This window comes from Mercenaria mercenaria, unplaced genomic scaffold, assembly GCF_021730395.1.
Source record: "Mercenaria mercenaria strain notata unplaced genomic scaffold, MADL_Memer_1 contig_1701, whole genome shotgun sequence".
Lineage (NCBI taxonomy): Eukaryota > Metazoa > Mollusca > Bivalvia > Venerida > Veneridae > Mercenaria > Mercenaria mercenaria.
Window position 1 is genome coordinate 1 of NW_026459701.1, and position 72,089 is coordinate 72,089.

The 72,089-nt window shown below is 34.1% G+C and overlaps 1 protein-coding gene and 1 pseudogene across 1 annotated transcript; one reads left to right on the forward strand and one right to left on the reverse strand.

Annotated features, from left to right (window-relative positions):
- Positions 1–112: 112 nt before the first annotated feature.
- Positions 113–32,193, reverse strand: LOC128551789 (hemicentin-1-like). The gene is made up of 9 exons (XM_053532705.1): positions 31,853–32,193; positions 15,354–15,635; positions 13,665–13,952; positions 11,363–11,638; positions 8,938–9,225; positions 6,433–6,750; positions 5,176–5,325; positions 1,749–1,782; positions 113–478 (listed from the first exon to the last, which is right to left on the reverse strand). The coding sequence occupies exons 1-9, from the start codon at positions 32,175–32,177 to the stop codon at positions 322–324; spliced, it is 2,118 nt and encodes a 705-aa protein (XP_053388680.1). The 5' UTR covers positions 32,178–32,193; the 3' UTR covers positions 113–321.
- A 17,335-nt stretch (positions 32,194–49,528) lies between these two features.
- Positions 49,529–53,502, forward strand: LOC128551790 (uncharacterized; annotated as a pseudogene).
- Positions 53,503–72,089: the final 18,587 nt, after the last annotated feature.

A 72,089-nucleotide genomic window follows, 5' to 3' on the forward strand; every position in this document is an offset into this window, starting at 1 on the left:
AATCCGGACGCGAAACCCCAGGTGCACAACTACACGTGCTGACCAACACTCCTGTAAAGTTTTGTGACTCTAGGTCAAATACTTTTGGAGCTAGACGCGACACAACATTTTCGGAAGGACGGGCGGACGGAGGACGGAAGGACGGATAGACAAAAACAAATCTATATGCCCCCACCACTCATGGGGTTGGGGGAACACAAAAAACAAATGTAAAAACAAGCAATTTGGAAATATTGGCAGACTATTTGTCAAGCAGCTACACAGTCTCTTTTGTAATTTTCGCACGCAGTCCTCATTCACAGAACGTGTTTCATGTTATATTTAAAGATCCTGGAGGACTTCATATGTTGTCCTGTCATCGCGGGAATATCCAGCTAGATCTGTATATTGTGTAGTTTCATCACCCTTAGCTTCAGTTGCTCCATCGTTGTTTTGGTTTTCTTGCACACTTGGTTTATATGCAATGTTCATATACGTTCTGAAAGATATTGCTTGACAGGTTTGAATTTGAACATGCATCATCTAAGATGAATAACCTTTGGTTATTAAATAAAACACAGACTTTATGTCAAAAGTAATCTAATAACTTTTAAATGAACATTAAAAGGATCTTATACCCTAATTTCATGTTAAATAACAGTATTGCATATTAAGTAAGAAGAATTACGCACTTGATAAATGTATACATATATAACTAGCCGTATTGTTAATTTATACTTAAACTTAAAATGACAGATTTAATTAACAATACTTTACTACATATTAATTGATCGTATAATAGGACTCTTCTTAAAGCAGCATGTCTCCAGATTTGGCTAAAAAATAATCTTTCAAACTGAAGTTTGGTCATATTATGAAAATTAGAATATTAATTTTTATTTCTAAAATATTTTAAAAGTTCTAAATAAAGAAAAATATATGACCGCGTCTGGAATCGAAACCCGGACCGCCGCGACAATAAAGACAATTTTCCGTCGTCGCTACCAATAGCGCTATAGCTGAAGTAGTGATTAATGACTTCAAAATATAGATATTTTATAATCGATTTTCATCGTAAAAAGTAGTAAAAACAGCAAATTCTCATGTGTTTCCGTAACATAAAGTTTGTCAGTAAATAAGTTTTAAAGCCTTCTTAAGAAATACATGTATAGCCTTTATTTCAAGATATCTTAAAAATATTTTTTTTTGTTGTCGAACGATCTGAAGGCATGCCGCTTTAAGAAGTTAGGAAAGTAATATACATATACATTTAAACTTATATCTAATAATAAAATATTTAGTGATGGATGCGTACAGAATATCTTTAAATGTTATAGAAGCCATGATACGCAGGTGCACGGTTAGAATATCGGACAAAATGGTGTTACGTTAAATAGTAAGACACTTCCATCAAATGTATCGCCCATCTATTGATTTCCCTATTTCATTGAAAATCTAGGGACTCGGTGGCAAAATGTTTACGGTAATTGAATTAGAATCTTAAGCATCCCATCGCTTAGAGTGTAAAATCGTTTTTTTTATCTAACAACCATTACTGCATTCATGTACAATTTACACATGATGATATTAGAATGTTACTTATCCTTGCACCTGCGTATTGTCATTGAAAACATAATCCAACCTGAATAAAAAAAGTTTCAAGCGCAGACACTATCAAGTCCAGCAAATTAAAGCAATAGATTAATTAAGTTTTTTATGGGCGTTTAAGTTATAATCAGGGTTTTAATAGAGAAAACCAAGTAACTTACTTTTGCGTAGACTCTTTGACGAGTAATTGTTTGTCTGCAATATCAAGACAAAATAAATTTATCATTCTTACAAAATAAATTTATCATTCTCTTGAGTTTGGATTATAAGATTTTTTCACTGGTTTAGTTGATGATGGAAATATGCGGCTCGGTGGTAAATGTTAAACGTGACGGAACCTTGAATGCTATATTTCACAAATAAACGGAAAAATAAAATCAAACAAACAGAGCTTTTTTTCAAAAGCATATTAAAGCGTTAGTGAACAGAAAATACACCAAGACGTTAAAAAGACAACGTTATAAACTAAGGATCCTTTCTAACCCTACATTTACATTTTTATTGATGTCGTACTGGTCGGGCTATGGGTTTTCCACATTTTTATTTTACTTACATAATGACACGTAGTTAGATTATCTGTTAACGGATTTCGTTCAAATTTTGAATATAAAAAAATATAAAATGAGGCTTACTTCTTCATTATTTATTCCCATTTGATAAAACATATAGGTATAAAATTTAAGAAATGAAATTTATCACTGTACAAGAGGGCCAAGATGGCCCAAGGTCGCTCACCTGAGTAACACACCATAACAGTGTATGCATGTTTGACCTAGTCATTTTATGGAGACAAATATTCTGACCAATTTTCACTAAGATTGGACCAAAAATGTGGCCTCTTGAGTGTAAACAAGCGTTTTCTTTTTATTTGACCCCATGACCTAGATTTTGATCCATATGATCCGGATTAGAAAACAAACATTCTGATGAAGCTTCGGGAATATAGGAGCCAAAAGGCGGCCTCTAGAGTGTAAAGTGTAACAAGCTTTTCCTCTGGTTTGACCTAGCGACCTAATCTTTTACCGTACGTGACCCACGTTTAAAATTATCCAAGCCTTGAAAATAACAAATATTCTGACCTAGTTTCATGCAAATCAAATGCAAAAAATGCAGCCGTTATTGCCTACACAAGGTTTTTCTTCGATTAAACCAGGTGATTTAAATTTTGACCCCAGATGACCCAGATTCGAACATGACCTAGATTTCATTTTGAAAATCTTTTGATCAAATTTCACGAATATCAAGTATAAAATGCAGCCCTTATTGCACCAGGGGACCTAGTTTTTGACTCCAGATGACCCAGATCCGACCCTGACCTATATTTAATCATAAAAATCTTCTGATCAAATTTCACGAATATAAAGTATAAAATGCAGCCCTTATTGCACACACAGAGGTTTTCTTTTATTTGACCGGGTGACATAGTTTTTGATCCTAGAAGACCCATATTCAACCTTGACCTAGTTTTTATTACGAAAAACATTCTGACCAAATTTCTTGAGTTTCCAACTTAAACTATGGTCTATAGAGAGTTAACAAGATTTTCCTTGGATCCATTCAACTTAAAATAAAGGTTATTTTTCAATTCACTCCGGAGTTGTCTTCCTTGATTGTCTGGGTCCATTTGATCAAATAAATGAAATTTGAAACCAATCGTGCAGGTAGTTACCAACATATGTTCATTTAGTTAACGACAAAGGGAGGTAATTTGAAATAAATCAGTCCAGAGTTATCTACCTTGCTAATCTCCGACCACCTGAAGACATATACTTGAACTTTCAAATCAATCACATACACATGATTAGGGCAGGTGAAGAAAGAAAAATGCAAAACAATGTGAAATATAGCAATTTTAGTAAATCAAGGACACATGACATGATTTTCAGCCTGACCATTTCAATAGCTAAATTATGTTTTCTGAGGGAGAGTAGAATTCAAGAATAAGTTCATGAATATAAAATAGGGTTATTATAACAGTAGCTCGATCTGGGATACTGTATTCGGCTCCAGATCGGATCTCACGAGGCGCGCAAGCGTCTAGTGTAATCCGACCTTGCAAAATCCACGAGAGCCGAATACTAAATCCCAGATTTAGCTACTGTTATAATGACCTTTTTATTATATACATGTACCTTTTTGTTCGTTGTTTTGATATTGAACGAAACCTTCAATGTTTATCGATATTAAAATAGAACTTAGTAAAGTTTTTTTTTTTTATGTGCGCAATTTATAGAACTGTGTCAGGTCATGCATATTAATGAAAGTAGTCCTACAGCATACAATACGGAAGGTACAATAAGTAACTTAAAAGGTACAATACGGAATTGTTTCTGCCTGTTCACATTTAATTATGAAATACAATACTTTTTTAACAGAATTTATATAGGTATATAATAAAAGCCGATATTTTTCCTTAAGAATTTTCCTTGTGCAAAGTGTTGAAATCGTGCACGTACCAGGCGAATATCTGCTGGATCGTCACTTTTGAAAGATTTTATAATTCCTGTGCAGCTTATGTACTCAAACAACATTATTTAGTATACCTCACTTTTTTCTACAATGATAAAATCCCATTACCCGAGAAAGAGATATTTTGACTATCAAAACATTTGCAATCTCTTTGACACGTGACCAAGCGAAAGTGACTGTCATATGATGGCAATAAACTGCTTCAAATTTTAGCCAAATGATTGTCTCCCTTGTATACAAATAGTAGTGACGTCACTATTCAATGTGTACACAGGCGATTACCGCGCTAAAAATGAAACTGTTGAATTAAATGAATTAAAAACATTTTTATGTACTAAATTTTTTTCGGTATAATAAAATAAATATCATATGGCAGCGTGTGTGACAATGATATTGTCAACTCTCGAAACAGAATGTCGGCTTTTGCCTCGGGTGATATTCTGTCCTCGGGTTGACAATATCAATGCCACACACGCTGCCATATGATATTTATATAGCATCGTGTCAAACTAAAATATTGAACCATATTCGAGAAACGGTACATTCGAGAAAATGTCACAAATTAATAACGAAAGTATGATTTTAAATTAAATCGAACTGTTTATTCCTAATGCCCAAAGGTGTGGTAAATTTTTTTTCTCGGGTTTACATAATTCTAATATATATTATCACTGTAATCATGGCCAGTATCATTATACGTCAACCGTATTGGTAAAATGGAGTTATGTGTATCTTAATATATTTTGAAATGTTAATAAATCAATAAAGTAAACCAAGCAAATTAATTAATTTTAGAACTATACGTATTTTTTTTTTGTCTGCAATATCCGAGCGATACGACTTTACTAGTGAATCCCGGTCAAACTTGGCATTTATTCATTTCTGTCATAAGATCAATATGAAAGCACGTTTATTATCTTGTTACTATCTTTTGATTTCTTTACAGAAAATCAAGAGTCAAGACGCGCTAAGAAACGTATACTATGCATGTTTAATTACAAGTTATTTTATCAGAGCCCGCGCGGTAGGCTTAGCAGATGAAGCACACTACTATTAAATGAGAGGTCGCGGGTTCGAGTATAAATCTAGAGCTACTTCGGAGAAACATATCACATTTACCTTTACTTTTGGTTTTCCTTTTATACAGAATTGTAATTGACGCTGCATAAATTGCAAGGACAGCAACAACTACTCCAAGAGAAATTCCAGTTATTAATGAAGTGTTCTCAGTTTCCTTTGCGCTGTGCCTTTCGCAATTTTCTGATGATCCTTGAGAACAAAACAATTTCCACAAATTAGACAGTGACTGTAGCAAAAGTAGAACTGTCCTGATATATAGTTCTATATAGAGCTATTACCTAAGCAAAATTACGTACAGGAGAAACTGTGGTAAACTAACATACATTAATAATCATTGTATATGGATGCATGATGTATGCACTGTATTTTATATTCAACACAATATCTTTAAAGTAAACATAGAAAATTGGAAACAGAAATTACAGTTTCAAAATTATTAAAGAATAATCAGAAAGGTAAGGGATATAGAGAATATTACATGAGTGTCTTTTCATATTGAATTTATTAAACGAGTTAAATAAAATAATAAAATGCTAGGCTCTGTCGAGTATTTTATCAATTTTATTCAACGAGTTTAATAAATTCAATGTGGAAAATCACAAATGTAATATTCTTTTTATCACATGTTAGACTTTCCTGCCGAAATATCAAAAAATCTACTTTCTTTTACTATATAAGTAAGTCAATTTGACCAACGTCTCTTATACTGTAAACGACGTCGACGTCAATGCTTTATTACACTAGTGTATTATCATTTTTATTTAATGGCTTTATTACAATACTTCCGCGACGTCAAACATGTGATAAATCAAAATAGCGCATGAAAATGCAAATAGTCGCTGTTGATATTAAAGAATGTAAATTTATTAATTAATTTGAAATTTCATTTGATTCATTTTACTAAACGCTTACGGTTTTATAATTAATGTTCAAAAATTGATAATTTCATTTTTGGATTAAACGAGGTTATCGAATTTCATCTGTACAGGGTAAAGATCAAATTCGTAATAATTGTTTTGGTAACAATGTTTGGTAACAGTCGCAATAGGTTGACTACTGTGAATCTAGGGGTTGAGAGTTCGATGCCCGAGTGCGGCGTGATAATTTGATAACAAAACGCTTTGTTAATCAACTGTAAATTCTTTAAAATTAACTGTGGATTCACGAAAAGGATTAACGCTAATAAAATGGTTTAACGATGAGATAATGATAATAGTGAAACGAAACATCAACATAAATATCTCTGTTACAAATGATATGGTAAATACACTTATAAGATATCACTGTGTCACTTACCTCCATTTTCTGCTATGTGTTCTTCAAGAAATAGATATTGCACATAGTTTCCAAGGTCGTTTGTGACAGTTAGTCTATAGCGCCCATAGTCCGCCCTCGATACATTTAAAATAGTCAAATTGGACTGTGAAACGGATGAAGAAATATGCAAGTCCGCGTTGCTAAGTACCGGTGCCCAAGTATCGCCGTTTTCTTTGAACCAGGCAAATCCTTTTGTGCCTGGCTGTGGGTAAGCTAGGGCTGTAAAGCTTAATGTGACAGGAACGTAAAGGGCACTTGTAATATTCTGTCTTATTTGATGGAGTGGACGCGGAGAACCTGTCGTAAATAATAATGATATATAAGTAAAAACAGGTGTCTACACAACTACAGAGGATTTTTAAGTGACAATATCTTAAGGAAGACATTTCTTTTCAGAAGAACATTCTATTAATAATGATAAGCCTGTCTAAACAAATATATTACCGTAAATCATTAGGCGGCTTGATATATATCGAGCTAAACTTTTAAAAATAAATACTTGCACAGCATGCAAAAATCGACCATTCTTTAGCAAAAATCGGCAATTTCATATCAGAAAATATACAGTATTTCGGAAAACATGCATTCGGATAAAGGAACACGGTGCAAAGAAATTGAGAGCCTTCATTTATTCGGTTTTAGTACTCTTATACAATTACTATTTATCAGATGTTAAGAAACACACAGAATAATTTATCGGCTTCATATTATAATTTATAATAATTTTATAACGTAAATTGCAATTGATACTGTAAGGGATTTGCCTGTCTATACAATTTGACTGAATATTGTTTTTATGATATTGCCATTTTGCAATAATTAAAGGGAGAAGAATTCCCAAAAGACTAGTTTCCCATTCGGCGAATTTAGCATTCTCAGGATTTCTCGCCAAATCCCGCATTTTCAAAACGAGGCGAAGACCGCCGGGTCAGAACTAAGTGATAATGATAATGAAGCGATAGGATGTTGCTTGACAAAATAATTTACTATTCCTACAGAAAAGTCATTGTTCTTGAGTTCCTTAAGAGTCAATAAAAAGAAATCTTAAATGTTAATTTTTAATTTGGTCAAAATTGATAGATCTAAATTACGTAAGTGCGACACAGTGCCCTGACATTCAAATCACTGCTATTTTTCAAAATAGTTGATAGTCAAAACTTTAATCCCTCTATTCTTTAGACTAATTTAAATACTTATAAGATTTTACGAGGAAAAGGCACTGAAATGCTTTTAGTCCGTCACGGCCTTTTCAGTTGCTTTAAATTTGTGTCTATTAGTAATTTATAGTTATTAGATATTTTGTACAATGTTTTTTCTCGTTTCCTTTTATTATTTTTAATACTTATGCTCAGTTTTGTATATACCATATTTCGCAGTACATTACTATTGTTCTAGTTATCCTCGATTTTTGGAACCAGGTTTTGGGTTTCTGACATTTAATTTTAACACAGTGACTGGAATTTGAATCAAAGTAAAATCAAGCTTAAATATCGCTTTTCAATAAATGCGAAGATATCGGGTTATAACTAGCATTTAGTAGCTTTTCAACCGACATGTCAATTATTCAGCAAAGAGGAAGAACTATGACAGTTGGTTTATTCTCAACTGATCCCCTCACTTTAGCCGACAAAACTATTGACTTTTATACAGTTGCATGTAAAACATTTTTGTGCCTTGGTGGCTAGTCTATCAGTCGTGCGAAAATGTAAAGGAAAGAAAGTTATATTTCGCGTAATTGCAAAATATTCTAGGTTGTTGACAATCTAAATACAAGCAGTTCTTTGACTATATATATAGCGTCACACAGAAACTTTAAATGACACCGTGGATTTCAACTTTTGAACATAAAATGAACGGGAATTTTACATGTTCGTTGGGATAAAATTTCGTGGATTGACTCAACCACGGAATCCACGAAAATTAGTCCCCCACGAATATTAATGATTTCACAGTATATCAAGCATTGTCAGGCGGTATGTGTCATCATTCTTGTTGTATAAGTATGTAAACTACCAAATATAATATTGCTTCATTATTTTGTTATAGGTTATTGACATAACTTATCATGTTTTGAACAACACACTTTTCTTATACGCAATGAATAAATTCCAAAGAACCTGTGTTGCAAATATTAGCAGCGTTTTTAAATCTTGATAGTACTTGTTATTTCTATCAGCCTTGGTAAATGTATACATATAACAGGAACTAAGAGAAAATAATACATTTTACCTTCACATGATAAAATAATTAAGACAGATTTGGAAAGGCAATACTAAACGATCATGTTCATGTAGAATGTACATAAACAATTTAGCATAAAGCACATTCAAATTCTAAAATTGTTTTGAAATAAATGTTTTGTGTTTGTAATACTGTTTTCAGGCAATCTTGTTTTACACGTTGTTACTTTGAGTGCGATTTTATTCCGGTATTCTTAATAAATTTGAATAAGCACTATTCGTTCGGGGTTAACCAGATACTTACAATTTACAAACAGGTTGATGCTTTTCTTAGATGATTGTCCATATTGATTGTTCCCTTCACATGAATACGCTCCACCATCAAGACATGCTACACTACTGTGAGTCAGTGAAATATGTTTGGTGTTCAATCTTTCTTTTAATAAAGCGCCGTTCAACATAATTTTGACGGTTGAGGTCGGGTTACTGTCAACCTCACAGGTAAACTGTATACCTCCTTCATTCTCGTCTACAGTCACATTTATCTGCCCTTGGTGTCCTTGTATGAAGAAAGATGTAACTGACGCTCCATCTAAAAATGTAACATACATGACAGAGACTAGTGAGCAATCAATTTCGTACATCACATGTATATTTCCCATTGTTCTGTACATTGCTCACACTTAGCTCCTGACCATTAGTAGTAACCATGTTTGGATGCGTCCATGTATACGATGGTGAAGGAATCCTGAACTGATACAACTGACAGACAATCGGTTGTTCCTGATAACCTTCACTGACTCGAGTTGAATTTATTCTGAATGTAGGCGTCGACGGTGGATCTGAAATCAGTGCTCTTGTAAGTTGTTGACTGTTATATTTTTGTTGTTGTTGTTGTTGTTTTGTTTGTTGTTGTTGTTGTTTTTTTTTTTTTTTTTTTTTTTTTTTTTTGCTTTTGAAATAATGTGCATTTCCATATATATTCTGTATATATCATTATCTGTCTTGTAAATAAAACAGTTTGTTATGTACATTTACAAGTTTGCCGGATAAATTTCCTAGTTTTTGTTGTGCATTTACAAGTGTGTGATGTCCTATATATAGAATAGTTCGTTCTGTTCAGTACTAATCATAATTTGTTACAACGTGTATTCTTATGCCATTCATAGCATAGTGTGTACTGAAGATAGTAGTCTAAAAAGGATAAACATTAAGAAATGATCCCTAACTTTCAGAAATGTTACAAGTTAACGACTTCATGTAAAATTACTTGCTCTTATTACATTGATTACTTTTATACAAAACATGGAAATCTCAAATACAGTTTCATAACTCATTTCTAATTTACCACGGGTATAGATGTATTCGTTCTTTGGATTAAAAGCTTGTAAACAAATGCGTGATCATTTAAAAACAATCCTTAATATCATTATTTTTTTCAAGAATTGTATATGCCTAAGTATAACAGGCGGTAAAAATATCTGATGGAGACATTTAAAGATGAATTTTGATCTCGTTTTTTTTTGCGTACAAAACGATGAAACATTTTTTACCTGTTGCAGTTTGGAAACGATTCATGTGAGTATATTTTTATTTGTTTTGCTTTTGTTGGGCTTAACGTAGCAACGACATATTTATAGGCCATATGGCGACTTTCCAGCTTTGATGTTAGAGGAATTCAAAGACCCTATGTGCCCTTCCGTGCATTATTTCTTGCATTATAAAACTTCCTAAGATTGCAATCTTTCATTATGACAGATTATTTTAAATCCCCTTTAGTTACTAGTCAGTATCAAGGATATATTTAACACAAAATGGGAGACAATTTGAAAAAAAAATCACTCTTGTGCACTGCTCTCACATTTTATTTACATCTATCTTTAATTCAAATTTCACTGGAATTTCTTCAGTACTTTTTACGTTCTTCTTTAGACAAGGAAAAGTAAAACTAATCTTTGCCACAAAGACAAGAAAATGTGAATATTATTCAATATAGAAATTTGCACTGCCTCTTTCTGTGAATGTCATTCATTCGGTTTTGGGAACGTTTCCTCGGCCTTTTTAAAGTCATGGTCAAGACAACTGTATTCAATAAAAAGTTAGCCCGATAGATAGTTTCCTTACACTTTCTTATCTTCTATCATTGTGTGACGCTTCATTGAAATCACTTGAGATAGAGTTATTATCCGGACAAATCTGACATGAATGAATTTAACGAAGGTAAATAATTTAAAATGTGAGCAAGGTATAATTATGAGTTCTGTGCTGTATACCTTTTTCATGTTATTCTCTAGTTTAGTATATGTGTTAATTAATTAGTTTAAATCCTTAACAGTATCATTCATTTCCTTTCTCTCACATTACCGCACTGAAGACTGAAAACGTCCGCTGAAAATTGGTTATATCAGCTTTGTTTTCAATTACTAAGACATTTACCAGAAATTAATAACTAAGAAACACTCTATCATATCATAAATTTCGTTTACATGTACATACATTTCATTTAGTATGTTTCGTTTTTGAACACTGTTCAGTTTAAGTCATAACAAAGGTTCAGTTATGCATTTATTTTCTCCACTATGTTTAGACAGATATAACTTCTGATTAAATCTATTACCATTTGGCACTTTTCTGATTGTAGCACGTTTTTGTTTTCCTATGTATTTGATTTTGAACATACTTGGGTCTATTTATGTTATAAATGTAAAACGAAAGCTAACTATACTTACACCAAACATTCAGATGAAAATATTTTGTGTATGGTTGAGAAACTGGCTGCTCTCCAGTTTGCTTCATGCTATTGGAGACTTTACATGTGTAGAGCATTGCATCATTTCTTGAGGCTGTATCTATTGTAAATGTTTGAGTTCTCTTCCATACTGCACCATTTCTTATCCATTCGAAGGTAGTCTGAGGAGGATAACCAACAATGACAGGGCATGAAACAGTCAACGGAGACCCCTCAGCAACACTTGTGTTTTTAAGTTCTCCTATCGCGGGAGGATCTGAAATGTATCAAAGGAGGTAGGTTCTTTTAAATGTATATCTATATTCAAGCAAAAGATACGAGATCGGAAAATCTATGCGTTTCCCTGGGTAGACGAGCTATCTACAAATACTTCAGAACTTTTCCGTGATCGATGGACTTTGGTGGAATATGGAAAATGTTCATTGCATGGCTTTATCACAGCAGAGAACTAAAAAATACAGTCTGTCGAAAATATCGTCAACTTTAATTTGTGAAAATGTCATAAAAGTTCGTTGAAAATCGGTAGGTGGCGCATACTATCTTAATATGCAATATACAACATTTACAATAAAAAATCTGAAAAGTAGATCCCTCGGAAGCACCGAGAACAAGGCAAGCAGTGAATATTGCAGACTCGGTTTGATTGTGTCTATTCGTGAGCAGTAATGGAAAATGCAACACTGCCAACACCCCCAAGACCTATATCTTAATATATGTAGTAAACATTCCTTTATGATTTTGTAGGACATACAGAAGAGATCGAAATGATATCTTAGAGTCGTCATATAACATATGCAAATAACATACTTTTTTAACACGTACCAGTTAAGGAAAGAAAATTGATACAGAATTTCATTCTGACCGGTTTGCATATGAAGTAATTAAACCAACTATTCAAAAAGCTTTTTTTACAAAAGTGAAGACAATGATAATTACATATACTGATTAAATTCAATGCCAAATCGTCTGGTGCAAAACTTTGATCACGTATATTACATTAAAAATTCCAGTCTTTTGAATGTATATTTTATTGGATGAAATTGATTCACAACATAAAGTTCCAACAGAGAATCGCAACAAAATTATTGCCTATAACTTTGCTCCTAAAGACGGAAGCTTAGGCTTAGGTTGAATATTCATGCGCACTTATTCTTTTCTAACAAATATTTTATTAACATTTGATACTTAAGGATGTATTATTATTTTTCAAGAAACAAGAGTTGCAGTTATGTCAACTGATTCAAAGTATCATTTTCTCCGAAACCGCAGGTGAATGGGAGAGAGTGAATCCAAAGCAATAACGCTATTCACCTAAAAAAAAACGGAGTCCTGACATTATCCAAAGTCGCGTGTTGTTTCAGACATGGATGGGCACCTGGGTAGAATCATCGATCTTCCGTAAACCAACTGGATGTTTTCGTCACATGAAATAATATACACATACAACCCAGGCGAGGTTTCGAATCCACATCAATGAGGGACAAGTGCTTTTTAAATCGGCGATATTACTAGTAATCACTCGGCAAATGAGGCCTGTTGTATAGGTAATAAGTATATGACTTATCTAACGAACGTCCATATTTATGTTTATGTTTGCTCAATCATTCAATAGCCCATTTCACAGGAACTTCGAAATTTATGGAAATTTTCGTAAAATCAAATCACGTGAGGCTTATCAGCTGGTCGGCTCGACCAATGTAATACTGGTTCTTAATTGTACATGACCGTTCTGTAATGGTGAGTGCTTCAGCAGCAGACGAGCACCCTTTTATTGAATTAAAAGACGCTTATTCTATTGGAAAACTACCACAGACTTTCAGAAAAATTCAATATTTCTACTATTATTACTTATTTCCTCTATACTCATTCCGATTTTCGCTCAGTCAGGGAAGTTTCTTTCGAGCACTACACGAACGGACAAGTCCGAGTAAGTATACTCATGTATATTGGTATCGTAGCGTATGTAGATCAAGTTCCAAGACAAAGAAAAGTTAGTTGTGAAGTTTTTCCTGCTGGACTTTTGTCCTTTTTTTCACATTACCGCTCTCTGGTTAAACGTACTGAGTGATAGTATAAATAATGAAGTAGTTTCAATTGACGTTTTTACAATAAAATCCGTACTTTAAAAAGTAAATACGCGCCGTTATTTATGATTAATGTTACTATTTAAAGCGTATTTTGAATATGTACGTGTATATTACACAAATATACAAGTGACATAAATAACGAAAATCGTTTCATTTTTAAAAGGATATGTTTAAGAGCATTTAGTGACAACTTACATAAAATGAGAACATCTATAAACGATGTGTTACTTCCAGGTACAACTGCACCAACCGATGGATTCATTGAATTTCGTACATCACATGTATATTTCCCATTGTTCTGTACATTGCTCACACTTAGCTTCTGACCATTAGTAGTAACCATGTTTGGATGCGTCCATGTATACGATGGTGAAGGATTTCCTGAACTGATACAACTGACAGACAATCGGTTGTTCCTGATAACCTTCACTGTACCACTGACTCGAGTTGAATTTATTCTGAATGTAGGCGTCGACGGTGGATCTGAAATCAGTGCTCTTGTTTGTTGTTGATTGTTATATTTTGTTGTTGTTGTTGTTGTTGTTTTGTTTGTTGTTGTTTTTTTTTTTTTTTTTTTTTTTTTTTTTTTTGCTTTTGAAATATGTGTATTTCCCTATATATTCAGTACATATCATTATCTGTCTTGTAAATAAAACAGTTTGTTATGTACATTTACAAGTTTGCCGGATAAATTTCCTAGTTTTTGTTGTGCATTTACAAGTGTGTGATGTCCTATATATAGAATAGTTCGTTCTGTTCAGTACTAATCATAATTTGTTACAACGTGTATTCTTATGCCATTCATATCATAGTGTGTACTGAAGATAGTAGTCTAAAAAGGATAAACATTAAGAAATGATCCCTAACTTTCAGAAATGTTACAAGTTAACGACTTCATGTAAAATTACTTGCTCTTATTACATTGATTACTTTTATACAAAACATGGAAATCTCAAATACAGTTTCATAACTCATTTCTAATTTACCACGGGTATAGATGTATTCGTTCTTTGGATTAAAAGCTTGTAAACAAATGCGTGATCATTTAAAAACAATCCTTAATATCATTTTTTGTTTGTTTTTCAATATGTATATGCCTAAGTATAACAGGCGGTAAAAATATCTGATGGAGACATTAAAAAATGAATTTTGATCTCGTTTTTTTTTGTGTACAAAATGATGAAACATTTTTTACCTGTTGCAGTTTGGAAACGATTCATGTGAGTATATATTTTTATTTGTTTTGCTTTTGTTGGGCTTAACGTAGCAACGACATATTTATAGGCCATATGGCGACTTTCCAGCTTTGATGTTAGAGGAATTCAAAGACCCTATGTTCCCTTCCGTGCATTATTTCATCACGAGCGGGCGCCTATGTAGAACCACCGACCTTCCATAAGCCAGCTGGATGGCTTTCTCACATGAAGAATACAACGCCCCGAGTGAAACTCGAACCCGCATCGGTGAGGAGCAAGTGATTTGAAGTTAGGGACATTGACCTATTGTAACTGTAACTAAGATTTAAATTTTGATAATACTAATTGTAAATGCAATAAAAGGCACTTAAGTTATTTTATAATCGTCAGCTTTCAAAATTTCCGAAAGATGATTGTCTTTTGTCTGTATATGTCATTACGTATATGGTACACCATAATTATATTTGTTTATAATTTGAAAACAAACAGATACTGATTCAATGCTACATTGTACTACTTTAAAATTCTTTCTTATATTTGATTCTCTGTAAAAGTGTTCCTAATGATATATAAGTAAACTTTTGATAAATTGAAACATTGCTTACCAAACTACAGTTGCGAGAATTATGTGATCATATCTAAGAAAGTGCCTGAGTATTTACAAATTAGAAAGACAAAAGGAACTTACACAATACTTCTATATGAACAGAAACAGTTTTTTCACCACTGTAATGGGAGGACCGGCATGTACAGGTTCTATCCTGATTTCGTTGAGCTATCCATACATGTGTTTTGGTAACTGTACCATAGCTGGTTGTTTCTAAAGTACCACTGTTGATACAGTTCCATGTCAAAGTTGGTGCTGGATTTCCACCAGTTACAGAACATAATAATCTTCCTTGTGTATTTTCTATAACTCGGTACATACCGCCATCAGAGTAGCCAGTTATAACTGGAGGTCCTGGAGGGTCTGTAATTGTAATGTCAGATTGCATTGAAATACCACATAAAACAAGCACAAAATTCGAACAGGTAAAACCACATTCAAGAACTTAGCCACAATCTATATGTACAAGATATATCAAAGTTATTAAATTTTTACCGTACAGTCTAATGGTGCTATGCAATAAACTAATGCGTGAACCTAAACCTAATAGAGCAAAGTCAAAAATCAAAACATTGAGATAAGCAATTACTTCTTTTGTAGTAGCATTTGAAAAATTCAAAAATACACAGCAAATAGTAGCATTTTCTTAGATTCGGTTGTTGGCTGAGACTTGCATCTCAAACTATCTATCCATGTCTTATATCAGTTCATCTTTAAACTGAAGATTGAAAGCGATTGAGTAAATTCAATTGTGTTCATAGATCGACTATTCCTCTGAAACAATAATTTTCAAGTTCTTCTTTGAGTTTATTGGTTTTTTGAAACAAAATATCCCTGAAGTCGACCAGCTACCACTATTCAGAGCCGCGTTTATATATCACAAATTATATGTGATTGTCTTCAATGACCATAGCGTCACATAGACACGATCGGTTCGGTGATTTTCAAATGAGTTATGATGCTTGATTTGTCATATTTAACCATCCCTAGCTTTAATTATATTTCAACTGGCATATCATAGTAGGTTGTCCTTCTTGATTGTAACCCGATAACCAATATTGGTTTCCCAATTGATAAAACTTTGAGCATAAGATTATATACGAAAACTATTTCCAATGGTTAATTTCAAACATCTCTTTCTGTTCTGTTTGTGAATGTTTTAGCAGATGTGACATTATACATAAATTTCTTCTCTTCAGTTTAATGTAAAAGTATCTATTTTAACTGAATATCTTTTTGTTAATTATTTTATATGAAAGCCATCATCAAGCCTTTCATAACGCTGAAAGAATTTTTAAAATCGGACTTTTATTGAAAAAGATATTGAAGTTTGAAATTTAAGAAAATGGCTGATCATAAGGCAGCCATTTTAGTGTGTTTATGACGTCATTTACACACTGCTGAATACTATATTTAGCAAATAACCTTTTAAAAAAGATTAATTTTCATGTTTCTTGAGTGTAAGGTGTAAAACATGATATTTTCTTTCATTATAGCCGGAAAAAGTACAGAAATTATTTGACAGTAATAAGTAAACGCAGTTTAAATGTGTATCTGAAAATTTAATAAATCCGCATTTTTTTGTTGCCATGGAAACAAAATGGCCGCCAATTTGACCAAATATTTAAATGCTCATAACATTTTCATTTTTACTCCGATTTTGAAAATTCTTTCACTTCTTTAAATGATTTAAGAAATCCCAGCTGAAAGAAAATAACATTAGAACAACGTTGCCTTCCCTGTAAGATTGTGGTCCCGTAATGGTAATGTTTAATAATTGCATAAATTTGATACAGTCTTGAAGTTAACACTGCTTTGCACTGTGCTGCATTTTTAAACAGCTTTTACCGTGTCTTTAATTTTGTATAATTTAATGTTATTTCCTTAAGCTAACAAATAGACACATTTCAAAGTGATAACCACTGTGTAAAACAATCGCAGAGAATTAATTATACCAAAATAGTTTATAAAAGTAACATCAAAGTCTTACGTAACAATTATAAAATATAACAGAAATCTGGCGATAACATTTTTTTCTGTAGAGCCTCAAGGATCTAATCGGGCAGACATGAAGCCCCAACACTTAAAAAGTATGACCTTTCTCCCTGCATTAAAAATAACCATAGGACAGAAGTAAAACATACCTACATTTCTTCCACAGAATAAATGCAAAATAAAGAGCTTTTACCAGATGTAACTCTGTATTTTCAAAAACGTTTAAACCTTCATCCTTCTGTATCAGTAGTTAACTTCACTTTAAACAGCAAGAAATGGCTAATCAAATCAAAGTTTCCGCATTTGTACAACAAATCAATAAAAAGTCTTGAAAACAAATCAGTTTATCTTACTAGATAGACGAAAGATTATAATGAATAAAAGTTTGGTCCTAGTGGTGTCTGAACCTACGACCTCCTGAAATATTAGTTAAAGTAGGTTTATGGTAGGAACTGAATATTTTTCAAAAAGGAGGTCCGTTAATTTTCCTTACCATCGTATTCTGATGGAAAAGGACTAGACCATAATCATTAACAGTCCGGTTGGTAGCGGTTGGGGTTCGAGCAAAAAATGTCCCTCATACCGACAAGAACATCGCCCCATCAGTACTTCAGTGCTTTGACTAAGTAAAAAATGTGACTTGTAAATTTAATAAATGTATTGAGTTTTGTTTACACGTTGAACTACTTTAATTACGCGGTAAATATCTGTCATGTGACCAAGGCGAATGACACACAGAAAACTATATTTATCCGCTAAAACCAAGTCGTCGGTAGCACCAATCTTGATAATGTTAAAATCACGGATATAGATTTTTTATTAAGTATTTTTGTTTTCTTGGTTTTATACATTGACGTTTCACTTTGAAAGATCTTGCCATGACTGTCTGTCGAACCTGCTTTCAGTCTAGTCCGTTTGATTTTCTTAGAACCTTGCCAAAGTCATAAACAACCCCTATTGATTTGGTGTCGAGGTCAAAGCTACCTTTGAAGCCTTAGTCTGCTTTTACTGATGATCAGATTTCATACGTACAGACATTGGTTCCTTATTGGATCTATTAGATCTAGAGTCAAATCAAAGATTATGATTTGAGTAACCTTTACCGACTGTGGTGTGGATATGGGTTACCTTTTTGGTTCAATGAGTACAAAAAACTTTAAGTATTTAGTAAAATATTGCAAAATGGTGGACTCTTTTCTTGCCTGGCTTCTCTATTATAATGCATACCAATTCAGCTACGCTTCCCTACAGTCATCCCAGAGCTTCGATTAATATACAACTTTAGCTAATGCAAGGGAAACAATCCAATCAAGAGAGAACTGCTTTAAAATAGATAATCAAGCGAGATATAACTCGATTATTCTCATCAAAATATGCTCATGCTTCTCCGAATGCAACCGGACAAACTACAACAAACATTTTCAGCAGAGTTATGGCCCTTGATCCGAGTAATGTTTTGATATTTTGGCCACTTCTCGTATATAATAGGGCGTATGTCAACCAACCCTTTCAGCAGTCGTTTGATGCATATAATTGGTATGCTCTGGTTCGGTGATTTTTAGTGAGTTATAGTCCTTTATTTGATAATAAATATTTGGAAACTACTCATACTCTATTGGGCAGATTTCCGCCAAACCTAACTTGATTTACCAGTGCCATGCCTAGTTATGCATATCATTGGCATATTCCGGTTCATTGATTTTCGACAGTGTTAATGCCCTTTATTTGTAATATTTCACAGTGTTTACACTACCTGCTTTATACCAATAAGCTGACTTTTACCAAACCTCACAAGTGGTTAGTGTGAAGTGCAATTGTACATATCAGCGTCACTTTCTGATTTAATTACTTTTAGCGGAGTTCTCAAGTTTATTGACGTTTGTGCTACCTCTCTTACACAATTGGTTGAAATTAAATTTAACTTTACAACAGTTACCACTGCCAAGTCTAGTTGTGTATATCGTTGAAATGGTATAGTTTAGTTATTTTCTCTGGAGTTATGGCCCTTAAATTTGTGGCAGTTACGATTTCTGGGTGTAAGTGGGTGGTATTAGACATACGTTTTTAGTGAAAAGGCAAGTATTGATTTGGCATCTACACTTATTTGTCGGAAAGGTGGCTAACGGCTTTTGTCTATTCTTTGTACTGACGTTGCCGACTGAAGACGGATAGTAATGCAGTATTTTACAACACACTGTCGCTTTACGGTGGAAATAAATTTTGTCATGTGACAAATATTACTTGCGATTAAGGATAACATGGATATTGTAAATATAATCTTGAAGGTAGATCCCTCGGAAGCACCGAGAATAAGGTAAACAGTGAAAATTGCAGACTCGGTTTGATTGAGTCTATTTACGTAATAGCACTGTGACATGTGACATTTCATATACTGAATCAAGTCTTGTCAATGCGGCTCAGTTTATCACAAAGGTTGTATAATAGTAGCAGAATAACCTAGGGGAAGCCAGTAACATTAAACCGATACGGGTAAAAAATAATTCTTGGAAATATGCCAACATCTGAGTAAAGGTGACTATTGTACAAAGACGATGCATTCTGACCGTATTTCATGTTCGTGTCCAATGAGTTGAGCTCGTTTTTGACTCCAGAGGACCAAGTTTGGACACTGACCTTTCTTTAATATCGACAAATACATCTAAAATGCTAACACTGTTATGATTTGACAAAGTGACCTAGTCTTTTCGAAAGAAGACAACGTTTCGAACATAGCATTGATTTTATGAAGACAAACACTCAGGCCAGTTTTACTGTAGATCAGATAAAATACTACCTCTAACAAGAGGTTTTTTTTTTAAGATTTTACCTAGTAGCATAGTTTTTTATCCAAATGTTACACAATCATATTAGCTTTATACTTTATAAAGATAAATATTCTGACCAAGTTACATATAGATCAGGTTTATAATATGGACTCTAGAGCATTAACAGGGCTTTTCAATGACTTTAACCAGTCACATTCTCTTTTACCTAGATGACGCAGTTTGGAACTTGACCTAGATTTAAATTAAATAAAAAAAAAAAACCGTCCGATCGAGTTTGATAAAGATCTGGTCGAAAATATTTTCTCTAATGTATTATTAAGTTTTTCTACTATTTGACATAGTAACCTGGTTTTTATCACAAATTACATTACTCTAGACATATCATGTCAATTCCTAGAAGTATGAAGCCAGTACTAATTTCAAAGCGTCTGTGAGTTCTATTGAAAGGTTACTTTGCAAAGGACAGCTATATCAAAGCAAGTAATTAATATACTTTCCTTATAACGTTTGTATATAGACCTCCGGATGCAAGTCAATTATGGAAATACACTTTTTAATAGACACTCGTGTGCTGCCTACTGTAGTTTTGTTTATACTCGCAGTGGTTGCTTTTACTTTCCGTTAGTTAATGATCTTTGGTCTGTTTAAACAGCTCGTAAGCATGGTGGATCGGACACGTTGATTTTTGTGCCCCCATGGTGTAAGTTATAAGCAGATTATGAGATTTCTGTTCTTTTTTGGTAGTATATGTATTGTAAATGTTTAAAGATACTACTTTACATATTGCCTGTTAAATTACCTGGAATGTTTCAACCTTAAAGTGTTTTTAGTATCGGGTGTAATGATTTTAGCATCGGTTGTTAAAATTAATGTAACTGAAAAAGAGTATAAATCTAATGAATGTTTTAAGTATGTTTTATGGAAGCAATACTTCAAGCTTTGCTTTAAAGTAATTTTTGGGAGTATAGCTTATTTTTATACTAGACTAATTGCTATTAAGGATATTGTTATTTTGCAATTAAATACAATGTATACAAAAAAGTAGCTTTGACCTTACACACTCCTTTTGTATCTTTGCAGCTTTTTACCATCATTGATGCAATAGAAGTGACCTAAAGCAATTGGAATTTTGTTGTATAGGGTTAACTGGCTGTCCTACGGGGAAGCACTCTCGGGGAACAGTACAACTCGAGAAAGTTGATCGCTTAATTTTTGAAACTCATATTGTTGGTGACATTAACAGTGTGTACATATCCAACACAATATTAGACTATATTGCAAATAAACAAGCAAATTTGATGAACTGGTATCCCACGCCGTAAGGTTTTGTGGTGAGGAATGGCAAAAAAAAATGTATCCGGCAAACAGTTAAGGATGTTACTAAGAAGCAAATACCTTCATTAGTCAAAATCAATTTAACAGTAAACGAAGTATTTCTTTCATTATACAACTGATTTGTACAAAATTTCTACCATATGTGCTTAAATACAAGCAACATTGATTGTTATCATTAACGGCCGTTTACAGTATGGTAAACAATAAAATAGCGCTTAAAAAACGGACGTTTTTGGCCTCCACATTTTGCCTACTAAAGGTTGTAAATATTTGACCACTTTTTGAACATAAAGTTGGTTATATTTTCAATATTGTCTAGGAAATAAATCGATGCTACAGACAAATCGTTCTATTTTCAACAAACTGCAATCAATTTTCAATAGCATACCTCGTGGGAAATATTTGCCATCAGAGATTTAAAAAGCGCCTGTCATCCTTCTCAAAGCAGCATGACTAGTTCAGTTTTTACGTCACTGTTTATCACACATTCCAGCATAAAACTGCTGTTCTTGTCACTTTTCGGGGGTGTTTTAACAGGATATTAAAGAGATTCTCGCGCCCATGTTATAACACCTTTTTATTATATGCACGTTCCGTGGCAAAGCATACACGTATTACAGCCCCGAAATGAATAATTCAAAAAGAAAATGTCGTCAACGTGAAATCAAAGGCCTGAAGGGCCTGAGAGTCGGCTAATGATTGATGTACTGGTAGTATAGTCTACCAGTTTCAGTTTGGTTTTAGTTTTTTTCCCCAACTGAACAGAGATTTTGTTACAATAGATGAAATGGACATTCAATCGATGCCTAGTAAAACTTTGATTGACATTATACAAGTATTTAAACCCAATATATTTCTCTAAAATTGAAGAGTGGTTCGCAAAAATAAAAATGTTGAAAGTACAAACTACAATTTGACAGGTGACACTAAGATACTGCCCATGACTATAAATATTTTTCCAGTAAACATTTGCCTCCGGCATTACCAAAACAGGCAATTATCGGCTGGTATATATTCGCACATGATAAATTTGAATATGGCAATTTATATATTGAAATTTTATAGCGCGGATTGCCACATACAATTTGTAACGGATGGACGAAAGAAACTGTTCAGATATTTTACAGATAAGGGGCTGGCAATAACCGTGTCACACGCTAGGTATTGTTCAATCATATTATAAGGGATGTGAATTTAAAGTATACTTACTTTTGCGTTTTAAAGATATGTAAATGTTGCTGAGTGTCAATATATAGTGTCATGAATGTTTACACTGGCAGGAAAATTGCGCATTCGAAACTAAGAGAAGTTACTCGGACTAGCTACCAATTTCGGTATTAATAAATGCAGTTCTTTTTTTAGTTAAAACCATCATTTATTCTATTTCAGACCTGTTAACCCCTTTAAAACCATGTCAGTAGTCCCCAAGTCTATGTACTTTCAATTATCCGTTTTGATTCATGTAGACAGACAGGCCCAGACTGGGCTGAAAAAATGTTTGAGCCATTTTTACGTGGTCGGTAGCAGGGTGGGTTTGGGGAGGGGTGTTCCTTCCCGCTTTGAACTGCAGTCAGATTTTGAAATGGGCATTGTGGCAGGTGGTAAAAGGGCAAATGTATCAAACTGTAAAGTGGCAATATGGGGGTGGGGGGGGGGGGGGGGGGGGGGGGGGGGGGAGGATACCACCTCCTGCAATTAGGGTTTGGGGTATCACCACAAGGAAATTTTGAAAATGTAGACCCTTGATACAGCCTTTGGTGCGATTTCTAACTGAAAATTTTATGTTTCAATTTTTAAATATTACCTCTAAATTCTTTTTAGTATTACAATATTCAAAGTATGAATGACTGTCACTTCCTATTTTTACTTTCAGGTCATGCCTCAGCACTAGAATATAAGTCTGATATTGATTCTATGTATGTATTATAAAAATAAATTCTAGAATCATTTCTGTTACAATAATATCTATCATGTCTGTTACTTTAATGTTTAAATTTCATAACACAGCTCGATATTTACCCAAAATATTATATCCGGATATGATTACACTTTCTTTTATACCGCCAAAATCTCCAGTTTCAACAATATGTTATACAAATTGTGATGATATGAAGACAGTTTAGCAGCAATTGGCAGTATCTGACATTGAAGTTTACGGTGAAATTATTTAAATCATTTCATAAAAAAAATTGTTTCGTTTCGTCAAAGCACTCTAACATAGACGATCTACTTTCGATTTCAAAAACTACAAGAAAATACAATTTAATGTTTCGCCGATTTGTTTATTTCTCGAAAAATAAGAAATAAAATCATTTTAAAATCAGTAGTAATTAAACAAATCAGTAAGAGCTCTTTCTCGGGATAATTTATCCGCTTACTGACTGCAAAAATCAAGCCATGTGTCATCATGAAAAGCAGAATGGGTGACGGTTTCATTTTTTTGCGAACCAGAATCGTAAGCAAATTATCCAAACCAGTCAAAATTCCAGAAAGGTTACGATCTAGATTCTTTCCAGTATTACAATATCCAAAGTATGACTTCACTTCATCTTTTTACTTTCAGATCATGCCTCAGGACTAGAATACCAGTCTGACATAGATTATATGTAGGTGTATTAAAAATAAATTCTAGAATCATTTCTGTTACAATAATATCTATCATGTATGTTACATGAATGTTAAAATTTCATAACACAGCTCGATATTGACCCAAAATATTATATCCGGATACGATTACACGTTTCTCCATTTTCAACAATACATTTTACAAATTGTGATGATACGAAGACATTTAGCAGCAATTGGCAGTATCTGACATTGAAGTTTACGGTTAAATTACCTCTTATTTAAATCTTTTCATAAAAAAGTTGTTTCGTTTCGTGAAAGCAGCCAAACATAGACGATCTACTTTCGATTTCAAAAACTACAAGAAAATACAATTTTAATGTTTCGCCGATTTGTTTATTTCTCGAAAAATAAGAATTAAAATCATTTTTAATATCTGTAGTAACTAAACAAACCAGTAAGAGCTTCTTCTTCCGATAATTTATCCGTTTACTGACTGCAAAATTCATGTGTGTTGTAGAAACCCACGCAAAGTTTATAGAAATCATACGATGCGTGTATACGTTCAATGTGGGAGAATTAAGGCTGATCGGGATCGGCTATGTTACCTAACGCATCCAGACGATTCAGATTTTGTTTTTAAAAAAGCATTGTGTGCATTTCTGTAATTTTATATACGTTTTTATACGCTTAGAAATTATTAGACATGCGTATTTGCATTATTTCTATACGTAATTTACGCTAATACGCATCTTATCTGGAGCCCTGTGGAACTATTTTTTGTCTTTCGCTGGATGTTACGCAAGCTTTGTAAGCCTGCGCAATTCATAAAATGCACATTTATGCTTAATGAGTTACATTCGAGTATTGCACAATTACAAGTCATAAATATGACAGATTACATCGTATATTGGTCATAGCAAAGGGAATTCACACAACTTTACTTCATTCATGCAGTGAACTGTTTGAAGTTTGAGAAATCTAATGGAACTACATCCCTTCACTGTGTTATTTGGTCCATTTAGACTTAGAGAATCGCTGGATAGCAAGGACTCGTCAAAACGATTTCATCGTTTAGCCGACTCAAAAACAACGTAGACATGGAAATTCAATGACGTTGATGGACTATATATTCATTTACTTTGTTTTAAACGCGTTTTATGCTAGTTAGTGCATTTTCTTTTCGTATTATAAAGTTTAGATTTGAATAAACTCTTTCCGGGCCTCAGCATAAACGATCGCATGCCATGACGTCACGCGACCCGCGAGACAAAATATTTGTTATTTACAGTACACAACTTTAGGGAAGGACAACTTTTTTTCTACTTATCTCAACTTGTTGATTTTGTTGCTAACGCAAGTGCTTGTGATGACACAGATGCGTTCTCGAGCATCTGGCTCGAAAAAAAGCTTTAAAGTGGGTGGCCGAATATTTACGACCTGGCCGAATTTACGACTCGAATCAGTATGTTATGTTGTTCCTGACTAAAGACATTATTTTGAAAGGAATATTTTTACTGTAATAAGCTTAGCTTTTAGAATAAAATGGAGTTATTTGAAATGTGAGCTTGAAATGTAACTGGAACGAAATATTGTCTTTGAGTAGTTTGACACCAAGTGTTGCTGTTTAACATGTACATTTGAACTTAAATGAAGAGATGTCCTTAACAGAACACAATCAAGTAAGATATCTTGTATATGGCTGGGGGCGAGGTGGGTGTGGTTGCAACTTCACATATTGAAGGTTTGAACATGTTTTTTTTTAAAAAGAATGCAAAAATATATGTATATAAATATTGCTTGGAAATTAAAAAATGGAAAAAAAACTGGGGGAGTGGGGAGGGAGGGATGCAAGATCAGTGGTGGGTATGCCTCGGTGGAGGAGCGAGGTGGCGGAATAATGGTACAACTTGCATAATGATAAATATTCATGGAAGGTTAAAACAATCTAAAATAAGAAATGATTTTTTCGGGGGGGGGGGGGGGGGGGGGGGGAGGGGGGGGGGGGGGGGGTTGGGGGGGGAAGGGGGTGACCAGATGTGGGTACACAACTTCACATGTTTATAATAAATGTTCATGGAAAAGAATGAAACAAATCTAATGAAATTCTACCAAATGGCAAGTTTGTTATGTACAAATATGTAGATTTTTGAACAATTAAAGGGCAATAACTCTGAAGTTACTAAAGAAATCCGGACAACATTGTGTGCGCACATTATGGTGATCTAAATTCAATTGAAGTTTTATAGTTCTAGGTCAAATATATAAAAAGTTATGAAGCAGAAATTGCCATATTTATAGTGCCCTATATAGTTAACACTACAAACTTCTAAGGGCCATAACTCTGGTGTAACTTGGACAATCTGGCTGAAACTTGACGGGCCGCATAACCTGAAAGTGGTAAATAAGTATATGAAGTTTTATTTAAATATTCCTAAACACTTTCTACATATGGCTCCGAATGGACGAACGGACGGACTACGCCAAAACTATATCTCTCCGACATCGTCGGGGGATAAAAATGGCAAGATGTGTTATTGAAATTTGGCTTGGCACAATAAGTCAAGTGTTACAAAGGAAAGTTCGCCTATTATTGATCACATTTAACATTTACACAACTAGATGCGACCTAATTACCGAAGCATTAGTACCCGCTTATAGTTTAACACTTTCCAGTATGTTTTACAAGATCACTAAAACATACAAAACTAAAAACAAAAATAAAACACCTAAAACTATACCTTGCAGATCATTTAAAAATGTGTTGAAGTAAACTTTAGAAATGAACCCTCTCTTGTGACATTTATTACTATTGAAACAGTGAACTTTCAAAACATGCGCCTTTAAAAACAAAAATGTTAAGCGCGATGCCCAGCCAACATGGTTTAATGAAGAAAAAAAAAACATGCGATTTTTCAAAGGGACCACAAGGATTAGAAAAAAAAAGAAAAGTATAAAATATTCTGCGTAATAAAGTTTCATCGTTGATTAAGAAAAGTAAAAAGGATATTTACAATCAGGCCGTAATGGTTTAACAAAAGCACAAGCTATCTTTGGAAAATTATTAGATATATTTCAAGCACGAGTACTGTAGACGAGGACATAGCATTACCAGCTTAGTTAATGAGTAATGGTCGAGTTATATAAGTTACAGACTAATATATTAAATATGCTAAATGAACAGTTCATCAATTTATCAAATATTATAAAGAAACAGGTTTTGCAGAACCAGATTTCTCAAACTTTAATGATTTCATTGATAGTAAACTTAATACCAATACATATTTTGTTACTAAACCTATAACACCTTTCGAAGTTAAACATATATTGATAATTGTGCATAAATCAACAGGATTGAATAGAATCGGTCCAAATATATTGCTGCGATGACCATATTACAACGTGGATTGCTTTTACAACAAGAGGGTCATGATGACCCTGGATCGCTCACCAGAGTAATATGAGCTACATGTTTCAAATGTCAAACTGATGATTTTTAGAAATTTTTTGGAAAATTTTCCGATGTACAATCAAGTAACCCCTGGGGCGGGGCCAATTTTACCCCGGGGGTCATGATTTGAACAAAGTTTGTAGAAGTCTAATAGGCAATGTTACATATCGAATATCTAAGATCTAGACCTTCTGGTTTATTTTAAGCAAATTTATGAAGATTTCCCTATGTACAATCAAGTAACCCCTGGGGCTGGGTCAATTTGACCTGGGGGGGTCAAGATTTGAACAAATTTTGTAGAGGTCCACTAGGCAATCCTACATGTTAAATATCTAAGCTCTAGGCCTTCTGGTTTATTTTTAGAAAATTTTGAAGATTTTTCTATGTACAATCAAGTAATGCTAAGTTGCGGGATCAATTTGACCCCGGGGGGTCATGATTTGAAGAAATTTTGTAGGGTCTACTAGGCAATGCTACATGTCAAATATCTAAGATCTAGGCCTTTTGGTTTATTTTTAGAAAATTTTTGAGGATTTTCCTATGTAAAATCAAGTGACCCCTGGGGCGGGGTCAATTTTTACCCTGGGGGTCATGATTTGAACAAATGTTGTAGAGGTCTACTAGGCAATGCTACAGGTGAAATATCTAAGCTCTAGGCTTTCTGGTTTATTTTAAGAAATTTTTTGAAGATTTTCATATGTAAAATCAAGTGACCCCCAGGGCGGGGTCAGTTTTGACCCCGGAGTCATGATTTGAACCTCTTTAGTAGAAATCCATTAGGCAATGCTACAGGTCAAATATCTAAGCTCTAGGGCTTCTGCTTTTTGAGAAGAAGATTTTTAAGATTTTCCTATGTAAAATCAAGTGACCCCTGGGGCGGGGTCAATTTTAACCCCGGGGGTCATGATTTGAACAAATTTTGTAGAGGTCCACTAGGCAATGCTACACGTGAAATATCTAAGCTCTAGGCCTTCTGGTCTATTTTTAGAAATTTTTTGAAGATTTTCATATGTAAAATCAAGTGACCCCTGGGGCGGGGTCATGATTTGAACAACTTTAGTAGAGGTCCACTAGGCAATGCTAAATGTCAAATATCTAAGGTCTAGGGCTTCTGGTTTTCGAGAAGAAGATTTTTTAAGATTTTTCTATGTAAAATAAAGTGACCCCTGGGGGACGGGGTCAGTTTTGAACCCGGGGTCATGATTCGAACAAACTTGGTAGAGGTCCACTAGGCAATGCTTCACACCAAATATCTAAGCTCTAGGGCTCCTGGTTTTTGAGAAGAAGATTTTTAAAATTTTTCCTTTCGGTTGCCATGGCAATCAGAGTTCTGCATGGAATTCAATTCTTTGAACAACTTTTAAAGAAGACCATCCCCGGAACATCCCAGTGAAGTTTTATCAAAATTGGCCTGTTGGTTTAGGAGGAGATATTGTTTAAAGGAAAGTGTGGACGGACGACGGACGGACGTACAACAGACGGACGGACGTACGGACGCCGGACGGTGAGCGATCACAATACATCACCCTGAGCACTTTGTGCTCAGGTGAGCTAATAAACACAAGTATTGTAAGCGGTATATTTCCTGATGCTCTCAAAGAGCTTACGTTTTCCCAGTATTCAAAGGTGGTGATAAATAAATAGGAAAATGTGGAAACTCCACAGGTCGCTCAACACGACAAAAACGAAAATGTTACAGGCTTGGTTTGATTGAGCCTGTTCATGGAAGGAAGTGGAAATGCATGCTACGTCAACGTCCTCTAGCCCCGGGTTTAGCAGAACTCCACATTTACTCATGCTACAAGTGCAAAAATAATTTAAGACTCATCCGCAGATGTGTTCATACGGCGGTGCACATGGAACCTTCAATGATACAATTACATGTAATTCCATGAAAAGCGGCGTATAGTCCCCAGTTCAAATAATGGGTTTGCCCTAAACGAGAAAACAATGAGCAGGACAAGACAAACTTGAATTTAGAAAGGGGATCTGAGGTTATGGAGTCTGCATATCACAGGAACTGCCAAAAGACAAAATTAAAAAGCAGGCACCATATCTAAGGAGTGATTATACAATACCCAAAGCTGTGAAAGCTGGAGTATTGGAACCACCAAGGCCGGAATGTAAGCTGAGAAACTAAACAGTACCAGCAACACGACATAAAAGTCGTGCTGAACGATCCGAGAAGAACGAAATATAACAGCCTTGATTGAATGTACGGGGAGACTTTTTACGGCCGCCCACACGGCACAAGACCCAAATAATTACAGAATAGAGAAAAGTGGAAACTTCACAAACCGCCCAACACGACAAAAACGAAAATGTTGCAGGCTCGGTTTGATTGAGACTGTTCATGGACGGTAGTGGAAATGCATGCTACCGTCCACGCCCTCTAGCCCCGGGTTGAGGGCCAGTATCTATTTGCCTACAATTTCAATAATATTTGAGAGACACATAGCAAACCAGATCCATTCCTTCTTTAAGAAACCTAACAACATTCACAGAACTCAATACGGATATAGACAGTATCATTCATGTCATACAGCACTAACTAGGCTAATAGAAGCATGGCTTTCAGATATAGATTCTCGTAAATATGTCGGAATTGTATATTTAGATCTACGAACAGCTTTTGATCTTGTTGATCATAACATTGTATTGCATAAATTGAAACAATTTTAGATGAAAGTGCTGATTTTTTAAAATCATATCTATCAAACAAAACCCAAATGATAAAAGTGAGAAACACGAAATCTGACAGTATGCTTGTAACCTCTTGAGTTCCTCAAGGTTCTATTATTGGCCCTCTTTTATTCTTATTATATATCAATGATATCGCTTTAGCTTTAAAGAGTGGAAATATAGATCTCTATACTGATGACTCTACTATGTATGAATCAGATTATGATTTAGATAAAGTGCAAATTAAACTCTAGCAGAATTTAGATTATGTGCAAAGAAAAAATGCATAGTTTTGTGTACTAAACAAAAAGTAATAATTGTAATAACTATTTTTAGATTTTCTAAGCAAGTAGTAGAAAATGTCAAGGTGCAAAAATTATAAGGTGTTTATATAGTCAACACATGTAGTGGAATGTTCAAACTGAAACAGTTTGCACTAAACATAACTCAGAAATAGCATTGTTGAGACGTATGTCGTACTATTTGACAGATGAAATGAAAATGTTTTTTTCTAGAATGCATATGTAATGTCTATATTTGATTATTATTGTACTTTAAGGTGTCATGGTAATAAGAGTTCTTTAAAGAACAAAAATGAAACTTCAAGGTAGTTTGTTTTGTTTTGTTGGGTTTAACGTCGCACCGACCCTCCGTAAGCCAACTGGGTGGCTTCCTCACATGAAGAATTCAACGACCCGAGTGAGGCTCGAACCCACATCGATGGGGGGCAAGTGATTTAAGTCAACGACATTAACCACTCGGCCACGGAGGCCTCTAATTCTAGGTAGAGCTGCAGGATTAATTTTGAATAAAACAATACGCACAAGAACAAAATTTATGCCAAAAGAGCCTGGGTGGATGCCATTCATTTAAAGATGTAACTTCCTCATGGGCTGTCTTAATTTCAAAGCCTGCAACAATGTAGCACCTTCATAATTATACATTATATCTATGAAATTGTAACCTTTTCCAGCTATGAAACATACAATCTAAGATCTACTGATCATAATGATATAATTATACCTAAACAACGTACAAATTATGGTAAAAATCTTTCGTTACAATGGTACAAATGTTTAGAATTCAATACCAAATGAAATTTATTCTACATGTTCTGTAACATCTATTAAATAAGAAATATATAAATACATCTTACAGATGACTGCCTAAAGAATCTTTTTCTTTATATCAGCGGAAATTATGCACGCAGATATTACGTCACTAATTGATTGCCTAAATGGAAATTTTATAAACGGATACTTACAGGCAATATCTATTTTAAGGGGTACTGTAAATCTGGTATTATTCGCGTTGTTATAATTTTCGCTATTTTTCGCGAATCGGGTGCATCGCAAAATCATGAATCCGCATAATTATCCTTCCATAACATACAGACATATTCGAAAAATGTCCAAAATACGGTCAAGTTCAGCAATCAATACTAGCCGCCTGTACATCGATGTTTGAATGAATTTCAATTCATTTCACATTTCAATGTCTTATGAATAATTCATGTAGAATATACTGCTTAAGGTACACAGTATTTGTCTAAGAAGAATGTGATATTAATTAGGTTATGTGACAGTGTAAATTGTATGTGGTTGTTGTTGTTGTTCAGAAGGCCACATTTAAAACTAAAATTTATCATTTGTATTTTGTACTGATCTACATGTATTTCTTCAAGTGCTACCTTCTCTAAATAGTATTATTATTATTATTATTATTATCATCATTACTACTGAATGTTTTAATGATCTACAACTTACATTGAACATTAAGCAATGGTTTCCTCCCTGAGACAATCGGGGTCTGGCCAAGAATATTACTTGCTGTGCAGTATATTCTCCATCCATTTTCATTCCTTGGTGGTGAATATCTCAATACGCTGGTCACCTCTATATGATTGTTTGTGGTACTAGGCGTTGATTGGATACTTGAAGTAATTTCTGTATCATCACTGGAATCTCCAGATGTCCCAGAATCTTTATACCAGCTAACGGAAGCTGCTGGAAGACCACTTGATGTTTGACATTTAAACTCTACTTCTGTACTTTCATTCACAGTCACTGGTGATGTACTTGGCTCGATCATGGTAACTGAAGTTATTGGAACTGCAAGGTAAATGATATAAAGTTTATGATAGTTATTGTCTACACCAGTATACGCCTACAGCTTTGTGTGTCATGTTTAAATGGAAAAAAAAAAAGGATACATAAAGTCAGTTGATTCGCTTGTTTGCTATCCATGTCTGACTTAAAATGTAGTTCAAACATGATTCTGTCCATGTATTGCAAACTAATGTATTTACCTATTTGCGCTGTTTGTATGACTATTTGATATTTTGATCATTACCTTGTGTTAACTTTATAATGTGACACAAGAATTACGTTATGACGTAAGAAAGACACAAGTACGTAATAATGCAGGTATTTTTTGTTTTATCATCTGCGTAAATTAACATTTTTAAATCGGAGAAACGGTAAATATAGTATAAGGAACAAAGAGGAACTAAAAGACTTATCAAGCTATTTGATGTTTATCCTGTTTTGCTTTAAACATCTTATAATTACTACACACATTCACCACAAAGTATACGATTTTGATCAGCAGAAGAGTCATTTGACACCTTACGCGTTAGATTGAGTTATTCAGCACTTGCAAAAACTCCAGTCTGGTTTAAAGAAAACAATATGTCAACATATTTTTATCACAGTTACATTGTACGGACAAGAAAAACATTGATGTAAACATGCCATGAATTCCTAGTCCAGTACTACCATTTTATATTTCCCGCAGTAGCGTACTATGACAAGTCTATATCTGCATGTAGTTCTCGTGTGGCTGTCATTGTGTAACATTATCGTATTCGCACTAACCGTTATTAAATAGGCTACATTATTTATTTTTAACCATCGGTTTTCAAGAAATTACTAGAAGTGTTAAAGACGACATAGTGACCTATTTTTTCCTCCCACATGAACTTGGTGCAAACGATTCTAGTAATACTGGCATAATGCAATTATACCGCTTTTCGATGAACAATGTAAGCCCTGTTTCAGCGACTTCATCTGCAAACGTATTCAGTCATCTCTTCTCAGTATAGTTTTATAAACATAGAATAATATCTACACTCAACAAAATTCCTAATCGGTCAGTTTTTTATTGTATTACTAATTTGTTAATAATGTATGCACGAAATTTACACATACCGACATCTGAATAGGTACTACAGCTAATTATTGATTTACTTTTTACCGACTCACTGCCAAAGTAACCGCATTAGGCGTTTTGAACAAAATAGCATATTTTGCACGTGCAGGGCATGTGCACCAATATGCACGTGTTAATGAACACTTTTGGCATTATTGACGAAAGTCCTACTAGAAAAACACATATCATCGTGAAATTGACATAAGAGCAACGCGCCCGTGTTGTTGGAATTATACAACACAATTCAAAATCGGTCACTTCAATGAATTGTACTTTGGTAAAATTTCGCCAAAAGAGCGCGAATGGTAGATAACCAACAATTGACGGTTCTTCTAAAAGGAAATAAGGGTAAAAATGGAAATAATCATCAAAGTAAAAGCTACACACCAATTATATCAGAATTCTTTTGAAATTGCAAAAATAATTACACACGTGTCGTAAATGTGTCCCGGCTAGCAACATTCCGACAGCTCTATCGCGTTGCTCTTGTGTCAATTTCACCATAATATGTGTCTTCAGTAATGCCAAAGGTGTGAACGAACACGTGCATGTTGGTGCACATGCCCTGCACGTGCAAAATATGCAATATTAGTCAGAACGCATGATACTTCGGCCGTGCGTCGCCAAAAATAAATTAATATTTAGCTGTAGTACTGATTCAAATGTCGGCATGTGAAATTTCGTGCAAATATATGCAATATTAACAAAATAGTAACACAAATATGAACTGACCGATTAGGAAGTTTGTTGAGTGCATCTTATACTCTAGAAATAGTGTGGTCTAAACTCATCTTAATACTTGAAGTACCGATATATATTTAGACATTTAATACATTGCCAGAGCCTTATATATCTTACTGTCAGATTGTAACTAGACTCTAGGTATTTCCCATTTTCTCCATGCACAAACTGTATAATTACCATCATGGAAATACAAAAGATTATAGTTATTGTGTAGTGCGTTTTTAAAGTAACTTGACAAACAGCTACTATTGACCTTGACTTTTTATAGGGAATAATACAAGTATATATAACTCTTGAAATATACTAAGTATTTAAAATTGCCTCATACCTCAAACAAGAGCTGTCACGATTAGTGACAAACGCCCCAGAAGTGTTCCCATGAATGCTACAGTTGTCTGCACAAAATATGCCAGAATAGTTTAGATATGAATCATTTTGTGACCAGATAAAAAAATTCCAACGGTTATCTGGGAATTGAGCATGACACACCAACTCACTATAGGGAAGAACTGAGACAAGTAATTTTAACATCTTTTAATGAATGGCAGAGTTATTGACCGGACAAGAAACATACAATGTTACCTTTGTCTTCTAAGTGTTATCTTGACTTTGAAGCTAGGGATCTTGCTCTTGCGTCTGACAGGTCATCACTATATAGAAAACGTTTATGCCAAGTAATTTTAAAATCTCTTCATCAATGGAAGAGTTATGGAACGGACAAGAAACAGACCATGTTAATCTTTAACCACTAAATGTGACCTTGACCTTAGAGTTAGGGGTGTGGTTGTTGTGCATGACACGTTTCCTTGTTATAGGGGATATTTATGCTAAGTAATTTTGAAATCCTTTGATGAATGAGTTACGAACCGGACATGAAAAAGACCCTATATCCCTTTGACTTGACTTCTTAGTGTGGCCTTGATCTTAGAGCTAGGTGTCTGGGTCTTGCGCGTGACACATTGTCTCTTTATTTTAAACATTTATGCCAAGATGTTTCAGAATCCCTTCATGGACGACAGAGTTATATACCCGACACAAAAAAGATCCTATTAACATTGACTTCTAAGTATGACCTTGACATTTGAGCTAGGGGTCTAGGTCTTGCTGCATGACACGTCGTCTCATTATGATAAACAGTTATGCTAAGTAATTTCAAAATCCCTTGATGAATGGTTCAGTTATGAACCGGACACAAAACATACCGTATTATCATTTGACTTCTAAGTGTTACCTTGACCTTGTAGTTAGGGATCTGGGTTTTATGAACGAAACGTCGTCTCATTATGGCATATATTTATGCAAAGCTATCTCAAAATCCCGGACAAAACTTTGCAAGGTCACGGTCGGACGGACGGACTGAAAATTTCAAAACTTGTTTTTAAGTTTACTTTGACTAAGAAACATGTTGCTATGAAAGAGAATTGATAGTAAAAGAGAAAAAGTTTTGTATTTGTGAACTGAGCGATAGTAGCGAGCGAGCTTTTCAAATCTCGTTACAGGTCTTTAATGACCGCGCAGACCAGACGTATTCCAAGAATGATAACTGACTTACAAACATGATCATTTGTTTTGAATAGTCCAGGTTGGTTTCGTGTTTGTACAACGTTATGTAAATACAAATATAAGATATTCTAATTTCTTTATGGTACTTCATTATGGGTCTTTAATCGGTTTTCCAATTTTGATTACCGGGTCTTTAAAATTAAAGGAATTTATAAACACGAATAAACATGTGGCGCGAAATAAGCCAGACATGTGTAAGTATTGTTGTTTCAAATCAGTCGACGGGCGTTACTGATAGAAGAAAGTCGTTTGTGCGCTAAGTTTTCATATAATTTTGCAAAAGTGAGGCCGGATATATAAATATGTAAATACTTACATAGTGATGTCTTAAATTTTTCTGGTTCGTCTATATTTTCTTATTTAGAAGTTCATATTTTGTGAAAGAGAACCGTTTTAGTAAAATCCATACATGTGGTTATTCTTAGTAATTTACAATAACTATTTGATGTCACTTTATGCACATATTCTGGAAGTTGTTTAATACTATGTTAGTATTTAATACTACATTAATTATTAACAAACACATGTCATAAAATAAAGATCAGTAACGCACCGCATTCTTTGAAACAGTCATCAGTGTTGTGTTCTTTTCTTATCACTGTATAATCAAGAAATGTGTTATTTTCGGACGAGCGTATCGAGGGAGAAAATAATCTCTTATCTATTATTAAAAACATTGTATTTTTTGTTATCCGCTACTTCGTTACAATTGAAATATCATTGGGCCTTGTTTATATTAGTAGTAAATGTAGATATGTCAGGAGATAGGCAATATACAGCATTAGATACATGAAATATATATAAACTTGGCAGAATTTATGTAGGAATGTAGGAAGGCGGACCACAAAGCTATGAAATGTATGCGTGTTTGTCCTGAACTGTCATCTCAGACGTCGGATGATTGTTGTTGTAATTGAGCTCTGTACAATAAAAGAAATGTCAAAATACTTGTTAGTCAATTAGAGAAAGCGAAATTGAAAACGTATTTACTTATTTACTTGTCTTTGTTACGCTACATGTATGATGATAGAAATGCAAATTAATAAGAGAAGGAACATCACTATGTGCTGAAAATTGTCGTGTTCTATTAATATAACAAATGCCCAACTTGCTATGCACCCGTAAATACGTTTGTCAGCAATCAGGACATGGCTATTGTATTGTATGAAAGAAACGTGCACTATTGTAATTCATGAGAAAACATATAACGGTAGCCAGTTTTCGAACACTGGCACCAACGAAGGTTTAAAACAGTAATAGTTAAGTCATCGCTATTTACAACATGCATTCTAACGGAGTTTCACTAAAACTCGGGCAGTATATTTTCAAATCATTAGCTTAGCCTTCGTCGGTTAATATACTGAATAGTAAATAAATGGAATATTCTTTAATAAAAAACTTTAATTTATAAATCTGAGTTATATTATTTATTCCACCTTACACTTGAAGAACAATAGCCGTTTTGCACAAAATTCACGTGGGCGTGTAATTCACGATTTTCTTTCTAAACTTATAGTTATTGGAAACATTATAGTGGGTTGTGAATGGTGGATTAGTTTTAAATCCTCCTGGATTTCTAAAACTGGGTTTTTATGAAAGGATAACCTCTCATAAAAAAGAAAAGTATCATCCCCAAATGTTCATGTCATTTTTACGGCGGCCATCTTGAAAAACAAAATGGCCGCCATTTTTTGCTTTAAATACCTTCTAAATGTTGGAGAAGAAGGGTTTAAATGCATATATGCGCACAATGCCATTGTTTTAATGATTCGTCTAAGCTCAGATACAATATCAATTTTTTTCATCAACACTATAGATCATTTCAGCCATTTTTTATTTCAAAATGGCCGCTATTTGCTTCAAAGGACCCTGTTTTTCCATTATTTTTCGAACAATGCATCTTGAATAAACAAAAGATTAGTTTTGGCTTGATATAATTGCTAATTTATGATATGTGGTATATTCAAGAGTTTTAAATCTGTGTGGCAATAGTTTTACATCACTATGTTACTGCTGTAATTTACGCTACAAAAATCTATGTTACACAAATATGAGTTTTTGTTTTAAAATAAAATTTTACAACTAGCATCATAACTGTTTTTTTATGCAGGATTCATTACTTTTGTTTGAAAACATATTTTCTAGGACAGTTACAATGTACATACTACTGCATCATGTAATGTCCGTGAAAATAATATGTTACCAAATTATTAAAATAACATCAGTTACAAAACTATTATAGTATATGGCGATTTGTGAGGATATGGGCCGCCGTGAGAAAAATATTTAAAAATGTAGAGACCTATGCCACATTGTAGATTGAAGTAAGTTATTTCCCATGTATCTTTCTCTGGACATGCGACTAGAAAAAGTTATGACATCATTAATATGGCGGCTAAAGAGAAAATAAGAAAGGCAGAAAATGTATGACTGTGAATAATTACAGGTGACAACGTCCTTGAAAACTATATATTTACTGAAGGTAATGTTCATTCTATTCATTCTAGCAGATAAATCACTTTTATGACATAGAAGATGGAATTTATCATGCTTAAACTTAAAAAAAATCCAGGAAAGTACGAAAATGACTAAATAACGATATTAAGTGAGCAAGTATTTGTTTAATGATGCAGTATTTTTGATTAAAATAAAAAACGTCTTACGTTTTACATAAGGAAATATTTAGTACTAAAGCCTAGAACTTGAGTCCTTCCAATGAACAGGGTTTGGTCACTCATCACATCCCCAAAGTATGTATATTTAAAGTTCGCAGAGATGATCAGCAAGATGATCTTAGATTCTTAATTGCGTGTACAATCACATTGAGCACGCTATATAGATAATTTAACCTCTTATTCATGTCCCACTTCTAATCTATCTAATCATATAATTTCATATCGAACTGCTATTTTACACCGCGTGAACAGGTATTGCGACTAAATTTAGGCTAAAAATTCTGCTAAAAACATTCTTAATCAGTATAAAGTCTTGCAAAATCTAGAAAAATTAAAATCCAATCCAATTCGGTAATTTCATATGATTTCTTTGCTCTTTATACCTACTTACCAAATAATCTAATGAATGAGAAAGGAACTGTTTTTAAAAATTAATTAAACACACTTTTTGTACATTTAATTTTAGTTAAGCCTTTTTCCATGTGAACCTGTGAGGCAGTTTGTAAATCCCTCTCCTTTTCTGAACAACATTTATGTCCGGTTAGGGAATGCAGTTCTTGGAGAGGTAATTAATATTTTGTGAGAACTATCTCTACCTAGCTTGTCACATACTTTTTCGAATGAATTAGAAAACATTATACAGGGTCAGGTGCGGTTACTTTATTAACAATAATGCATTCTTCATGATGTTTTAAAATACGGACAATCCGTGGTTTTCCAAATAATTGATATCTTTATGCCGGGGAGGTGCAGTTATTAATTGATACTAACAATGCAAAGACTACAGTACTATGCAAAGACTACAGTACTACAGTACTGCATTGCATGTGATTGACATATCTCTATATCAAAAATCATTTCAGATCACATATTTACTCCATTTTTTCTCTATTTAAAAGGGGATGTTGCCCATACAAAATTTTAAAATATATCAGCCCAAGTAAGTATCTAGTATTAGATACTTGGTTTACCGCACAATAGCTTTATAGGTTACTGTCTGTCGGTTATATGCGACGTTAAATAAATACCTTTCCTGTACCTTTTTGCAAGAGCGACTTTCAAGAATTAAATGAACACTATCAATATGTTATTTTGCATAACTATCGGCCGCTATTATCAACTGCGAGAATATTCTACGATATGTCACTATCGTAATTTAGATTTGTTTGTGTGTGTTTTAAGTTAATTAGCAATTGAAAACACTTATGTTGCAAGATGTATCAAAACAGTAGTTATTTATATCAAATTCAATGTAAAATTTCCCAAATGTATTTGATAACATAATAAAATGTTTTATCTGACCCGCTTATTTGGAGATGCTGTGCCTATTTGGTGTTCAGCCTTTTGTCAGCTGGATAGTACACTTTCCTCTTTTATCGTGTCTAACAATAAAAGGTGAACAACGCCATGATAGGTCGTTCATAAACTGGAATTAAGCTGCTTTGATATTTCTGCTTTCCTGATTCGTCATATCTTTAATACCGTTTTGCTTTCTGCAACGGCATGGATAACATGCGTAAATGGTTTGTTAAAAGCTCTAAGATCCCTTGAAAGTATTCAAATCAACTAATAAAAGTAATAGAAGACTTGGTTTGACAGAGTTTGTTCATGACAGGTTTAGAAAGGAAGATAAAATACCCCTTGCACCCTAGCACCTGCTTAAGCGGAAATGAACTCCAGAATGTTAAAGGAACAGAGTTTTTTTATATAATCATTTACCACATTATTTTTGTGTTTCATATAACGTGCCTTTAGATATCCTTTCGCGAAAAAGACATTCAGCTGTCAGGGCTTAATTTTATGTATACTGTTCTATAACATCGGAATATGGTTGGGATATAAGTGTATTTTTGCCAGCCTACCGTTTTAAACATACCAGCATTGTTTTGCAGGCTTTGCTGCACTACGTTTCTTTATTTTTACCTTTTGAGCTTGCTGTCTATATGCTTTACTTTGATCCTGTATTTATCATGTTCTAAAGCTGCAGTGTGATAATTTTAAGTTTTAATGTAAGAAAGACAATGAAAAGATTTCTTCGCCAGTACTATCTGCCCCTGATGTCCTTCCTTCTGCAATAAGCTGACTGTAATCGTGGAAAGCCCAAAACATTTGAATGTAGGGGTAATAAATAATACTGTGTGTAGATAGTTTTGTTATTGCGGGGCTGATGACGAATTAAGTAAAACACTCTCGGTGTTGATGTCAAATTTTAATGAATAGAAATAACCAGTAATTTTGAGTAATTAAAAGACTTCCACGAATTTAACACTTGCATTAAGTTAAAAACTTCTGTATAACTTCTACTGGCATAATTGTATTGATCATGTTTAAATCTGATCAAGATAAAATTGCAAACAATACATGTAATTTGTACAATCTTACAATTAGAGCATAGACAACTGCTTGTGCCGACATTGATATGTGCTGAATGTTCGTCAAATTCCTTTTCTTCGGTACTTATCTAAAGCAGATATTGGTAACATATTCCATTATTGTATGTTATATTTTTTTTAACTTACGCTGATAATCATGTTTCAAATCAACACCATAAAGATAGTTAAAAAAATTAATATCAAGAGGTAGAAGCGATGTACAAAAATGCATTGTGTAGGTGGGGTAGAAAAATTCTTCAAATAAATTTAAAAAAAAAGTTTTTTTCTGATAAAATGTAAATTTTATTTGAAATGTCACATTGGCTGGTTTAATGACATACTATCCGATATTATAAGCAATGTAACATTTTTTTTCCAGATATTGTTCAGCAGTATTCACTTTCGTAATCGGTCGCCATATTGATGACGTCGTTTTCTGATCCAGTCGCGGTCTCTAGAAGAGATACATACATATTATATCTGCCTTAGACCAAGGAATAATTTGGTACATGTGGTCATACTTCTCAACTACTTTTGAGTGGGATAATAGTGGCAGTGGACCATTTTATTTGATACCATTTGACACCTTCACTGTCTAAAACTTACCAAGAAATAATTTGTATAAATTTCATACATACCAATTTTAGCGAAATTTGGTCATACTTTTACAGTCTCATTAATATTCATATATATGCTAATTACTTAATTTACATAAAATAACTGGAAAGGAGAGGGCAATGGTTTAGGAACATTTTGATACTCTTTAGGTTCTTGCATACTTAAAATTGACCAAGATATGATTGCACAATGGATTTTCGTGTTCAGGGGTCAATTTCTTACCCCACCCACTAATGATTGAACTCAAGCCTGGTATATGCTTTACTAGGTATGACCATAAAAAGATAAAATATCAAGAGCACAGTGTCTTACCTTTCATTTAATACCATTTGACTACTTCATTGACTAAAACTTACCAAGAAATAATTTGTAACTTTAATATATGTCCAGTTTTTATGCGATATTTAGTTATATTTTTTACATATACTCATTAATATTCATAATTATGCTGATTAGTTAATTTACATACAACTACTGGAAAGGGAAGGACAATGGTTTAGGAACATTTTGATACTCGTTGGGTTCTTATATACCTTAAATTGACCAAGTTAAGTTAACACAATGGATTTTCGTGTTCAGGGGTCAATTTCTTACCCCACCCACTTATGATTAACCTAAAGCCTTGTATCTGCTAAATATGCCCATAAACAGATAAAATATTAAAAGAACATTGTCTTACCTTTCATTTGGTACAATTTGACTTCTTCACTGACAACAACGTACCAAGAAATAATTTGTATAACTTTAATATAAGTCCATTTTTTGCAAAATTTGGTCATATTTTTTACATATACTCATTAATATTCATAAATATGCAAATTAGTTAATTTAAATAATGTAATTGAAAAGGGAAGGGCAATGCTTTAGAAACATTTTGATATTGTTTTGGTTCCTATATCCCTAAAATTGACCAAGATATATAGTTCTCTTTGGTTATATCACTGAATTCTACGGCATCCATTTTGAATTAAAGATGGCCGCCAAACTATTGACATGAAAATTTGAGGATGATACTTTTTTTGAAGTAGAAGGTTCATAGAACTAAATAAACCCGCTTTCAAAAAATCCAGGAAGATTTAAAACCTGACCCCAAATTTTAACCCTTGAAAACCCACTATTAAGGATTAACTCACTCGAAAAACAGCATAAAGTTTTAAAGAAATATTGTTGGTTACATGGCACGACTGAATCAAATCAGCGCGAGTGCGCAATTGGGATGTTGCAATGCATCTGACGCGCAGAAGATTAATAATATCTGTCATGTGTTTACAAATCTGAAAGAAATATCCGTCACGAGGGCACCTACGCATTGGGCGGTAATGAGGCTTGCCGAATTACCGCCCATGCGCAGGTGGCTAAATGACGGATACTTTCATTCGATTTGTAAACACATGACTGATAATTTTTCTTGCATATCGTATACATGTTAGCATTTTATTCTGGCAGATTATTTTTCTTGAATACGTATTTTACAAATAACAGGTAGAAATACTTTTCTTTCTTATAGTAAAGCGCGGGAAATTAACGTCCGTAAACAGAAGTGACGTCATGATGTTTTGCGTTGCGCACATTAACAAAGTTCCACTTTAGTTTTATCGTTTGTAGCGTAACGTTATGTTCTTATGATAAACTAACGTATTTTGAATCGAAAAATATACTATAAGGAACGGAGAGAAACTATCAAGGTACCTGCTTTTTGTATTTTTACATAATATATTATCAGTGCATGAATCACTAGTTGTCAACAGCACGAGAATCATCTGGCATGGGGGTGCCAGATGGGTTTTACAAGCATGGGTAAAATCGCCGGAAACGCCAGTCCGGTGTGCAAGAAATAGCCAGAATTTGTGCAAACCGGCTATTATGGGAATACTGATTTCATGGTTGATTGATTATTAAGATTTAACACGTGAAGTTCTTCAAGTGTAAGGTGGTATGAAAAGAAAAACATGTCAAATTTATAGATTTAAGTCTTTTATTAAAAAATACCCCAGTAATACATTTGGGTGGTTTCTTTTGCTGTTCAGTATACATTCAGCAGATGGCCTTACCGCTATTTTACATGTACATACAATTTGATATTTGCCTCATGTATATCTACCCGTGAAATATTTTATGCCTCCACCCACTTGGAATAAAGCAGCATATAGGTATTGGACTGTTCGTCTCTCTGTCTGTCTCCTTTGATTCCGAATGATCACTTAAGAATACAATACTTTGTCTTAAGAATCTCAAACTTGGTACGCAGGTTGGTTTGAGGCCACCTAAGTATTTTATATCTATCCCCAGGTTAAAATGACAATAGAAAGATAAATATTCATTGCTGACACCGCTTAAAATAGGAAAATCCAAACGAAGGTATAACTCGTACCCCGATATTCACGTGCTGACTAAGTCGTTGTAATAAGTACAACACGGCTTAACTCAAGAGTTTAAGTCACATTTAAACAGTTGAAAAACTGGTCAATAGTCTTCTTCTTAGCTTAGCGATGTGTTTAGTTTTAAAATTAATAAAACACATCCTTTCATAGCATGGATTTGTCGAGATTTGATACAGAATGCATTTTATCAGATTTTGGAAAACTTTGAGGAAACTGTAAGTTTATTTATTTATTTATTTTTTGGTTGTATTTATTTCCGTCTGGTTCTTAAATATACATTGCTACAAACATTGATGAACACTCTTTGTACGACGATACATCAGCTAAGTTATAGAAACTTTTGTATTTTTACCATGATCGGAGTAAAATTATCCGAGTGATGTAATATACGTGGTTACGAAGCCACACCTCTGAACCATGTTAATTTGTTACTTCAGCTGAATTTGATCAGGATATAAATTGCAGCATTAGAAAAGAGCAGTATCGTTTTGAAAAGATTGGATTCATATATATTTTCGGTTCAGTATAATGACACGGTTTATGCATATTTGGGTTGATAAGCCATATGATACATTATATTATTGTGTTACATTCACCTTTTAAACAGGCTCCAACCAATAAAGTTTCACTGAAAATAGCTTTGCCTAGGAAAACAGTTCATAAAATTCTGGATCAATTTCCCTATTGTTATTAATAAACTCAATGAAGGTCAAAGTGTACAAGTGAGAGAGAGAGAGAGAGAGAGCTATATGTACATGACTAAGCTAAATTATTTCTCGTCCTACAATGATGTAATATGACGCATTTAACAGCTTTTTCTAAACTAGGGATGAAAGATCATCTTGGAAAATGTTTCTTTATAAGATTTGTTATGAAGGGTTGCGAAAAATGAAAATATAAACCTTGGCATGTTTGTTCTATTTCATTAACAGCTATAAAAAGTCTTCCTTTGACATAATACAAGATGCAATTATTTTTTTCTTAATAATAGATAAATAAATAAATAAATGCAACGTTAATTAGATTATATAAATATATAGCACATGCCTACTAATGGAGAGGAAGTTTTAGGCCTATGTTTCCATGTGACATGGTGACGATTTGACTGAACATAATTACGTTTAATGTTGTTCGTCATCCTCATCTTGTTACCCTACGGTAGTCTTACGTAAACGTTTAGATTATTGTTCCTTCGCGTTGTGTCTCTGGTGGGTAATCAAGAACTCATATGTATGTGAAAAGAGAAGAGATGGAAAACAACAAACTCACTGTCAGTTTTTATAATGTATTGATTGTTAACTAAAATGTGCAGTAATAATCACACGCGAGCCTCTCTCTCTGTATTTACGTATATACAAGTTAAAATAGGTAAAACAGTTAATAGTAAAATAGTTCCAAATGTCTTTCAAACAGAACACCCTGACGCTAATTGGTGGCTGGAAAATAACGTGTATACTCTACAAGTATCTATCTAACAATGCGCACCACAATACCGTGGTATATGGGTTTTATAACAACTACGTGACCATTAACATGTGGACATAGTTATTATTAGCCTCTTTCTAAATATATGTTTGACCACTGCCCATTTGGTCGGGTCAACTATATGTCACACGCCGATGTATATATACCTGTTTGACCGGTTAAGGTATTTTATGTATAAACTAAAATATACGAACATACATGAAGGATGGAATGCTAATTATCATAATGATCAGGGTAAACTTAAGGTATAACATTCGGTCCTTTCTAGAGGAAAGGATTAAATCATATTTAATTGATTTAATGCTTTTTAACTTAAATGCGGAAAACAATCAAAATCAGATCAAAAATTTAAATGCTAAAATAAGAGCAACAAAAGTGATTAAACGGTAAACAAACGCCTTAAACCATTTAACAAGACTAGTATTTGTCTACTATAAATTCTACGCTCAGTGCGCATATGGTAAATTACTAGTAAGCGATATGCGAATATTTGACAATAATATTTCAACAAACTTTTGCCGGGGGTTAACTATCAAGATTGAAATATGCTTGATAACTTAGCTAGTAAAAATATAAGGTTAACCTTACAACAAAATGAGAGAGTATTTAAATTAAAATCAATCCACGCGAGTTACTTTTGTTTTCTTATTTTACAAAATAATCCAAGCGAGTTTATTTTTCTTCATCTGTGTTCATCGGCCTTCTTGGTAGTGGTGAGTAGTTGGAGTGGCTGCTAGGTGCAGCGGTGACCAGTTGGAGCTTGAACTTGACCAGGATTTAGGGCTTACACTCTGTCGACCCTGCCATATATCTGCCTGATATATCTGTAACAGGGGTTTATAATACTCGATACGCGTTGCCTTAGTAATAATGTGTAGGTAAACCAATATGGTGTTATAACAAACCGTCATAACATATGTTTACATGGAGACATCATATAAAAGTTTACCCAAAAGTTTAATAGTAATTTGTGTGTGCTTGGAGATGTTATCGTTTTACAGCCAATGTCCTGTTGCTGGATTTGTAAATATAATGTACATGTATTGTCCGCATTCCAGATGACTAATGTATCATACTTTCAAACGTCGTAAATAATAACTGGAATGGAAAACACACTTAGGTGAAAATACAGATAAAGTGCAAGACAGTGTCCATCACTACTGAGGCGTCGTCGCTGACTAGAAATATTTACATGGCATGTCCTTTGCATCATGTACAAGCATTCCGCTTGTTAAAAGTTCAAATCATATAATAACACAAGTTCATATAGAATATACGTAATGTTCCACAAATGTAACTCAAATGTCACTATGTACAAAATATATCAGTCATAAAACTTCATGTAGACATTATTTCTCTTCCACGTCTGGATACAATTTGACGTAATCTAATATTCTTAATTGGGAACACTTTGGCATAGCCTGTAAACCAATCAACAAAGGCTAGTATATATTTATTTCCAGCCAATGTCTGAGGTAGTGGGCCAGTTATGTCTACACTGACTTTAGAAAAGTGGTAGTTAGGTATTTCTGTGTCCTTTAGTGGTGGTTTGTTCAAGTACATGTTTGTACAAGTTGGACCAGAAATATTTTCGCTTGATGGAGTCATAACATTTGTCTGCACCTTGATGACCTAGCGAGTGGCTTATGGTCTGTCCGGCAAATCATTGGAGCGTTTCTAATGTACCTCTCAAAAGATTCAAGCCCAATTTTCAGCGCCAGAGCCTCCTTCTCTATTGTGGAGTATCGCTGCTGAGAGCGGCTTAATTTGTGAAACAAAAAGTGTATTGGCCTTTCGCAAGGCACATTTGGCAGAATGCTGTATTCTGGGTCACAAGTTTAAACAAAGACTACCCCTATAGTTGTATCCGACGCATCGGTGTTTGTTACGTAACCTTTCGTAACATCAGGGTAAGCAAGGTGTGGAATAGTAGTGAGGCCATCTTTTAATGCTTGAAAACTATTTTGACATTCCGGAGTGCAATTAAATCTGGCGTATTTGGGTGTGAGTGCAATTAGGGGTTCAGCAATGCCTGAGACTGCAGGGATCATTCTTCTGTAGTACCCTATCATTCCGATGAAAGATCTCACCTCACGCACACAAGCCGGTGTGTGCAGGTTGCGTATTACTTTTACTTTTTCGGGATCAGGTTTTATACCCTTTTCACTGACAACAAAGTCTAAATAATTTGTTTTTGGTTGCATTAAGCTGCACTTGCTTAGCTTTAGTTTAAGGTTGTGCTGCCTTAAGCGATTAGATACAGTGCTTATGTGTTCTAAGTGGGATTCAAATGTAGGAGACACAATTATTATGTCGTCCAAATAGGCAATTGTGAATGTTTCGCAGTCTTGCAGAACTATTGACATAAGCTCTTGTAACACCCTGGGGTCATTACAAAAGCCAAAGGGCATCTTACGGAAGGTAAATAGGCCTAAGGGCGTTTGAAATGCTGTATTTTCTTTATCTTTAGGATCCATCATGACCTGCCAGTATCCACTTTTCAAATCCAGTGTTGTAAAGCATTTTCCGTTCCAGAGTCGTGCTAGCATTTCATCTATCCTAGGGAAGGCCACGAATTTCTCTTCGTCACGAGGTAAATCGGACGGTAATCAATACAAAAGCGCTTAGTATTATCTTTCTTATTGACCAGTACGACTCCTGAAGACCAAGGTGAACGAGAACGTTCAATAATACCCGCCTTCAACATATCCTTAACTGCTTTTTCAATAATGGCTCTATTTTTCAAAGAAATAAAGTATGACTTCGCTTTTATAGGTCTAGCATCACCAGTGTCTATCTTCATCGTAACCGAATCAGTCTGGTCTAAATCCATATCACTTTTGCAAATAAATCAGTGTTATTTTATCAACGGTTAAATCAAATTTGCATATTTACCTGGACAGTTGATATCGCCTGGAGCGAACTCGGACATAAACTTTGTTTTGTCAGTTTCACAAGATTGATTTTGCTGATTTTCAAATGTAATTATATCCACCTCATTAACTTTCTCAGCTTTTGCTAAATTGCAATTTTTATTCAGGCAAATCGTCTTGTTTGTACTGTTTACAATTACAAGTGGAAATTTCCTATCTTTACGGACATTAACCACACAGGAAGTCATATCAGATACTACGAGATCCATAGAAATTGTGATTTAATTTTGTTCCGCCAATGTAAAATGGAATGTTTACTTGACCTAAAACTTTTAATTGACCTCCATTGACTGATTGCAAATTGATATTGATCTTTTTAGATAACTTTGTTTCAAAAGGAAGGGAGTCGTAAATTCGTTTATGAATAAGCATTACTTCGCTTCCGCTATCTACTAGAGCTCTGTATCTATTTTTTCCTATCTTAACTAAACATGAATTTGGATTGCCTGCTATATTAACTTGATATGCTATTTTTGAATTATGTTGCATATCTTGTTTGAACCTCCCCAAGCCGTCTGCGTGTTAGTTTAAAGGTGATGTTGCTTGTTGTGTAATTTGTGAGTATTGCCGCTGTTGTGTGTTTTGTCGTGCGTGTTTATTTGTGTTTTGTAACTGAGGGCACCTTATACGAATATATCCCTTCTGACCACAGAGCCAGCACTCAACATCTGCACTTCTGTTTGACCTTTGCCTATATTGTACTGCGTTCACAGTATTACATGGGGCTCTTTGTACACGACAAAATCCCGTGTGACCTTTTCGATTGCATAGTTGACATCTACGGGTGGGGCGTACATGATCTATTGCCATAGGTTCCTCATGCCTTTGGAACGTTTGTGAGGGTCGCCTATCACTGTGACCATAATCTCTTCCAGATCTGAGTGAGAACCTTTCCCTTAAATTATGTTCTTGATTTACCGACTGAACGGCTGCTTGTAATGTTTTGGGGTTATCGCGCATGATCCTGAATTTTAAATAATCATGGGCGAGGCCATCAATGAAGAAACCTATAAGCTGCGTTTCTACTGCCGCTAAACCACGTGGTTGACCTGTGAAAGCCTCTTTTGCCAGGGCCAATAAGGATTCGGCATAATCCGTAACATTTTCATGTTTGCCTTGCCGCACATCACGCAAAAGACGTAATGCGTGTTGAGGGTCAGTGATTTCGCTGAATCAATTTCTAATTTCAGTTCTTAATTGATCCCAAGTATGTGCATGGTTTGTTTCTATATACCTGAATGAAATCTGAAACAACACCCTTGCTGCTTTGGTAAGGAATCATTTTTTTCTTAACTTGATTTCCGGAGACAAGTATGGCATACTTGTCCATTTCCTTCATCCACTGCCTAAATGTTGAAGGACCACCCTCATAAGGTGATATGAAGCTATCTATTCCCCGTGCCCCCATCATATTAAGAGTTAGCATTTTATTTTCTAACCCGTTTAAAACCTTTTGTAAAGATGCCTGTTGGTTAGTTTGCGCCATTCTAGAAATTCAAGCAAATAAAAATCTAACTTACATGAAAATGGTCTGCAAATAATCCAATATTCCTCTCGAATCACTGACACTAATGAAATTGTTTGTTAATTACGTAATTTTGTGTCCATCATAGTTCTTGTAACGGTTACGTAATCCTGGCCACGGCCACCAGAACGAGTCTTGTTACCATACGGTAGTGTTACGTAAACGTTTAGAATATTGTTCCTTCGTGTTGTGTCTCTGGTGGGTAATCAAGAACTCATATGTATGTGAAAAGAGAAGAGATGGAAAACAACAAACTCACTGTCAGTTTTTATAATGTATTGATTGTTAACTAAAATGTGCAGAAATAATCACACGCGAGCCTCTCTCTCTGTATTTACGTATATACAAGTTAAAATAGGTAAAACAGTTAATAGTAAAATAGTTCCAAATGTCTTTCAAACAGAACACCCTGACGCTAATTGGTGGCTGGAAAATAACATGTATACTCTACAAGTATCTATCTAACAATGCGCACCACAATACCATGGTATATGGGTTTTATAACAACTACGTGACCATTAACTGTCTAGACATGTGGACATAGTTATTATTAGCCTCTTTCTAAATATATGTTTGACCACTGCCCATTTGATCGGGTAAACTAAATGTGTCACGCCAAGACATTTTTGGGGCTTGTTGAGTTTTGACGTCATTTGCGAGAACGTGATGAAAACATGACGTGCTGAATTAATTGACGCTAATTGATGACAATGTTCAGTTTTTAATCTTATGCTGGTAATGATGCCGTTTACATGCTCGAGACAGTGCCTTATTATTTCTTCTTTCAGTCTTTGTCAGACACCAATAAAATTCCCGTTTAATATTATTTAAGTAAAGTCGGCAAATATTTAACGTGAAAAATCGATAATTCTGCTCATGCTAATTGCTTGATAGTTCCCCTTATCCGCTGTATACAACTTTCACAAAAGAATAATTTTACGCTTGACACCGTTGCCATGAATTCCGGAAGCTGTAATGTTTACTTAAAGATGTAAAGTTGTTACTTTTCGCAGAAGTATCCAAATTGAGTCAGTTAAGTACGTGCTCAACACGGTCTTCAATACCAGAAAGCTTAGTTGTCGACCAAATTGTAGTATTTGTTTGCGAACTTGAGCAAGTCAATGATTTATACTTTTCAAATGTTCAGTCTTCGGACGAACCACACTTTGGAGAAAATGTTGTTTTTGATGACAGTGATGAAGAGAATTATGATTCTGACGAGAGTGATAATAGTGACTCTGAGTTACCGAAAGTGGATATATGTGAATGTGATATTGACATTAAGGAAAATAATGCAGTTAGTGAGTTTCAGGGAAAATGCTGTGGTTGTCATAAAATTCATGGAAAACCTTGTAGTCTGGTAATTAACATTGATCAGGCTATTGAATATAGAATGCAGTGTAAGGAAATGACATCTGATGAACTTGATTTAACAGTTAAAGTGCAGCTGTCTGCCCACAGGAGAGATCTTACTCAATGGTCATCTGCTAGGAACAAGAAACAGCAATTAAAGGACAGAGAAAGGGTATCACAAGAGTATTTTGTGTTTGGTGTAAAAGTGTGTAGAGAAACCTTTATGTTTTGTCATGGTATAAGTAAGAATAAGCTGGCAAACATAGCTTCCTCACTTGATAAAAATGGACTTAAACCTATGACTCATGGAAATACAGGTAAAATGCCCAAGCATGCTTTGTCATTGACTGACATTGAACAGATTGTAAGTTTTTTGTCCAGCTATGCAAATGCTAATGGTTTGCCATTACCAGGTACATTGCCAAATTACAGACAACACAGTGTTATACTGTTACCATCTGATCAGAGTAAAGCTGACATACATGCTCTTTATAATAAAGCAGCACAGCAAAATAGTTTCAGGGCAGTCAGCCTGTCTGAATTCAAGAAAATATGGTTGCAACAATGTCCGCACATAGTTATTTGTAAACCAGCTAAAAATATGCAAATCAAATCTCTAATAGTGGAAATGTAAGTGAGGAAGAGAAAGAAAAACTTTTAGAGAATTACAGAACACACCTGTGTAAAGCCAAATGTCAGAGAGATTACTACAGGGAAAAATGTAAGGTTGCTAAATTGAATTATTCAGTGATGACTCCAGAACAGAAACTGAGAGGTTTGTTTATTAAGAATTTAATTAGATCTATTATTAAATTTAAAAATCATATAAAAATATCAAACTTATCATGTTGACTTTTGATGAAGACATGTAATGAGATCACCAATCTATCTAAATATCCTCTTTGTTTTGTGATTTGCAACAAACCTGAGAAAAATTACAGAAAACTAGCTAGAAAATTGGCTTTTCAATAAATTAATTGTAATAAAGTGTGGTTTGTATACTGTTGATTTATAAGTAAAAATGGATGTAATAATTGGTTAATACAACCAAGTTTTATACCACAAATTACTTGCACGGATATTTACATTTTGTACACCAATGTGTTAAAGTTTAGGACATTGGTGTACAAAATTTTAAAAGTCAATGCAGGTAATATGTAAAAACTTAGGCATGTAAAAGTGTGCCTCTCAAACTACCTTTATTTCTTTTAGAAACATTATAACAATGGAACTTTAATCTAGGCTTGTAACTAGTCAGTACTACCATATTTTTTCCAATTCATGCACATGCTACATGAGTAACTTAAATTTCTTGTACAATATAATATATACAATACATGTAACAAGTAAAAGAGTATATAAATATAGGTAAATTTGATTAAATTTTAATATATATATATTTTATTAATAAAGGCAGCCTCCATGTTCATTGCCTGAAACACAGCAATACTCATTTGATTTTGCCCAGCAGCTATTTTATCCACACCATGCACAACAAGTTGGACCTCTGTATTTCAAAACTCCCAGGAAGTGCCAGTGCTTTGGAGTGTGCTCAGAAGGAGCAGGTAATTCAAAGTATTATTTGCTCATATCACACTGTTGATTAATTTGTATTCTCTCTGGATTTCTATGTTACACAATTAATCACATGACATACATAAAATGTATGTATAATTCCAGATATCAGAGATATATTGTCATTCTGTAAATTATACAATATTGTAAGTAACATTCACCTAGTATCGGATTATAACATGAATGGCACAGTAATATAATGACCAAGTAGTATAATATTATTATGTTATTATGAGGCTTTACTTGTCATTGTCTTCAAGTTTTTGGCATACTTTACACCAGGTACACAGGTATTCTATCTTATTGATGAAGCAGAGTGCACTGGTAAAGGAGCTAACTGTGTGACCAGCTTACTGCACCATCATTTTCAGCACCATGGGTTTGGAGAGGAGCATGTGCAGTTGCAAATGGACGATTGTTCTGGACAGAACAAAAACAACACTGTATTGTGGTATGCAACTTTATTCATTGTTCATACAAAAGATAAAATCAAATAACTCAGCTAAAAAGTTCTTTTATATGGGAAGTGATTAATTTTAGAATATACATTTTATCAGGGTAGACATATACACAGATTTGATCATAGAATAAATGATCTTGTCATATCTGAGATGTATTAATTTTTCCTTTTCCATATATTCTAAAAATAAAGAAATGTACTATGCTGGCATATTAATGTTATTTTCAAAATGACATTCCATTTAGGTATGGGCTATAGAGAACTATGACTGGGCTTCACAAGACTGTTGAGTTCTCACTCATGGAAGTTGGCCATACAAAGTTTAGTCCAGATTGGCACTTTGGAGTATTCAAGTCTAAATGGCGACACTGTACAGTTGAGACCCTAGAACAGATTGCTACATGTGTTCTTCTGTCTTCAAAAAACAGGCACAACATACCTCAGCTTGTAAATGATAGTGAGAAACCAGTGTTGTTTTATGAATGGTCTGTATATCTTGGTCTGTTTTTCAAATGTATTCCTTCTCTGAAAAAGTACCATCACTTCAGCATGACAAGTGAAAAGCCTGGTGAAGTACTGGTTAAAGAATTTGCAGCTGACAATGGACAGGAAATTAATGTCTTTAAGAAACATCCTCCAGTCCCAAGTGCTAGTCAGTTGCCTTCTGTAATTGTGCCTAAAGGATTAGATCCATTTAGGCAGTGGTATCTGTTTAATGAAATTAGGCAGTATTGTCTTAAAGAAAAAGGCTCATGCCCTAAGCCATTGGTTCCAAAACCTGAAACTATCACGTTTAAAAGTGATAGTGAAAAAAGGAAGAAGTGTTCATACATACAGTAAGCCAGATCAAGTGTTTGTCTAGCTGCTATACAAAAGACTGAGATTTGGATTCTGACTTATTATTACAATGAACATCAGGATACTCCTTGTATGTGTATATTCCTAATGTCAGAATCAACTGGTGACTTTAACAGTGTATCACAAGTTTTGTTTTATAAACATGTGTTAAGCAAATGTGATTTTTCACAGACACATTTAATAAAATAAATATTGAAAGGAACATGTCATCTATATACTTCACAAGTACTTTTAATTGTTATTTCCTAGTAATTTTAAATACATTCTCAGTTGTTCTTTACTACAGATATTCCCTTTTGTCATGTTTCATACAGCATTTGTGAAACTACTGTGATGCATATGTCACTGGAATTGAAATCCATACTTAAAATCACAGATTGGAAACTATTGAATTACAAAAATGATATTCAGATCATTGCATGATTAGACTATGGTAAAGTAATTGAATACATGTGTATGTATTATTTAATTCTACATACTGCTTAACTACTGACAACAATGTAAGTTATTATTTATTTTTTAGTATATCATAAGTATTTTTGGACATTATATGCAGATCTTAATGATTTCAAGATTAATTTTCTTAATAACATTTTTTGATATATATGTCTGGATTGTAGTATAGTGTATATACTTTCAGTCTTGTACCTCATATAATTGCATTTGCATGGTTGCTATGGTAACTGAATTTGACTATTAAAACCTACCACTCACTTTATGTGATAAAAAGGACAAAAACATGATTTAATAATGATATGAGTGAATTCTAAAGTTATCAAGTTGTTTTCCTAGTATATATCACATTTTTATTGTTGCTATGATAACAAAATAATGTTGTGAATTTTAGACCGGAGATATGTTCATTCTTTAGTGACGAACTATTGCAGGTATGAAATAAACCTATTGAATTCAAGTTATTAAGATCATATTTTTTTGTGTTTTGATTTTTATTTCTCTAGTAATATTAGTTGTACACAAAACATCACTAACAGATATGCACATGGGAACAAACATCATATGTTTTTCAAACAGAAGTTACTTCCAATGTTAACTGCCAGTAGGACAAAAGGTATACTTTGTTATTTCTCATGTAATAATAGGTAGAAATATCACAATGTCTACATTTTATGCTGATAGCATAAAGAAAAACACTTTAAGCTTATATTTTTATAATTTTAACTTGGTTACCATGGCAACCATTATGTTAATATATATCTGCTAGTTCTAGTTATTGAGCGGTTACCTCTCCATACCACTTTGTCATATTATATACCATGTAAATGACTAGCACACCAGTACAAGTTGAATAAAATGTGTTGTTTCATTATAGTAATTGGTTTGTTTAAATACTTGAAAAGCTGGAAAAAAAGTGGTATTGTAAAAATTACCGTATTTCCTTAAATATCACTGAAACAGCCCTAATATTTTTCTTGCATAACAGGGAGACATTGATTACTAAAAAAACATCAGAAACTAAATTTCGACAATAATTTTCAATAAGTGTCTTTTTCCCATGCCTTGTCACATATGTCACGCGCCGATGTATGTATACCTGTTTGACCGGTTAAGTATTTTATGTATAAACTAAAATATACGAATATACATGAAGGATGGAATACTAATTATCATAATGAAGCTAAAAAAGCAGGAAACAATTTTACTTGCTCTCGCTGTAAAAACGTTTGGGTCATGGTCTTTTCTCGGGTGGATCATATGATAGATAGAAACCAAATAATATTTTACTTTAGATTTTAAAAGCGCTCTCTGTGCACACCTAGAACACAAAATTGGCGTTGTTTCTTGACATACTTTGCATTTGTTACAAGCATAACATTATGTAGCATTACGTAACATGATTATAGATCATGAAATATATTTTACTGCACCACTTCTGCCTGATTTTAGAAAATGGACTACAAAAGACTCCATGTAACACTCCTGTAACATCCTTATTACATCTTTATATCACTACTAAAGACGTTTTTTTTGGTCGAAGTTAAGAAAAAGTTAAGAAATTTGGTGTAACATGCGTAACATTATGAATACAAAAAGACATCTTTTCTCAGACACACGTAACCTACGTAACACCTATGTAAAACCCCTGTAACGTCCTACTTATATCAATATGATACTACGAAGGACGTTGTTCGGTCGAGTTTAAAGAAATATGATGCAATATGCGTAACATTTTGACTACAAATAATCACCTCTTTTCAGACATACGTTACATAAGTAACTTCAATGTTACAGGCCTCTAACATCCTTGTTGCATCAATATAATACTACTCAGGATGCTTTCCGGCAAATTTTAAAAAATGGGGTCTGACTTGCGTAACATTTTAACTACTAATATTATATACCCTTCTCAAATGCGCTCATCTGATTGGTCGAAAGGGGTGCACACGCAAGTCCGCAAAAAGCGATATTGACCCGCATTAAATAAGTGCATTTGAGAAGGGCATATAATATAACAATTATAGACTTATGTTTCGGTCAATATGTGTTTTTATGGGCCTGTAAAAACACATATTGACCTCAACATAAGTCAATAACTGTATAATAAACACATCTTCTCAGACACACATAACATAAGTAACATCCATGTGACACCCCTTTAACATCCTTGTTACATCAATATAATACTACGAAGGACGTTTTTTCGGCCGCGTTTCAGAAAAACGGTGTTACATGCATAACATTTTGACTACAAATATACACCATTTCTCAGACATAGTAACATCAATGTAACGTCCCTATAAGATCATTGTTACATCAATATAACATAACTAAGGACGTTATTCAGCCAATTTCAAGAAAAGGGGTGTAACGTGCGTAACGTTTTGACTACGAATTGACACCTCTTTTAGACACACATTACTTAAGTAACATCCGTGTAACACCCCTGTAGAATTATTGTTATATCAATATGATACTACTTAGTATGTCACCAAATTGGGCCAATTTTATGCCCTATCTTATTAGTACATATGTCCGAACCTCAATTTAACTCCGACATGAAGTTTTATTGCTGATTTATAATCTTTAGATTAGTATACAATACAGAAAAAAAAACAAGGAAGAATATCCAACAGGGAAAGCCACGTTCAAAAAACGCAGCCTCCCAAAAGACACACACGAACAACTCTCGCACACCATACACAAAAATGAACACAAAAGGACGAAACAAACAAATACAGGAACACAATGGGACACCGCCTTGGAACGGTTAGTGGCAAAACCACCACTGGTGAGTTTAAACCGTTTTATGGTGCACCTAACCTCACTCTTACCCCCACCATGTTCCAAACTCACAAGACAGTGTAAATAAAAGTATTCCCCGCCAGGAGAAACCCTAACATACGTAAAGGCAACAGAAGGTATGTAATGTAAAACACAAAGATGCCCTTGTAGATATAATATAAAAATGCAATCCATAAGAACCTAAATGTACCTAATGTACTCAATGCCTTTGCAGAAGACAGAGCAACAAGAGAAACACCATTAAGGGCCCGACGGAACAGGCCAGAAGACAGAAATCAAAATAGCTCAGTCCTGGTGGGATTTAAAAACTACCAATCATAGAGTCTTCCACCTGATCCGTCAGACACAATCAAAGAGGAAAGCGTAGCGTCCAACTGTAAAAGGGTTGAACACCAAACATGCGGTGTGTCCCAAAACAGTTGGGTCATAACCACTTTTAATAAAACGTTTAATTACTTTACTAAATACAATTGGAAAATTGCCATGACCCAAAATCTTACGAAGTTTGTAAACCACATCCCCATAAAAAGCTGGTTTTGATATACCTTCCCGCAGAAGTGATTTTAAATTGCTCTTGTATTTTAAAACCAAATCTGAATTACGATGGTAAAATTTAGGAAAGTATTTACGTAATTTATAATAACGGTAGCCTTGTTGAAGAAGCTTATTTGTAATAAATAAGTTACGTTCATTGAAATCTTCAACATGACTACATACTCTTGCAAACCGAATTAACTGAGAAATATATATCCCATAAGATGTAGCCTGTGGTACATCTCCATCCAAATGTGGGAAATGTACAATACTAAAATTAAAATCATCCCTTTTGTCATAAATTTTGGTATGTATGAAATTGTCGTAAATGGAGAGATGTAAATCTAGAAATGAAGTAGTATTATCCGAGTTGTTAGTTTTATTTAGCTGCAGCTCCCTGGGATATATATTTTCCACTAACTGATCAAAAAACGGATTATCCATATTAAGTTTATCATCCAGATAGCGTGATGTATTATTAAATGCAATTATAATGTCTGCCTGTGTATCTTGAGAAAGGCTCAACATAAAATCTCTTTCATAACAATATAAAACAAATCTGCAACAAGGGGTGCACAATTTGTTCCCATGGGAATACCAATTACTTGTCTGAAAACCGCATTCCCAAACCTGACGTAAATATTGTTCAATAAAAAGGAAAGGGCTTTACAAACTTCGTCACAGGTCCACATAGTAAAATTCTTTACAATGCAACTAGTAAAAAATGCTTTATCGAAATTGCAAGCGAGAAAAGTAGCATTTTCCCTGGCAAAAGTCTTTTGAATTAGGGAAGATTTTCCTTTATTAAGTTATGAGGTAAAGTCGTATAAAGAGTGGAAAATCGTAAGTACTGACTGAAGACACCCTGTAGTTTTTAATACTAAATTTATCCAGGATTTCGCCAGAATTTTTTACCGACCAAAATAAGTTTTTACCCGAATTTTCGTATACTTTGTCACAATATCTTTTCACATGGGCTTTAACAGCAGTAAGGCATGACGTTAATAACTTGGAAATATTTGTGGTGGAACAGGAGCTTGAATTAGCGATAAAACGAGCTTTATATGGCTGTTTATGTAATTTTGGAATCCAGTACATAGTAGGAAGTTTAATTTGCTGGTCATCTATACGAACCTTCAAATTAGAAACTTCAGTGATGTGAACATTGATCAATCGTTGTTCATCAGAATTACTCGGTGCATAAGTTTTGGTACTATTTAGTTCGTTTCGTAAAACATTTATATAATGTAAGCGTCAAATGATGATAATATTGTTAGCCGCCTTGTCTGCTGGAACTAAAACATATTTAGAATAAAATTCTTGGATTTCTTTTTTCAGATGTCTTAAAGTGAACTTGGGCTTAGATGGAAGTAGGTGCTCATTTGTTTTTATAAAATTTAATACGGAAATCGACAATTTTAAAGATATTACGTTTCCAAGAGGATAATGCAATTGGACCAGCATTTTCACGTCGGCACCATTTTACACAAAACGTTTCGATGGATTCTGCAATCTGACCACGACATGCATCAAAGTCGATATTTGAAGGAATTCTGTATTTAGGCCCTTTAAAAAATAAAATACGTTTGTCTTTGATAATATCAAAATTACCAGTGATAACTTGGTCTGCATCTGAGTAGTAAAATTTTGAGTGTTTACAATCACACTGAGTGTTTACAATCACAAGCCAAGTTCTGAAAATTAGGTTATATTTATGGGCAGCTTCCTTTAGATTTCAATTTCACAAAGTGTTGCGAATTCATCTAAAAAAATCAATTAAATAAAATATTAGTATCATTTCTTTATTCACATGCAAGCATTGAATAATAAAGCCGTTCAATTCACTATTCATGAATTTCGAGCAAATATTGAGAGAATAAAAACTTGTTTCATTTTTTTGGTATGTTTAATTCCTTAGTTACGTAATCCATTACCTCATTCACAAATTCTCCTTCGTTATCACTAAGAAGTGTTTTCATTGCCCAGTATCGAGGGATAATTTCTTCAATAATTATTTGAGCGACTGTTTCCGCAGTCTTATTCTTAATTGGGAACACTTTGGCATAGCCTGTAAATAAAATCTGGAAAGTAGATCCCTCGGAAGCACCGAGAACAAGGCAAACAGTGAAGCCAATCAACAAAGGCTAGTACATATTTATTTCCAGCCAATGTCTGAGGTAGTGGGCCTGTTATGTCTACACTGACTTTAGAAAAGTGGTAATTAGGTATTTCTGTGGCCTTTAGTGGTGGTTTGTTCAAGTACATGTTTGTACAAGTTGGACAATAACTATTTTCGCTTGATGTAGTCATAACATTTGTCTGCACCCTGATGACTTAGCTCGTGATATTGTTTAAGTACTGCTGTTTGGAGGTGGGATGGGACACATAACCTGAGTACGGGTTCACCGTCTGGGTCAGAGATATAATACAGGATATCATCCAAAACTACGTGTTTGTTCATAGCTTTGGCTGGGTCATGAACTCGTAACTGCTTCTTATTTGATTGAACGATTCGTCCTTTAATTGCTGATTCAACATGTCTATATCTGTCTGGTCTGAAATTAGTTTTGCAACATCCTCGGGCGGATAAAGGACATAACTTACAAATTCCTTTGGAATGATCAAGTTTGTGTTGATAACATTGACCTGTAAGGTATTATCGTTAATGTCAACACAGCGGTCAATTGCCGCCCCTTCCTCAGGACTGAGAGGAGGGTGTGTCATGCGGGATAGCATGTCGGCACATACGTTTTCACGCCCACTGATGTATTCAATTTTCACATCATAACCTGAAATAGCTAATGCCCTTATTTGAACTTTCTTATTGGTCATTGGTGAGCTAAGGAGATGGACGAGTGGCTTATGGTCTGTCCGGGAAATCACTGGAGCGTTTCTAATGTACCTCTCAAAAGATTCAAGCCCAATTTTCAGCGCCAGAGCCTCCTTTTCAGCGCCAGAGCCTCCATACTTGTGGAGTATCGCTGCTGAGAGCGGCTTAATTTGTGAGACAAAAAGTGTATTGGCCTTTTGCAAAGCACATTTGGCAGAATGCTGCATTCTGGGTCACAAGTTTGAACCAAGACTACCCCTTTAGTTGTATCCGACGCATCGGTGTATATTACGTAACCTTTCGTAACATCAGGGTAAGCAAGGTGTGGAATAGTAGTGAGGCCATCTTTTAATGCTTGAAAACTATTTTGACATTCCGGAGTGCAATTAAATCTGGCGTATTTGGGTGTGAGTGCAATTAGGGGTTCAGCAATGCCTGAGACTGCAGGGATCATTCTTCTGTAGTACCCTATCATTCCGATGAAAGATCTCACCTCACGCACACAAGCCGGTGTATGCAGGTTGCGTATTACTTTTACTTTTTCGGGATCAGGTTTTATACCCTTTTCACTGACAACAAAGCCTAAATAATTTGTTTTTGGTTGCATTAAGCTGCACTTGCTTAGCTTAAGTTTAAGGTTGTGCTGCCTTAAGCGATTAAATACAGTGCTTATGTGTTCTAAGTGGGATTCAAATGTAGGAGACACAATTATTATGTCGTCCAATTAGGCAATTTCGAATGTTTCGCAGTCTTGCAGAACTATTGACATAGGCTCTTGTAACACCCTGGCCCCGATTTCACAAAAAACTTAAGTAATTACTTAGTTAAGTCTGTTATTTTAAAATCATGCTATTGCTTAAGCTATTGTTATTTAATGTTGATTTTTTTCTATACCAATGTATTTATAGCTAAATTAAACTATGGTAAGCAGTATTTGCCTGCAGTGCTTATTTCAGTCACACAAATATGATATTTCTATTTAAGCATGATATAACGAACTTAAGTATTTGCTTAAGTATATTTCTTATTTTTATACTTCATTTTCTGTAAAATTCAAAATTGTTGTGCTTTGATCTATCAAACAGTCATGTACGGGTCTGATATAGATGAAAAAGTCAACATTGAAGACGCATAAAGGGCAAAAACAAGCATTTTGAATAATAGACTTGGCTAAGCAATTACTTAAGTATTTTCGTGAAATCAAGACCTGGGGTCATTACAAAAGCCAAGGGGCATCTTACGGAAGGTAAATAGGCCTAAGAGCGTTTGAAATGCTGTATTTTCTTAATCTTTAGGATCCATCATGACCTGCCAGTATCCACTTTTCAAATCCAGTGTCGTAAAGCATTTTCCGTTCCAGAGTCGTGCTAGCATTTCATCTATCCTAGGGAAAGGTCACGAATTTCAATGCGTCACGAGGTTAATCGGACGGTAATCAATACAAAAGCGCTTAGTATTATCTTTCTTATTGACTAGTACGACTCCTGAAGACCAAGGTGAACGAGAGCGTTCAATAATACCCGCCTTCAACATATCCTTAACCGCTTTTTCAATAATGGCTCTATTTTTCAAAGGAATAAATTATGACTTCGCTTTTATAGGTCTAGCATCACCATTGTCTTCATCGTAACCGAATCAGTCTGGCCTAAATCCATATCACTTCTGCAAATAAATCAGTGTTCTGTTTTATCAACGGTTCAATCAATTTTGCATATTTACCTGGACAGTTGATATCGCCTGGAGCGAACTCGGACATAAACTTTGTTTTGTCAGTTTCACAAGATTAATTTTGCTGATTTTCAAATGTAATTATATCCACCTCATTAACTTTCTCAGTTTTTGCGAAATTGCAATTTTTCTTCAGGCAAATCGTTTTGTTTGTACTGTTTACAATTACAAGTAGAAAGTAAAATCTTTACGGACATTAACCACACACTCAGGTAGTCATATCAGATACTACGAGATACATAGAAATTGTGATTTAATTTTGTTCCGCCAATGTAAAATGGAATGTTTACTTGACCTAAAACTTTTAATTGACCTCAATTGACTGATTGCAAATTTATATTGATCTTTTTAGATAACTTTGTTTCAAAAGGTAGCGAGTCGTAAAATCGTTTATGAATAAGCGTTACTTTGCTTCCGCTATCTACTAGAGCTCTGTATCTATTTTTTCCTATCTTAACTAAACATGAATTTGGATTGCCTGTTATATTAACTTGATATGTTATTTTTGAATTATGTTGCATATGTTGTTTGGAGCTCCCCAAGCCGGCTTCAAAGCGTGAGGAGCGTGTTAGTTTAAAGGTGATGTTGCTTGTTGTGTATTTTGTGAGTATTGCCGCTGTTGTGTGTTTTGTCGTGCGTGTCTATTTGTGTTTTGTAACTGAGGGCACCTTACACGAATATATCCCTTCTGACCACAGTGCCAGCACTCAACATCTGCACTTCTGTTTGACCTTTGCCTATATTGTACTGCGTTCACAGTATTACATGGGGCTCTTTGTACACGACAATATCTCGCCGTGTGACCTTTTCGATTGCATAGTTGACATCTATGGGTGGGCCGTACATGATCTATTGCCATAGGTTCCTCATGCCTTTGGAACGTTTGTGAGGGTCGCGTATCACTGTGACCATAATCTCTTCCAGATCTGAGTGAGAACCTTTTCGTTAAATTCTGTTCTTGATTTACCGACTGAACGGCTGCCTGTAATGTTTTGGGGTTATCGCGCATGATCTTGAATAACCATGGGTGAAGCCATCAATAAAGAAACCTATAAGCTGCGTTTCTACTGCCGCTAAACCACGTGGTTGACCTGTAAAAGCCTCTTTTGCCAAGGCCAATAAGGATTCGGCATGGACCGTAACATTTTCATGTTTTCCTTGCCGCACATCACGCAAAAGGCGTAATGCGTGTTGAGGGTCAGTGATTTCGCTGAATCAATTTCTATTTTCAGTTCTTAATTGATCCCAAGTATGTGCATGGTTTGTTTCTATATACCTGAATGAAATCTGAAACAACACCCTTGCTGCTTTGGTAAGGAATCATTTTTTTCTTAACTTGATTTCCGGAGACACGTATGGCATACTTGTCCATTTCCTCCATCCACTGCCTAAATTTTGAAGGACCACCCTCATAAGGTGATATGAAGCTATCTATTCCCCGTGCCCCCATCATATTAAGAGTTTGCATTTTATTTTCTAACCCGTTTAAACCCGTTTGGAAAGGTGCCTGTTTGTTAGTTTGCGCCATTCTAGAAATTCAAACAAATAAATATCTAACTTACATGAAAATGGTCTGCAAATAATCCAATATTCCTCTCAAATCACTGACACTAATGAAACTGTTTGTTAATTACGTAATTTTGTGTCCATCACAGTTCTTGTAACGGTTACGTAATCCTGGTCAAGGCCACCAGAACGAGTCTTGTTACCTTACGGTAGTGTTATGAAAACGTTTAGAGTATTGTTCCTTCGTGTTGTGTCTCTGGTGGGTAATCAAGAACTCATATGTATGTGAAAAGAGAAGAGATGGAAAACAACAAACACACTGTCAGTTTTTATAATGTATTGATTGTTAACTAAAATGTGCAGAAATAATCACAAGCGAGTCTCTCTCGGTATTTACGTATATACAAGTTAAAATAGGTAAAACAGTTAATAGTAAAATAGTTCCAAATGTCTTTCAAACAGCACCCCCTGACGCTAATTGGTGGCTGGAAAGTGACGTGTATACATTACAAGTATCTACCTAACAATGCGCACCACAATACCGTGGTATATGGGTTTTATAACAACTGCGTGACCATTAACTGTCTAGACATGTGGACATAGTTATTATTAGCCTCTTTCTAAATATATGTTTGACCACTGCCCATAAGACATTTTGGAGCTTGTTGAGTTTTGGCGTCATTTGCGAGAACGTGATGAAAACATGACGTGCTGAATTAATTGACGCTAATAGATGACAATGTTCAGTTTTTTTAATCTTATGCTCGTAATGATGCCGTTTACATGCTCGAGACAGTGCCTTATTATTTCTTCTTTCAGTCTTTGACAGACACCAATAAAATTCCCGTTTAATATTTTTTAAGTAAAGTCGGCAAATATTTAACTTGAAAAATCGATAATTCTGCTCATGCTAATTGCTTGATAGTTCCCCTTATCCGCTGTATACAACTTTCACAAAAGAATAATTTTACGCTTGACACCGTTGCCATGAATTCCGGAAGCTGTAATGTTTACTTAAAGATGTAAAGTTGTTACTTTTCGCAGAAGTATCCAAAATATCCAAAATGAGTCAGTTAAGTACGTGCTCAACACGGTCTTCAATACCAGAAAGCTTAGTTGTCGACCAAGATGTAGAATTTGTTTGCGAACTTGAGCAAGCCAATGATTTATACTTTTCAAATGTTCAGTTCTCGGACGAACCACACTTTGGATGGAGAAAATGTTGTTTTTGATGACAGTGATGAAGAGAATTATGATTCTGACGAGAATGATAGTAGTGACACTGAGTTACCGAAAGTGGATATTTGTGAACGTGATATTGACATTAAGGAAAATAATGCAGTTAGTGAGTTTCAGGGAAAAGGCTGTGGTTGTCATAAAATTCATGGAAAACCTTGTAGTCAGGTTATTAACATTGATCAGGCTATTGAATATAGAATGCAGTGTAAGGAAATGACATCTGATGAACTTGATTTAACAGTTAAAGTGCAGCTGTCTGCGCACAGGAGAGATATTTCTCAATGGTCATCTGCTAGGAACAAGAAACAGCAATTAAATACCAGAGAAAGGGTACCACAAGAGTATTTTGTGTTTGGTGTAAAAGTGTGTAGAGAAACCTTCATGTTTTGTCATGGTATAAGTAAGAATAAGCTGGCAAACATAGATTCCTCACTTGATAAAAATGGACTTAAACCTATGACTCACGGAAATACAGGTAAAGTGCCCAAGCATGCTTTGTCAATGACGGACATTGAACAGATTGTAAGATTTTTGTCCAGCTATGCAAATGCTAATGGTTTGCTATTACCAGGTACATTGCCAAATTACAGACAACACAGTGTTATACTGTTACCATCTGATCAGAGTAAAGCTGACATACATGCTCTTTATAATGAAGCAGCACAGCAAAATAGTTTCAGGGCAGCCTGTCTGAAATCAAGAAAATATGGTTGCAACAATGTCCGCACAAAGTTATTTGTAAACCAGCTACAGATCTTTGTGCTAAATGCCAAAAATATGCAAATGAAATCTCTAACAGTGGAAATTTAAGTGAGGAAGAGAAAGAAAAACTTTTAGAGAGAATAACAGAACCCACCTGAGTAAAGCCAAATGTCAGATAGATTACTACAGGGAAAATGTAAGGCTGCTAAATTGAATTATTCAGTGATGACTCCAGAACAGAAACTGAGAGGTTTGTTTATTTAGAATTTAATTAGATCTATTATTAAATTTAAAAAATATATAAAAATATCAAACTTATCATGTTAAATTTTGATGAAGACATGTAATGAGATCACCAATCTATCTAAATATCCTCTGTGTTTTGTGATTTGCAACAAAGTGGAGAAAAATTACAGAAAACTAGCTAGAAAATTGGCTTTTCAATCAATTAATTGTAATAAAGTGTGGTTTGTATACTGTTGATTTATAAGTAAAAATTGATGTAATAATTGGTTAATACAACCAAGTTTTATACCACAAATTACCTGCACTGAGTTTTACATTTTGTACACCAATGTGTTAAAGTTTAGGACATTGGTGTATAAAATTTAAAAAGTCAATGCAGGTAATATGTAAAAACCCTGGCATGTAAAAGTGTGCCTCTCAAACTACCTTTATTTCTTTTAGAAACATTATAACAATGGAATTTTAATCTAGGCTTGTAACTAGTCAATACTACCATATTTTTTCCAATTCATGCACATGCTACATGAGTAACTTCAACTCCTTTTACAATATAATATATACAATACATAACAAGTAAAGATGAATATAAATATAGGTAAATTTGATTAAATTTTAATATATATGTTTTATTAATAAAGGTCAGCCACCATGTTTATTGCCTGGAACACAGCAATACTCATTTGATTTTGCCCAGCAGCTATTTTATCCACACCATGCACAACAAGTTGGACCTCTGTATTTCAAAACTCCCAGGAAGTGCCAGTGCTTTGGAGTGTGCTCAGAAGGAGCAGGTAATTCATAGTATTATTTGCTCATATCACACTGTTGATTAATTTGTATTCTCTCTAGATTTCTATGTTACACAATCAATCACATGACATACATAAAATTTATGTATAATTCTAGATATCAGAGATATACTGTCATTCTGTAAATAAAATCTGGAAATTAGATCCCTCGGAAGCATCGAGAACAAGGCAAACAGTGAAAATTGCAGACTCGGTTTGATTGAGTCTGTTCATGGGCAGTATACAAAGTTGTAAGTAACATTCACCTAGTATCAGATTATAACATGAATGGCACAGTAATATAATGACCAAGTAGTATAATATTATTATGTTATTATGAGGCTTTACTTGTCATTGTCTTCAAGTTTTTGGCATACTTTACACCAGGTACACAGGTATTCTATGTTATTGATGAAGCAGAGTGTACTGGTAAAGGAGCTAACTGTGTGACCAGCTTACTGCACCATCATTTTCAGCACCATGGGTTTGGAGAGGAGCATGTGCAGTTGCAAATGGACAATTGTTCTGGACAGAACAACAACAACACTGTATTGTGGTATGCAACTTTATTCATTGTTCATACAAAAGATAAAATCAAATAACTCAACTAGGGACTAAAACATTCTCCTATATGGGAAGTGATTAATTTTAGAATAAACATTTTATCAGGGTAGACATATACACAGATTTCATTATAGAATAAATGATCTTGTCATATCTGAAAGGTATTAATTTTTCCTTTTCGATATATTCTGAAAATAAAGAAATGTACTATGCTGGCATATTTATGTTATTTTCATAATGACATTCCATTTGGGTATTGGCTATGGAGAACTATGACTGGGCTTCACAAGACTGTTGAGTTCTCACTCATGGAAGCTGGCCATACAAAGTTTAGTCCAGATTGGCACTTTGGAGTATTCAACTTTAAATTGCGACACTGTACAGTTGAGACCCTAGTACAGATTGCTACATGTGTTCTTCTGTCTTCAAAAAACAGGCACAACATACCTCAGCTTGTAAATGATAGTGAGAAACCAGTGTTGTTTTATGAATGGTCTGTATAATCTTGGTCAGTTTTTCAAATGTATTCCTTCTCTGAAAACGTACCATCAATTCAGCATGACAAGTGAAAAGACTGGTGTAGTATTGGTTAAGGAATTTGCAGCTGACAATGGACAGGAAATTAATGTCTTTAAGAAAAATCCTCCAGTCCCAAGTGCTAGTCAGTTGCCTTCTGTAATTGTGCCTAAAGGATTAGATCCATCTAGGCAGTGGTATCTGTGTAATGAAATTAGGCAGTATTGTCTTAAAGAAAAAGGCTCATGCCCTAAGCCATTGGTTCCAAAACCTGAAACTATCACATTTAAAAGTGATAGTGAAAATAGGAAGACATACAGTAAGCCAGATCAAGTGTTTGTCTAGCTTCTGTACAAAAGACTGAGATTTGGATTCTGGCTTAATATTAAAATGAACATCAGGATACTCCTTGTATGTGTATATTCCTAATGTCAGAATCAACTGGTGACTTTAACAGTGTATCACAAGTTTTGTTTTATAAACATGTGTTAAGCAAATGTGATTTCACAGACACATTTAAAAAAATAAATATTGAAAGGAACATGTCATCTATATACTTCACAAGTACTTTTAATTGTTATTTCCTAGTTATTTGAAATACATTCTCAGTTGTTCTTTACTACAGATATTCCATTTTGTCATGTTTCATAAAGCATTTGTGAAACTACTGTGATGCATATGTCACTGGAATTGAAATCCATACTTGAAATCACAGATTGGAAACTATTAAATTACAAAAATGATATTCAGATCATTGCATGATTAGACTATGGTAAAGTAATTGAATACATGTGTATGTATTATTTAATTCTACATACTGTTTAACTACTGACAACAATGTAAGTTATTATTTATTTTTTAGTATATCATAAGTATTTTTGAACATTATAATGCAAATCTTAGTGATTTCAAGATTAATTTTCTTAATAACATTTTTTTGATATATATGTTTCAAGTTTGGCTCTGGTTTGTAGTATAGTGTATATACTTTCAGTTTATACCTCATATAATTGCATTTGCATGGTTGCTATGGTAACAGAATTTGACTATTAAAACCTACCACTCACTTTATGTGATAAAAATGATAAAAACATGAATTAATAATGATATGAGTGAATTCTAAAGTTATCAAGTTGTTTATCTATTATGTATCACATTTTTATTGTTGCTATGGTAACAAAATTATGTTATGAATTTTAGACCGGAGATATGTTCATTCGTTAGTGACAAACTATTGCAGGTATGAAATAAACCTATTGAATTCAAGTTATTAAGATCATATTTTTTGTGTTTTGATTTTTATTTCTCTAGTAATATTAGTTGTACACAAAACATCACTAACAGATATGCACATGGGAACAAACATCATATGTTTTTCAAACAGAAGTTACTTCCAATGTTAACTGCCAGTAGGACAAAAGGTGTACTTTGTTATTTCTCATGTAATAATAGGTAAAAATATCACGATGTCTATATTTTATGCTGATAGCATAAAGAAAAACACTTTAAGCTTATATTTTTATAATTTTAACTTGGTTACCATGGCAACCATTATGTTAATATATATCTGCTAGTTCTAGTTATTGAGCGGTTACCTCTCCATACCACTTTGTCATATTATATACCATGTAAATGACTAGCACACTAGTACAAGGTGAATAAAATGTGTTGTTTCATTATAGTAATTGGTTTGTTTAAATACTTGAAAAACTGGAAAAAATGGTGGTATTGTAAAAATTACCCTATTTCCTTAAATATCACTGAAACAGCCCTAATATTTTTCTTGCATAACAGGGAGACATTGATTACTAAAAAAATTATCAAAAACTAAATTTCGACAAAAATCTTCAATAAGTTCCTTTTTCCCATGCCTTGTCACATATGTCACTCGCCGATGTATGTATACCTGTTTGACCGGTTAAGGTATTTTATGTATAAACTAAAATATACGAATATACATGAAGGATGGAATGCTAATTATCATAATGATCAGGGTAAACGTTAAAGTATAACAATCTGTTTCAACTGTAAGTTCATCTTTTTTCAGACAATTAACAGCAAATAGCGAATAGTGAAAATGATTATTTTCTAAAATAAAGTTTGAAATGTATGTTGCATGAAAAGAGTATGAAAATTCGTTACAATTTCATTACTGGATTAATAGTGAACTCGCAGGCAACTGATTGTGTTTGTATTATTTTTTTGCGATTATATCATTTTCCTTTTTTTTCTGTACGTAAATGGTCATGTGTCTCCATATATCTGAAGATACCTCACGAGCATACACAGATGAGAAAAGTTTCACTATTCATGAAAATTAATGAAAATGTCAAAATTATACCGCAAAGTCGCTTAAAGAACCAATTTAAAGGTATGTTGTCTTATATAACTTTTAAAATAACCAAAAGATAATCTTTGAAGCTAAAAAAGCAAGAAACAATTTAACTTGCTCTCGCTGTAAAAACGTTTAGGTTACGGTCTTTTGTCGGGTGGATCATAAGGTAGAAACCAAATAATATTTTACTTTAGATTTTAAAAGCGCTCTCTGTGCACACCTAGAGCACAAAATTGGCGCAGTTTCTTGACATACTTTGCATTTGTTACAAGCATAACATTAAGTAGCATTACGTAACATGATTATAGATCATGAAATATATTTTACTGTACCACTTCTGCCTGATTTTAGAAAATGGACTAGAAAAGACACCATGTAACACTCCTGTAACATCCTTATTACATCTCTATATCACTACTAAAGACGTTTTTTTCGGCCGAAGTTAAGAAATTTAGTGTAACATGCGTAACATTATGAATACAAAAAGACATCTTTTCTCAGACACACGTAACCTACGTAACACCTATGTAAAACCCCTGTAACGTCCTTCTTATATCAATATGATACTACGAAGGACGTTGTTCGGCCGAGTTTAAAGACATATGGTGCAACATGCGTAACATTTTGACTACAAATAGTCACCTCTTTTCAGACATACGTTACATAAGTAACTTCAATGTTACAGGCCTCTAACATCCTTGTTGCATCAATATAATACTACTCAGGATGCTTTCCGGCCAATTTTAAAAAATGGGGTCTAACTTGCGTAACATTTTAACTACAAATATTATATACCCTTCTCAAATGCGCTCATATGAACGGTCGAAAGGGGTGCACACGCAAGTCCGCAAAAAGCGATATTGACCCGCATTAAATGAGTGCATTTGAGAAGGGCATATAATATAACAATTATAGACTTATGTTTCGGTCAATATGTGTTTTTAGGGACCTATAAAACATATATTGACCTCAACATAAGTCAATAACTGTATAATAAACATATCTTCTCAGACACACATAACATAAGTAACATCCATGTGACACCCCTGTAACATCCTTGTTACATCAATATAATACTACGAAGGACGTTTTTTCGGCCGAGTTTCAGAAAAACGGTGTTACATGCGTAACATTTTGACTACAAGTATACACCATTTCTCAGACATAAGTAACATCCATGTAACGTCCCTATAAGATCATTGTTACATCAATATAACACTACTAAGGACGTTATTCAGCCAGTTTCAAGAAAAGGGGTGTAACGTGTGTAACGTTTTGACTACGAATTGACACCTCTTTTAGACACACATTACTTAAGTAACATCCATGTAACACCCCTGTAGCATCATTGTTATATCAATATGATACTACTTAGTATGTCACCAAATTGGGCCAGTTTTATGCCCTATCTTATTAGTAAAGGAAAAAATATGTCCGAACCTCAAACTAATTCCGACATGAAGTTTTTTGCTGATTTATAATCTTTAGATTAGTATACAATACAGGAAAAGGTCCTCAAAAACCAAGCCATGCTCTGAAAATTAGGTTATATTTATGGGCAGCTTCCTTTAGATTTCAATTTCAAAAAGTGTTGCGACTTCATCTAAAATAAAATCAGTTAAATAAAATACTAGTATAATTTCTTTATTCACATGCAAGCATTGAATAATAAAGCAATTCAAGAACCGTAAATAATTTTCGTCACTATTTATGAATTTCGAGCCAATATTGATGCTATCAAGTACCCAACCAATCAGCAGAAATATTTGAATATATTTTTCTTTCACCAATAACTGTCTTTTTTTCTTGTTTCTGATTTTGGGATGCGCATGTCTGCTGTTAAAACCTTTTTAACTCCACTGCCGTCGAGTTTGTCTTAGAAATATGTATGTATAAATTTGGTTAGAAATTCTGTTCTGAATTTTGACACTTATGTTCTGATACCCCAAGAAAGTAATATACTAAAGCTTTAAATGTCTTTTTGGCTGATATTCAAAGAACA

Bases quoted from the DNA above. Each gene is read 5' to 3' on its own strand.
- LOC128551789 (XM_053532705.1), bottom strand. From the start codon at position 32,177: ATGATCGAGCCAAGTACATCACCAGTGACTGTGAATGAAAGTACAGAA. The intron at 9,226-11,362 runs GTAAGTATAGTT...TTACATTTTTAG, and splicing joins TTTTCATCTGAATGTTTGGT to ATGGAGCGTCAGTTACATCT. The intron at 5,326-6,432 runs GTAAGTGACACA...TTTGTTCTCAAG, and splicing joins ACACATAGCAGAAAATGGAG to GATCATCAGAAAATTGCGAA.